The 72,089-nt window shown below is 41.2% G+C and overlaps 1 protein-coding gene across 1 annotated transcript; it reads right to left on the bottom strand.

Annotated features, from left to right (window-relative positions):
• Positions 1-39,500: 39,500 nt before the first annotated feature.
• On the bottom strand, positions 39,501-62,661 carry CYP721A1 (cytochrome P450, family 721, subfamily A, polypeptide 1). The gene is made up of 4 exons (XM_089135643.1): positions 62,063-62,661; positions 40,563-40,807; positions 40,123-40,480; positions 39,501-40,014 (listed from the first exon to the last, which is right to left on the bottom strand). The coding sequence occupies exons 1-4, from the start codon at positions 62,561-62,563 to the stop codon at positions 39,601-39,603; spliced, it is 1,518 nt and encodes a 505-aa protein (XP_088991769.1). The 5' UTR covers positions 62,564-62,661; the 3' UTR covers positions 39,501-39,600.
• Positions 62,662-72,089: the final 9,428 nt, after the last annotated feature.

Genomic DNA, 72,089 nt, shown 5'->3' with positions numbered 1-72,089 from the left:
TCCATAATAACATAAATGCAATATGGTATGAGACAAACAATGAATGTATGAATCTAACTCTATGTATGCTGGTCTCTATTGGCAAACATGCTTTAAGTCATAGCACCATACTTCTTTGGGAAGGTCTCATCACACAACGCCTTTTGGTAGTGGGTCCGGCATCCCTCGGGACATTCCATGGCTGGGGTTTAAGTCACCGCTCTCTCACATCACCGTTTCGTCTAAGTATTGGCGCATGTCAGGGTTAAGCCTAGCCAAATGCAAGTCTTCTACTTAGTTACATCAAGTCAGATCCAGATACGTCCATTCCTCGCCCCTAGCGATCCTTTCCGGTATCCTTCACACTAGAGTCCTCATAGTCCTTGACTACGGACTCATCAACCCTATTGGTTATCCACATATGGTAAACGGGAAGCTCTCACGTCCCCTCACGGGTTGGTTACCGGTCTTGAGCCCAAGTCTATCCATATGCAACCCTCCAATAAATGGCCCCCACAATGTGATTCCTGTCCTCTCACGGGTTGGTTACCGGTCTTGAGCGCCCATGAATCCCCATTGCTACCACGGGTCGTTCGGTCTCAATACCCTTCCGAATCGGGTCTGATATAACGGGGTATTCCTAGCCAAACACTGCTAGACAGCCCTAGGTATGAAAACCAATAATTCAGGAAGGTGTCAATGGGCACCTTCGAAGAACATCCCATACTATTCCCTCCGATGTCCAAGGACAGAAGTGTCAAAAGGACACCTCTCCTTCCCGAACCATACTTAATCAATCACAATCACAAATCAATCATATCATACACATTAACAGTATATAGAAAATATACCATAATAAGATTCATCTCATATACAGTTAACAAATAAAGACATTCATAGACTAAAGAAAGCAAGTAAATAAAGCTACTGTAATTAAAGTAAGTGCAGCAGTAATATATTCATAAAAGAATGTAATTATGGTAACAAATCCAAAAGATTCTAATATAGAAACTAAAATCACACAATCTATGCTATTATAGAAGTAACCATCCTTACCTTATATAACTTGAAGAGAATCTCCAAGGATCAAGGAGAGTCTTCCCAAACATGGCAAGAAGGTCCTAAACAAGTATATATATCATATTAGGAAAGAAACCTAGAAGGAAAGATATCAAAACATCCAAAACAGACCAAATCTGGAGTTGCTGTACTCATTGGTCGATTGGATTGGTCTCTCGTCTCGGTCGACCAACGAAGCTGATGGCCTACAAAATCAGAGTTTTAAGAATAAAGAACCGAATTTGGTGGTTCAAAAGGGTACCAAACAAGGGGGAAACTACTATGACAGTATCCTAGTATATTGAGGACTTCAAAACACTAATCAAATCAAATCTTCAAGTTACAAATTAGGAAACAAAAGTTACCATAATTAGATTAATCATGGACAAGAACGATAGGATGATGGATCATTGATTGTGATAAAGAAATCATGAAAAGCATGCATAGATCTTCAAGAAAAATAGATCTAAGACTGAAGAACATGAATCTAAATAAGGAAACAAAACTTACCATAAATGTATTAGTCATGGTTCTTGGAAAAAGCATGGTATGATCAAGAAGAAAGAACTAGAGATTGATAGGTTACAACTCTTGTAAAGAAAACACAGCGATTGACTACTAATATGATCAATAAAACAGATCTAAGAAGATCAGAATTTGAATCAAAAGATGAACAAAGACAAGATCATGATTTAGATCATGATTCCTTCAAAAGCTTGCATTGATCATGATTAAGATCATTGCATTAGCCATTAATCCTTAGGAAAATCATGAGGGATGAGTAGAGAGATGTTTGCAACAGAGAATGCAGCATCTTCTCTACTGTCTCAGCCCAAAAAGAAAAGAAAAACAGAGATGGAGAAGAAGAAGAGAGTGTAGACATACCTTTGATGCAAGAGGAAGAAGATTACTTGAGTTCTTGCGAGGGATCAACCAAGGATGCAAGGAAATTGATTAGAATGGAGTTCTAACTCGTTCCAGAGGCTTAGGAGGCAGAGGAGACGAACTAATCCTGAGATTGGACTTAAATAGAGCAAGAAAGACCTAAATCTGGAAAACAGATCTCATTGGTCGATTGGATTGGTCTACTGCCCAGTCGACCAATCAGTCGACCAATGGAGACAGGAAGGTACAGATTGCACTGTTTTGGTCATAACTTCTTCGTTTGAAGTTCGATTGATCCGGAATTCGAAAGGGAACTTCACACAAACATAATAAGACTATCTAGCATGAATTGGGCATCATCCATGGTCCAAAAATCAGTACTTTATAATTTGAGAACATGAGTTTCTAAATTGGGAACAACATGGTTCTCATAGCAAACTAAACATGGATTCAAGGGAAGAATTAGAGAGAACAAGGCTTCACTCTAATAGAATATCAAGAACATATCAGAGGCAAGAATAACTAAATATAAAATCAAAAGAATACTAATCCTAGAATGAGAGGAATCAAAAATAGAAACTTACTACAATGCTTATATCAATGGTCAACATAGAAGGCTAAATGGCTAGAAAGAAAGGGGAATTGATTCAAAGAGATGAAATACATTAGAACAGCAGTAAGGCTAAGATCAAACATGTTAAACATTAATTAGAAAAGAAGCTACAGTAGAATGATCATGCTATCCAAAACTCAACCAAAATCAATGAAGAATTGAGGAGATTCACCATGTGGTTTCAAGGAATGCATAGAGTGATTGGGAGTTCACTCTAAGACATAAGGAGACTAGAGAATAGGTAGTTATAGTAGTGTAACACCTTCTCCACAATCAAAACATCAAGATAGAACAGTAAGAAGAAGAAAAGAGAGAAGAAGGAGACAGAACACTGAAATCAAGGTCCAACTTCAAGATGTAACATTAAACTAACCTTTCTTCACCCAAAATAGATAGGGTGTCCTGGCTAGGTTTGGGCTAGATTTCACATTCTCCCCCCTTAAAATAATTTCGTCCTCAAAATTGGGAGAGTTCCTGGATTCCCAAAGACAGGGGTACTTTCCTATTATCATGGCTTCCTTCTCTCAAAGTCCACGGAAAACAAATAACAATAAGTCTTATGTAAGAAAACAAGGAATATATCTGACATGCTTTGAAATCAAATCGAAAGTATGATCATGGCTTCATGAAGATTTCACAAGGATCATGGCGAAGATGAATATGAAGATCATAAAACCCTAAGAATTAAAGGAGATTGTAGAAGAGATGGTTGCAAGGATCAATATGTTGCAAGGATGCAGCATCCTCTTCATAATCTCAATCTCAAAGAATAATCATAGCAAGAGTAGATCAATACAGCACAAGAGATATTACAAATCTTTGATTGAAGAATAGGAGATGAAAAGCTTGAAGTCTTGAAACAATTAGAAGGAATAATAAATCATGAAGATCACACTTGATTTCTCTTCGAAATCATCATGTAGAGAATTTACAAGGTTATAGAGTGTATGGAGATCCACTCTAGAACAGAAGGGATAGAAGGATTAATCATGGGAATGATTTAAGATCATCCTCCTATCAAAGGGAATGTAAGGCACAAGAAGAAATTGGGGAGAGAATAGATCAGCTTTGGGGTAAACTTCTATCAAACGAAACTAGGCAATTCGTACAGCAGAGAATAAATCGAACAATGCATATGGTATGCATATGGTATGTATGCATTTGGTACAACAGCAAGGTTAGGGTTAGGTGGGATCTCACATTCTGTACCTATAGTATAATCTAACAAATTACACAAAAGGAATGAGTTCAAAAGAACTCAGCAAGGCAAGACATTTCATAATCCACAGTCCATCCAACACAAGTCACAATATGATGCAATATGATATGAGACAATGATGCAATATGATTCTAATCTTTAGTATGCTAGTCTCTAAGGTAGACATGCTTTAAGCCATAACACCATACTTCTTTGGGTCATCAGTCACTCCCCCTCAATCATAAGATATCTTGGGTCTGCCCGGGGAAGTTCTGTAAAGTCATCTCAAAAACCATGGTTGGGGATTTAGACACCACTCTCTCACATCACCTTTTGGTATAAGTACTGGTGCATGTGACAGTAAAGCCTAGCCCAATACAAGTCATCTACTCAGTCATATCATGTCAGATCTAGATACGTCCATTCCTCGCCCCCGGCGATCCTTTCCAGTATCCTTCGCACTAGAGTCAGCGTAATCCCGGATTACAGACTCATCAACCCTATTGGTCATCCACATATACTAAACAGGAATCTCTCACGTCCTCTCACAGGTTGGTTACCGGTCTTGAGCGCCCGTGAGCCCAAGTCTATCCATATGCAACCCTACCAATAAATGGCCCCTTTCGGGTATCCGCAATATAGTTCAAGTCCTCTCACGGAGTGGGTATCGATCTTGAGCGCCCTTCAACCATACTCTACCACGGGTCGTTCGGTCTCAATACCCTTCCGATTTGGGTCTGATACGACAAGGAAATATTCTAACCATACACCTAGACAATCCTATACATGTCATCCAATAACCCGGAAAGCGTCGATGGACACCTTCGGGGAATATCCCATACTACTCCCTCCGATGTCCAAGGACAGAAGTGTCGAAAGGACACCTCTCAATCCTAAGTCATACGTAGTCAATCACAATCTCAATCTCATCATATTATACTAAATCAATGATTCATCATATAAACAAATACATATCATAACATGATTGATCATACATGAATCATAAAGTAAAACTGAACATGATATTCTAAATGATAAATACATTCTATTACTGATAAGAAAACACATAACAATCATGTATAGTAAAGGATTACTCATATGAACATAACCATTAAGTTCCCATAATGTAAGCATGTTGGTATAATTAACATACTTGAGTTAATGATTGTCCTTACCTTAATCAAGTTGTAAATAGATTCAATGATTACCAAGTATGGTCCCAAAATCAGTGTTGATACCCTAGATAATAATACAATTAATGTCAGAGAAGAAAGCAATTGAATTGGGGTTCAAACGGATGAAATTGGCTGAGTACAGGGCCTTAACAACTCTTGGTTGACTGGCTTGGTCGACTGTCAGTCGACCAAGCAGTCGACCAAGACTTGTTAACTTCAGGAAAGCAATGGAAACTTATTCGAAACTGCCCTTCTGGTGCTCCGACCGTCATGAAATTTGGAGGGCATGTTTATAATAGTAAGAGGATACTACACACTAATTTTCATGATGATCCAAGGGTTCAATCAAAAATACCCAAATCGAATTTTAGGTTCTATATGATACTTAGCAAGAACTAAATTGGAATTTATAGAAATTGAAAAGGATGATAAGAATCAATCAAATGAGTATTAAGAATCAAGCTAGAATCATAATTTCATTATAGTCTAAGCTTATCATGCATCTACATATCAGATTTGAATCAAATAGGTTAGATTGAATAGAATCAAAGTGATGGAGTGCAATTAATCTCATTTGAATCATAGCATAGCAAGAGTGGGGAAGGATTAAGAAATTGAAAGGGGGAAACTCATGGTTAAGTGTTTGCAAGGTTGCAGCACTTCAGCCATGTTTTCAATGATCATTAATTGATAGAAAATGAATAGATTAGAAAAGGAATAGAAGAAATCATACGTTGAGTTGATGATTAGTGTATACAATAGTGATTGGAGTTAAAGATCTTCCCAAACATCAAGGAATAGCCCAAGAGAGTGTCCAACCTCGAGCTCTGGAGTGCCAATGATTAGTTTAGGTCCTCATTCATGAGTTCCAAAAAGGTAGGGGCAAAATGGGAAGAGATTTAGTGCAAAATCGAATTCCATTACTCTTGGTCGACTGTCAGTCGACCAAGCACTCGACCAAGCTATGACAGCAACTTCAGGAGTGGATTCGGGAGGCTATACAGGGTCAAATAGAGCGGGGTTTTCTCCTACAAGTCAATCAACAAGTCTAGTTTCAGAAAATACCTTTGGATTGATCATAGGGTTCCGGGAAGTGCTTCAACTAATTCAATCTTCATCGATGCACAGATTTTCACCCAATACTGACAATGTGCTCAAGTGAGGGGCATCCTTGTCAATGTCCATAGGCTCAGCATCAAGCATCGAATCATCCAATAAGAGGGCACACAGGTCTCTTCTACCACCACTTTGGGTCTTCGAACCTGCAACAGTATAAAATCCGGGTCGGGTCAGGGTTAGGATAAGGCCGGATTTTACATTCTCCCCCCTTAAAAGAAATTTCGTCCTCGAAATTGAAAGCGTACCTGTGCTTCCAAAAAGATTAGGAAACTTCTCTCTCATGTCTTCTTCTTTCTCCCATGAGGCTTCTTCAGAGGTATGGTTCTTCCACCGAATCTTCACCAAAGGGATGGTGCGATTCCGTAGCTGCTTGTCCTTCTTATCAAGAATTTCGGTTGGTCCTTCATCATAAGAAAGATCGGCACTGAGCCCTTCGGGGGCTTGCTGTAATATATGTTCTGTGTTCTCTATGTACTTTCGGAGCATAGAAACATGGAACACACTATGAACTCCACCAAGGGATGGGGGCAATGCCAAGTGATAGGCAACAGGTCCAACCTTCTCCAGGATCTCATAAGGTCCAATGAAGCGAGGGCTAAGCTTTCCCTTTACATTGAATCTCGTCACCTTTCATAGATGACACTTTAAGGAAAACTTTTTGTCCAATTGGAAACTCCAGATTGGTCCTTCTCTTGTCGGCATAAGATTTCTGTCTTGATTGGGCAGACTTAATTCTTTCTCTAATCATGTCGACCATTGCACTTGTAGCTTCAATCATTTTCGGACCTAAGACTTTTCTTTCACCTGTCTCAGTCCAATACAAAGGTGTCCTACAAGTGTTACCGTACAAAGCTTTGAATGGAGCCATGCCTATTGTTGCTTGATAACTGTTGTTATAGGCAAACTCAACTAAAGCTAAGTGTTCATCCCAATTTCCACCCATGTCCACCACACTAAGCATATCCTCTAAGATTTGAATTGTACGCTCAGATTGTCCATTAGACTGTAGATGATGGGCTGTACTCAGATTCAATTGGGTTCCCAAGGCTTTCTGCAAGCCATTTCAAAACCTTGAGGTGAACCTAGGATCACGATCAGAAACAATACTCACAGGCACTCCGTGTAGATGAACCACACTGTCCACATAAAGTCTAGCTAGCTTATCCAAAGTGTAAGTGATCTTCATAGGAATGAAATGGGCTGATTTGGTCAACCTATCGATGATCACCCACATAGTGTCATTTCCCTTACTTGTCCGCGGCAAGCTAATCACGAAGTCCATGGAGATATCTTCCCACTTCCAGCTAGGAATAGGAAGGGGCTGAAGCAATCCGGACGGAGGCTGACGAACGGCTTTCACACGTTGACAAGTCTCACACCTGGCAATGAAGTCTTCAACATCCACTTTCAAACCGTTCCACCAAAAATGTTCCCTTACGTCTTTATACATTTTGGTACTTCCAGGGTGTATTGTAAAGATCGACTGGTATGCTTCTTTCAATATTTCCTTCTTGACTTCATCAACATTAGGCACACATAGTCTACCTCTAAACAATAAAGTACCATCTAAAGATGTACGAAAAGCAGGGTCCATTTCTGAATTCGAAGCGATCTTCTCAATCTTTTCTTTCAACTCAAGATCAGAACTTTGCAAGGCAACAATGCGGTCTCTAAGGGTGGATCTTGCCGTCATGGCATAAAGGATACAATCCGAACCCTCAGGAACCACTTCCAAACCAAATCTTTCCATTGACAAAAGTAAGGGCCAATTCAAAGCACACAAGCTCAAATCCTTCCTTTGGTCTTTCCTACTAAGAGCATCCGCAACTACATTTGCTTTACCTGGGTGATACTGAATGTCACAATTGTAGTCAGAAACCAACTCCAACCATCTTCTTTGTCTCATATTCATCTCTTTCTGGGTGAAGAAGTATTTCAAACTCTTGTGATCTGTTAAAATAGCGATTTTCTCACCGTACAGGTAATGCCTCCAAATCTTTAAAGCAAAAACAACGGCGGCAAGCTCCAAGTCATGAGTGGGATAATTCCACTCATAATCTTTCAATTGCCAAGAGGCATAAGCCACAACCTTGCCGTGTTGCATCAACACGCAACCCAAATCGATCTTGGAAGCATCAGTGTAGACTGTCAATTCACCGGAACTATCAGGTATAGTTAAAACTGGGGCGCTTGTCAATCTAACTTTCAGCTCTTCAAAATTCTTCTCACAGGCCTCGGTCCAAACGAACTTCTCATCCTTCCTAGTTAGCTTAGTCATAGGGGCAGCCAACCTAGAAAAATTCTCAATAAATCTCCGATAGTATCCAGCCAATCCAAGGAAACTTCTTATCTCAGTCACGGTCTTCGGTCTTTCCGAATCGGTAACGGTCTGCACTTTTTCCGGGTCAACACGAAATACCTTCGGCTGAAACAACATGGCCAAGGAACACTACCCTTGAGAGCCAAAAGTCACACTTGCTAAATTTAGCATAGAGTTTCTTTTCTCTCAACCTTTGCAATGTGAAGTTCAAGTGCTTCACATGCTCTTCTTCGTTCTTCGAGTATATCAGGATGTCATCAATGAAAACGATTACAAACTTATCAAGCACATCGTGAAATACTCGGTTCATGAGGTCCATGAACACAGCAGGGGCATTGGTTAGACCAAAAGGCATGACTTTGAATTCATAATGTCCATACCTTGTCTTGAACGTAGTCTTAAAGATATCACTAGACTTCACCTTCAACTGGTGATACCCAGACCTTAAGTCAATCTTTGAGAACACAGCCGCGCCTTTCAACTGATCAAATAGATCATCAATCCGGGGCAGCGGGTATCTATTCTTGATCGTCAACTTGTTCAACTCTCGGTAGTCAATGCACAGACGCATACTACCATCTTTCTTCTTGACGAACAAGACCGGAGCTCCCCAGGGCGACACACTAGGCTGCACAAAACCTCTATCCAAGAGTTCATTCAACTGAGTTTGCAACTCCTCAAGCTCGGTAGGCGCCATCCTATATGGAGCCTTAGACACCGGAGACGCTCTAGGAATCAAGTCTTTGGAGAACTCAACCTCTCTATCAGGGGGTAGTCCTGATAGATTGTCTGGAAACACATCAGCATAATTACAAACAACACTGACATCTTCAAGTCTCTTCCTTTCCTTGACTTTGTTTCCAGATGAAGCATCTTCCACCAAAGCGTGGACTTGCATTAAAGCAGTCAAGGTCTTCTTGCTCACTCTTCCTTTCTTTCCTTGGAACTCGAAACTGGATCTTCTTAGAAGAGCACAAGATCACAGCGTTGTAGGATGTCAACCAGTCAATTCCCAAGATGACGTCAAAGTCCCTCATATCAAACAATACTAGATTTGCCTTCAAGTTCAACCCACAAACAAGAACAGGACATTCCTCTAACACTTTATCTAGTTTAACAGCAAACCCAACAGGGGACAAACAACTAGATAAACATCTGGGTGTTAGGTTAGTCTTTATAGCAAAAGTAGATGAAATGAATGAATGAGATGCACCCGTATCAAACAACACAAATGTTGGAAAAGAGGCGACTAACAATGTACTTGTTACAACTTCATGGCAAGGGTCCTGCTCAGTACCAAAGATGCTAAATACTCGGCCAGAAGGAGGGGTAGGGGCAGGAACAGAAGCGGGAGCACCTCTCACAGTACGAGCAGAAACACTAGGCAAGGCGGACTTTTTCGGACACAAGCGAGCAAAATGTCTGGGCTGCTTGCAAAAGAAGCACACAAGATCTCTCTGTCCAACAGGGGTGGCTGCCAAAGGGGGTCTCTGAAAAGCAGGCCGAGGGGAAACCACACCAGGCCGGGAAGGCTGCACAAATCCCGTAGGTCGAGCTCCACTATACTGGCCACGAGGGCCCATAGGAGTAGTACTGGAACTCTGACCCACACCCCTAGGCTGGAAGGCAAGAGTGGGATATGGTGAAGGCCTCACAAACTAAAGCTCGGTGCGATCCACAAGACCGGGATGCCTAGGCTGCTAAGGCCTCTAAACTCGTGCATTTTCTCTTTCTGCTTCTTCCAGCTTCTTTGCATTCTGAACCACCTGGGCGTAACTCTCAAGAGGGAGAAGGGTGAGGTACGTCTTTAAAGATGGCCGCCGTCCTTTCAAGAATTTCTTTGCCTTCGCATTATCAGGTTTCATCGAGATGCGAATATTCATCAAAACACACTTGACCATATAATTAAAGTGCTCAAATCATACATAGATTCATCAATATAATAAGCAAATAATCAACCATGGGTCAAAATCCAAAAATTTCCTCAAAATTCTCCTTTTTCTCACTTTCTATAGCCTTGGTCGACTGGTTGGTCGACTGACAGTCAACCAGCCAGTCGACCAAGCCATGACAGCAACGAAAAATCAGGCTTTTAACTTCATTTCTCCTTCATTTTTCATTTCTCCTTCATTTTTCATTTCTAACTCATTTTTCTTGTGGACGGGCTCTAGAGAACGCATTAGCAAACACTTCTAAGCAGATTCCAAGTGCTTAGAGGCTTCCACATCATCAAGACATCAAGCATTGCTCAACCAAGTAAGTAAATCACTATTCATCATCTTCTCAAATAGTTTCTTTACTTAGATTTTTCAAAATACCATGTTAAACTTGTTGTTCTAGGATGGAAACATGTTCATGCATGCTTAGAAACAAAATCTCATAGTTTACATGCAACAACGACGCTTAAACAAGAAGCAAACACGAATTTTCAACTTGATCTCGCTAACGTAACCAAAAGTTTCCAAAATTAGAAAAATTTTGATTTCTCCCAAACCGCTAGGAGTAATACCAGATTCGATGCCACACATTCCAAATGATATGCTACACATTACCATGCAATTCGTTTCAACCAATTTCATCAATATCAAAAATCCCCAAATTTGACCTAAACGTCGAAATTTCTCTTTTCTAGCTTGCTGAATTTTCAACTTTAGGACGCAATTTCGACCGGTTTTCTTCGAACAAACACCACAATCATGCAATTCTAAGTATTGTACATAAGGCAGTATACTCAAATTGAACTTCCCCCAAATTTGAAATTTTTCAAAAATTACGAAAATGCCCTTCATGTCCAATTTTGGTTTATCTCCTAACATTGACTTGTTGATCTTTTTATACAGATATTTATACTCTATGGAGAGACGAGGATGAGGTGGTCGCGCTCGAGGTAGGGTAGTAGGTGTTAGGAGAGGTAGAGGTCAGGTGCCTTTGCTGCCACGAGTGGAGGTGATTGATCGACACCGCTTTGTCACACCATTGGCCGAGTTTCTTTACGATGCATACTTTGGGCATTGTCACATAGAGTACGGGCGACCATTTCGAGCTGCAGAGTTGACTACTTTTCGGATCGGGGAGAGATTCGATGTTTTGGGGTGGACACACCTACTTACTGGGGATTTGCTGGTGTACCCAGAGTTAATTCGGCTGTTTTACAGCAATTTGATTTCATTTGTGGAGGGACGAGCTGATCAGATGGAGTTAGTGATAGCAAGTCAGATCAGGGAGACTCAGATCAGATTTACTACTCGCACACTAGCAGAGATTCTCGGGGTTCCTTATTGTCCACATGCATGTGTGTGGATATCAGTAGGCGAGGATTTCAGCAGACATATGCTTCCATACGAGTTGCATGAGATATGCATGACACTTTGGGATGATGATAGGTGTTATTATCCTAGAAACAGCAGTGAGATAATTGCATCGGCTAGAGTCATCGGTCTGATTGTAGGGAGGAATATCATACCGAGAGCGGGACATCATAATGTGGTTACGGTGATGGATGCCTTACTCATCTATCAGATCTATATAGGATTTGAGATCGATCTATCTTATATTATACAGAATATTATGATCGAGGTTGTCATGCATCCAGGTGTCAGAAATCTTTGCTTTGGGATTTTATTGACACCCATCTTCAGTTATTTCGGGATAGATTTGGATGGTGAGGATAGAGTTGTTGGATGCGGGGTATTCTATTGGTACGAGGACCATTGGACTGATGCAGTTAGATCAAGTTGGCAGATCTCCTAGTCTAGGAGACGAGTCGGATTCCGAGGATGATGGTGAGGATATTCCAGCAGAGGATCAGGCTGGGGATATAGGTATGCAGGAGGTCGGTCCTGATGATCAGGGGGTTCCCGCATCACAATTTGAGACTGGGGGTCCATCACAGGCTGCACCAGAGGCACCGGATCTGTATGCTCAAATGCAATCTAAGACTTCCATGATGGAGAGGATGGGGATTAGGCAGGAGCAGTTGTTCGAGAGTTTAGGAGCCAGGCAGACTCAGATATATGAGAGGATGGAGGCGAGCCAGTCACATATGTATGAGAGGCTTGAGGGGAGGCTTGCACAGATAGAGTCCAAGCAGGATCAGATGCAGTCTCAGCTCACTCAAATCACTGAGAATGTCAGGACATCTAGAGTCCGACGACAATCTCCTAGATAGATAGATTGTACTAGGATTTCAGTTATGCTTTTTGTAATATCCAGCCCTATTCTAACCCTGACCCTAAGCCGGATCCACTGTTGTATTCAGGTCCGAAGACCCGAAGCGGTGGTAGAAGAGACCTATGGACCATTCTGATTGATGATCATGATTCAGAGACCGAGCCTATGGACATTGATGATGATACCCCTTGCTTAAATGCATTACCAGTGTTTAAGGAAAGTCTGCGCATCGGAGAAGATTAATCTAGTTGATGTACCTAATGACCTCCTGTGTACAATCCGAAGTTATTCCCCAAGACTAGAATTATTGATTGAATTGTGGAAGAAAACCTCACTCAAATTGACCTTGTATAGCCTTTCAAATCCCTACTTGAAGTTGCTGAACTAAACCTGTTTTTCTGCTGAGAAACATTTTGGTCGATCCTTTTGGCCGATGCCATCGACCAAAGTTTCCCAGTCTGCCAGGTTAAAGATTCCATGGAATATTCCTATTCTATTTATTATGACCTTGAGCCTTGAGCCCTTGTGCAATCATTTTCTCACCTAAAATCGTGGGGAGAGCTTCCGAAGGCATCTCCTTGGCTAATGTGAAGGGCAGCTCATCAAAAATTCATTGTTTACTATTGATTCTTGCCTACATCTTCCACACCAAGGTATGAATCACCATTCCACTCTCTATCCTACCATTTTCTATTCTTTTCTATTCCTTTCTTGCTGGTTAGACATTGGAAATGGTGCTGCAACCTTGCAACCACCACTCCAAGTGTCTACACATGATTAACCTATTAGTTTCTTAGCCATCCATTGATGCTATGCCTCCACCTCATGCCTAGCATATGTATTCCTCTATTTTTCTATTAACATCATGTCATTTTGTACCAAACTGAGTTGTAGGGCATGCTATGTTCGTGTTTATCACTTCTATATGATTCCAATCGAAATTCTATTAGTTCCCCTAGCTATTACATGCCATTTCCATGACAATGCAATCAATCCCAACTCATGCCATGATGTTTGTCACTTGAACTTGTTAGCTCAATTTGGGGCTTTTTGTTTGAACCATTGGATTGGGTAAATTTCTTGACTTATAGTGTCCTACTACTGTTGTTAAGTGTTCCTCCAAGTTTCAGATTGATCCGAACACCGGAAAACCAATTTTGGATGAAAACCCCCAAAATCCATCATTCTGTCCCGAAGGAAATTTTGGTCGATCCTTTTGGTCGATACCATCGACCAAAGTTGTTGCTGACAGCAACCTTGGCCAGTTTTGATCCAATTAATATCCAATCTTCCTAATTTCTTCTCTAACTTATTATTGATGTTTGTTTAGGGCCTTAACAATTATTTTGGACTATTTCTTGGTACTCTCAATTCATCATCAATTCAACCCAAGGTAAGGATGGTTATCTCCATAAACATATAGATCACCAACTTATGATTTATGTTCTTGTTTATGAATAGGACCTTTTGATTACTTTTAAATCTCTATAAGACTGTTATATATTTGTTAGAATAGTAGTAATGACATCTTTATACTCTTGTCATGTTACCTTACTATTCTTGTTTACTTATGTCTATGATGATTCATTTCAATATCATGATTTAAATTTTATGATAAGATGCATTGGATGCATGAAAGATGATGAACTTGAATATGTGATTGCTTACGTATGACTTGGGATTGGGGAGTGTTCTATTGATACTTCTATCCTTAGGCATCGGAGGGAATAGTATGGGATGTTCTCCGATGCTGCCTAAAGACACTTTCCCAGGTTATTGGATGACATACATAGGACTGTCTAGTTGGCTGGCTAGGTTTATCCTTGTCGTGTCAGACCCGAATCGGAAGGGCATTGAGACCGAACAACCCATGGTAGTGTATGGTTGGAAGGGCGCTCTAGGCCGGTAACCAATCCGGTAGGGGACATAAACCATGCTACGGATACCCGAAAGGGGCCATTTATTGGTAGGGTTGCAAATGGCTAGACTTGGGCTCACGGGTGCTCAAGACCGGTAACCAATCTGTGAGAGGACATGAAAGCTTCCCGTTTACTATTTGTGGATGACCAATAGGGTTGATGAGTCCGAAATCCGGGATTTCGCTGACTCTAGTGTGAAGGATACCAGAAAGGATCGCCGGGGGCGAGGAATGGACGTATCTTGATCTGACTTGACCGACTGAGTAGATGACTTGCATTGGGCTAGGCTTTATTGTGACATGCGCCAGTACTTATACCAAATGGTGATGTGAGAGAGTGGTGACCTATTCCCTTACCATGGTTTTTTAGATGACTTTATCGAACTTCCCTGGCAGACCCAAGATATCTTGTATGATTGAGGGGGAGTGGCTGACCACCCAAAGAAGTATGGTGCTATGACTTAAAGCATGTCTACCCTAGAGACTAGAATTCATAGAGTTAGAATCATACTGCATCATATGTTCCATATCACATTGCATTATGTATGTTCTGTATGTGTATGATTTCTTAATATGGAATAACTACCTTGCTGAGTTCTTCAAACTCATTCCTTTTGTACAAATGTTTTTAGATTATCCTACAGTTCTTGAAGACTATGATGGCACCCCCTTCGAGACGGACTATGATTCTGCATACTACCCTTTGGGTAGTGGCATCTGTGAAGATCCGAGTGTTGGTGCCGAGGAGGATTACTATCCGCCCCAGGGTTAGCCCCACGGTTGTGAGGGAGCGACAAAGCTGGGTTTACTTCATCCGTACCATTGAGGAGACTGTTATTAGAGTAGAGGAAACCCTAGCTTAGTGCCCCATTCCCCTGGTGTATTTTTGGAGTACTTGGACTTGTAATTAATTAACTTTTTGGATTATCTTTAATACCTGGACATGTAATTAACATTATCACACTTCTTTTCCGCTGCTCTGAGAGAGTGGTTATCATACCTTCTCTCACCTTTATGATTATGTTCACACTTTATTGTTATCTGTCTTCCGCACTCTGATTTATTTAATCTTATCTTATTCATGATACTTAGTATTAACTGTTTTTACTCTGATTATCTTTGTTCACGATTATGTCATTGTGTATGTGGGAGGCATGGACCTACGAATCTTGATCCTTGGACTGTGGATCACATTCCCGGGTATTCCAAATGGGGTACCGGCTGGGTGGATGTGATACTTTTCATATGTAACCCGCTGTAAAACTTATTTAAGTTAATGAAAGTTATTTCAATTTCACCTGTTATTGTGTGTTATTCATTTTCTTTTTCGTTTCATTAAGTGAAGGATTGTTAAATTATAATTATTGTATGTTATTCAACAATTCACTTATGCTTCGTTAATCAGGTTTCCAGTCCAAGTTATCTATTATTCACTTCTAAGAGTAATTGAGTCACCTTGGATCTGTAACTCGGAATGTTCCGTTACCGTTTCTGTGGTTAGGGCCTTACTTGATCTTGGGCTCTGATACCACTCTGTCACATCCACCCAGCCGGTATCCTATCTGGCATACCCGGGATGTGATACACAACCCGAAGATCCAGATCGAGCGGCCATGCCTCCCACATACACGATAACATAATCATGAACAATATAATCAATGTATAAAGTAAACAATAAGTAGATCAAAAGAATGAGAAAAGGGTAATTAATCAGAGTGTGGAAACATTAAGTAACAACTTCTAAGTAACAAAATCTCAAAGAGAATGAGTGATCAGAAGTCACTCCTTCACAATCAGGAAACCAGTGGTAAATCAAGTTAAGTTACAACCAGTGTTATGAACAAATCCATAGGAACTAGAGAGAGAATACCCAAATGATTAGTCATCCAAGGAAATGGGGCCTACATATAAGTTTCCTCTATCCTAATGATATCCTCTTCATATGTGTGGATGAAGTAAACCCAACATGGCCGCTCCCTCACTAATGTGGGGCTAACCCTGGTACGCACTATAATCCTCCTCGGTATAGCAATCCTGACTCTCCGTCTAGCCATCACCCGAAGTGTAGTATGCGGGATCATAGCTCTGGTCATAGGACGTGCCATCAAGGTCTTCTGTACCTACAGTATAATCTAACAAATTGCACAAAAGGAATGAGTTAAAAAGAACTCATCAAGGCAAGTCGTTTCATAATCCACAGTCCATCCAACACAAGTCACAATATGATGCAATATGATATGAGACAATGATGTAATATGATTCTAATCTTAAGTATGCTAGTCTCTAAGGTAGACATGCTTTAAGCCATAGCACCATACTTCTTTGGGTCGTCAGTCACTCCCCCTCAATCATATGATATCTTGGGTCTGCTTGGGGAAGTTTGGTAAAGTCATCTCAAAAACCATGGTTGGGGATTTAATCACCACTCTCTCACATCACCGTTTGGTATAAGTACTGGAGCATGTCACAGTAAAGCCTAGCCCAATGCAAGTCATCTACTCAGTCATATCATGTCAGATCCAGATACGTCCATTCCTCGCCCCCGGCGATCCTTCGCACTAGAGTCAACGTAATCCCGGATTTCAAACTCATCAACCCTATTGGTCATCCACATATAGTAAACGGGAATCTCTCACGTCCTCTCACGGGTTGGTTACCGGTCTTGAGCGCCCGTGATCCCAAGTCTATCCATATGCAACCCTACCAATAAATGGCCCCTTTCGGGTATCCGCAATATAGTTCAAGTCCTCTCACGGAGTGGGTACCGGTCTTGAGCGCCCTTCAACCATACTCTACCACGGGTCGTTCGGTCTCAATACCCGTCCGATTCGGGTCTGATACGACAAGGAAATATCCTAACCATACACCTAGACAATCCTATACATGTCATCCAATAACCCGGGAAAGCGTCGATGGACACCTTCGGGGAATATCCCATACTACTCCCTCCGATGTCCAAGGACAGAAGTGTCGAAAGGACACCTCCCAATCCCAAGTCATACGTAGTCAATCACAATCTCAATCTCATCATATTATACAAAATCAATGATTCATCATATAAACAAATACATATCATAACATGATTGATCATACATGAATCATAAAGTAAAATTGAACATGATATTCTAAATGATACATACATTCTATAGCTGATAAGAAAACACATAACAATCATGTATAGTAAAGGACTACTCATATGAACATAACCATTAAGTTCCCATAATGTAAGCATGTTGGTATAATTAACATACTTGAGTTAACGACTGTCCTTACCTTAATCAAGTTGTAAATAGATTCAATGATTACCAAGTATGGTCCCAAAATCAGTGTTGATACCCTAGATAATAATACAATTAATGTCAAAGAAGAAATAAATTGAATTGGGGTTCAAATGGATCAAATTGGCAGAGTACAGGGCCTTAACAACTCTTGGTTGACTGGCAAGACTTGTTATCTTCAGGACAACAATGGAAACTTGATTTGAAACTGCCCTTCCAGTGCTCCGATTGTCATGAAATTTGGAGGGCATGTTTATAACAGTAAGAGGATACTAGACACTAATTTTCATGATAATCCAATGGTTTGATCAAAAATACCCAAATCGAATTTTAGGTTATATATGATACTTAGCAAGAATTAAATTGGAATTTATAGAAATTGAAAAGGATGATAAGAATCAATCAAATGAGTGTTAAGAATCAAGCTAGAATCCTAATTTCATTATAGTCTAAGCTTATCATGCATCTACATATCAGATTTGAATCAAATAGGTTAGATTGTATAGAATCAAAGTGATGGAGTGCAATTAATCTCATTTGAATCATAGCATAGCAAGAGTGGGGAAGGATTAAGAAATTGAAAGGGGGAAACTCATGGTTAAGTGTTTGCAAGGTTGCAGCACTTCAGCCATGGTTTCAGTGATCATTAATTGATAGAAAATGAATAGATTAGAAGAGGAATAGAAGAAATCATACATTGAGTTGATGATTAGTGTATACAATAGTGATTGGAGTTAAAGATCTTCCCAAACATCAAGGAATAGCCCAAGAGAGTGTCCAACCTCGAGCTCTGGAGTGTCAATGATTAGTTTAGGTCCTCATTCACGAGTTTCAAAAAGGTAGGGGCAAAATGGGAAGAGATTTAGTGCAAAATCGAATTCCATTACTATTGGTCGACCAAGCACTCGACCAAGCTATGACAGCAACTTCAGGAGTGGATTCTGGAGGCTATACAGGGTCAAATCGAGTGGGGTTTTCTCCTACAAGTCAATCAACAAGTCTAGTTTCAGAAAATACCTTCTGATTGATCACGGGTTTCCAGGAAGTGCTTCAACTAATTCAATCTTCATCGATGCGCAGATTTTCACCCAATATTGACAATGTGCTCAAGTGAGGGGCATCATTGTCAATGTCCATAGGCTCAGCATCAAGCATCGAATCATCCACTAAGAGGGCCCATAGGTCTCTTCTACCACCACTTCGGGTCTTCGAACCTGTAACAGTATAAAATTCGGGCCGTGTCAAGGTTAGGATAAGGCCGGATTTTACAATACATCTCTTAAAACCACCTAACCGATACGTTACTCGATACCGATACTTTAAACCTTGCCTGAAAGTGTCACCTACGAAAGGTGTGATGAGATTCAATGTTAAAGGAAAGCTTAGCTCTCAGTTCATCGGACCTTGTGAGATTCTTGAGAAGGTTGGAACTGTTGCGTACCGTTTGGCCTCACCTCCGCCTCTAGCTGGAGTTCATAATGTGTTCTATATATCGATGCTTCGGCAATACATATAGAATTTGGAACACATACTACAGCGAGAACCTGAAGGACTTGGTTTCGAAGTTTTCCGAACTCAAACAAAGAGTTTTTTACCAAAATTGGAGTTTGTCATCCATACAAAGCAGGCTTGTTCGCCTGCCTTGGTAACCCCAAGCAACCAAAGGGGTGCCTGACAAGCAACTTTGCTATGTTTTGTCTTCATTTCGCTCCGATCATTAGGGTTTCATCCTTATGTTCTATACTTGTTTGTTTAGGGTTATTTTGGTGATTTTGGACTTACCCTTAACCTCTTTTCTTCATAGATTTTGAATCGAATATTAGGTGAGTTCGTTCACTCACAATTAACACGATTACATGCTTTGATATGTTAGAACTCGTATGCAAGTGTTAGATACTGTAATAGCACTTTTCTACAATGTTATACTTCTGCAATTCCAGAATATGTTTCATTATGTAAATTGCATACCTGTATGAATGTGATCGATTCAAGTGTGAGTTGGACTTTATTTTGATATTTTTATGGAATCATGATGTGATGTGATTGCCTAAGTATGGTTGTGGGATGGAGAATGCCCTTTTGGCATTTCTGTCATTGGACACCAGTGGAGGTGGTATGAGATACATTCCAATGGTGCCCCTTGGCACTTTCCGCAACTACTAGATGTCATACCTAGGACTTGTCTAGATGAGTTTGGCCAGGAAACCCCATCATATCTAACCCCATCGGCAAGGGTATTGAAGTCGAGTGACCTGATGGCAGCAATGGGGATTGTGGGCGCTCAAGACCGGTAACCAACCCGTGAGAGAACACAAACACATTGTTGGGGCCATTCATTGGTAGGGTCGCACATATTAAGCATGCGCTCAAGGGTGCTCAAGACTGGTAACCAACCCGTCAGAGGACATGAGAGCTTCCCGTTTATTATAAGTGGATGACCAATAAGGTTAATGTAAAATCCAGCCCAAACCCTAACCTGGAAACCCATTTGTTTGTAGGTCCGAAGACCCGAAGCGAAGGTAGAAGGAAATTATGGGCCATCTCAGTGGAAGACATGGTATTTGACCCAAAACCCATGGAGATTGATGATGGAGTTCCCTACTTGGAAACCTTGCCTGATTTGGAGAAGAAACTGCATCTTGGTGTTGAAGAGCTTGGTTGATGGACTTGAGGCCTAGTTGGACATGTTTTGGAAGGTCCCTCAATGCTAGGTAAGTCACTTGTTGAGTTGGGAGAAGCCCCATTGAAAATTTTGAGGTTTGGAGCATTATTTCCCTGTTTTGGGCTTGCTGTCAACCTGGGTCGATTGCTTGAGTCGATCAGGCTGAGCGACCCACAGTGACCGGGGCTTAAGTGTAAAATTTCTATTTTTTAGGTTTTTGATGCTCTATTTATTAGAACTTTGTGGTAATCAGCCCCACTTTGTTCTAAAGCCTCTGGAGAACATGAGAAGCCTCTCTTAAGCCTTCACATCAGAGTTGTGGAAGATCCTCTTCAAATCATCAAGCTTTTCAGCGAATCTTCTTCATTAAGGTTGTGAAACCCAGCCCTAACCTTGACCCGGAAACCTTGTTATTTGTAGGTCCGATGACCCGAAGTAAAGTAAGAAGTCAGCTTTGGGCCATCCCAGTAGAGGACTTGGTGTCTGGCTTTGAATCCATGAAGGTTGATGATGAGGTGCTATTTATGGAAACAGAATCCTGATGAAGATCTAATTAGTTGATGGACTTGGAGTGATCTCTATCTTGGTTTGAAGGCATTTCTACCTACTAGGTAAGTCACTTGACTTGTGTGCAAAACCCCTTTAGGTTTGGATTTGATCTGGGCCTTCAATTCCCTGTTTTGGCCTTGTTGTCGCATTGGTCGACCGATTGGTCGATCGGGCAGCCGACCAATCCACTCGACCAATGGGTGCTGTCTTTGGCAATTAGGTTGATTCTTGCTCTATTTAAGCCTAACCTCGAGTCCACTTCGTATTTGCTGCCTCCAAACCCTCTCGAACGAACCAAAGACCTCTCGCAAGTCATCTCTCTTGCATCCTTGGAGTTTTCTTGGCGGATCTTCGTCGGAACTCTTCTTTTTGCATCAAAAGGTATGTCTACTCTCTCTTCTTCTCCTACATCTTTGTTTTTCTTTCCTTTTTGAGTTGAGACGAAGAGAAGAGATGCTGCATCCTCTCGTTGCAAACATCTCTCGAACATGTTCTCATGATCATCCTAAGGATTAAAGGCTAGAACAATGATCTTAACCATGATCATTGCAAGCTTTTGAAGGATTCATGATCAAACCATGATTTAATCTCTCGTTAATCTTCTAATCTGAATTCTGATCTCTTTGGATCTTCTTTCATTGATCATGTTAGTGGTTAATGGTTGTGTTTTCTTTCCATGATCCATAATCCATAGAATTCTAGTTGTTCTCTTCTACCTTACTATGTGTTCTTCATGATGCATGATAGTACATATATGGTAGGTTTTATTTCCTTATTTAGATTTATGCTTCTAAGCCTTATACCATGAAGACCTATGCATGTTTTCATGTTTTCATTACCGAAAGCAATGATCCATCTTCCTATTGTTCTTGTCCTTGTTTTCTATTTCAAACTTCATCAAGATCCATGTTTGATTTATTTATGGTAACTTTTTGTTTCCTAATTTGGGTCTTGATACCTTGATTTGATTAGTGTTTTGAGGTCCCCTATATGCTAGAATACTACCGATGTAGTCTACCCCTTGATTAGTATCCTCTTGAACCATCAAATTCGGATTTCATATCTCAAAACTCCGATTTTCTAAGTTATCGTCTCGCATTGGTCGACCGATTGGTCGACTCGACCACTCGACCAATCCACTCGACCAATGAGTACAAAGAACCTACATTGGTCTGCTTTGGATGCTTTGCTATATTTTCTGTTAGGGATCTTTCCTAATATGTGGTATATACTTGTTTAGGACCTTCTTCTCAAGTTTGCCAAGATCCTACTTGATTTCTTAGGATTCTTTACGAGTTATAAAAGGTAAGGATGGTTATTTCCTTAATTACATAGATAGCATGAATCTAGTTTCTATATTTGAATATCATTAATATGTTTCCTAAATTAGATTCTTACAATGATATACTACTGTTGCATAACTTTGATTACAGTAGCATTACTTATTCATATTGAATTGATTCATGTATGATTTACTTACCAATGTTATACAAATGTTTGTAAATATTGATTTCTTTCCATATATGGAGTTACCATATATGTGATGATATGAATTGATGCATGTGTATGCTTACGTATGGTTTGGGAAGGAGAGGTGTCCTTTTGACATTTCTGTCCTTGGACTACTACGGGAATATTATGGGATGTTTCCGGAGATGCCCTCTCGGACACCTTCCTAAACCGTTGGATGACATATCTAGGATTGTCTAGTAGTGTTTGGCTAGGATGTCCTGTTATGTCGACCCTAATCGGAGGGGTATTGAGACCGAACGACCCGTGGTAGCAATGGGGATTCATGGGCGCTCAAGACCGGTAACCAACCCGTGAGAGGACAGGAATCACATTGTGGGGGCCATTTATTGGTAGGGTTGCATATGGTTAGACTTGGGCTCACGGGCGCTTAAGACCGGTAACCAACCCGTGAAAGGACGTGAGAGCTTCCCGCTTACCATATGTGGATGATCAATAGGGTTGGTGAGTCCGTAGTCGTGGACTATGAGGACTCTAGTGTGAAGGATACCGGAAAGGATCGTCAGGGACGAGGAATGGAAGTATCTGGATCCGACTTGATGTAACCAAGTAGAAGACTTGCATTTGGCTAGGTATTACCCCGACATGCGCCAAAGATTTATACCAAATGGTTGTGAGAGAGTGTGTTGACTTAACCCCCTAGCCATGGAATGTCCCGAGGGATGCCGGACCCATTACCAACCGATGATGAGTGATTGAGACTTTCCTACGAAGTACGGTGCTATGACTTAAAGCATGTCCGCCAATAGAGACCAAAGCATACATAGAGTTAGATTCATTCATTCATTGCTTGTCTCATATCATATTGCATTCATGATTGTTCTGAATCCCGCCATTTATGTTATTATGGATTTTTAATCGCCTTACCGAGTTTCTTTGAAACTCATTCCTTTATTGTACAATGTTGTTAGACTATCCCGCAGTACCGAGTACTATGACGGTCCCTATGAAGAAGCGCAAGGCGAAGAGGCATATCTCCGGGAAGGTGATTGCGGTTACCACAATTACTCAAGATTCCGCGGGTGGTTATGCTCCGTACAATGCTTAGTCCGACCATTGAGTGGAAGCGTCCTTGTGCTATTTATGAGATCTACACCTACAAGGATGTCGTCTACAAAGTGGAGAATAATTTAGTTACCCAATGTACTTGCTACTGGGATTAGCTTTTATCTAGTTTATTCTTTCGAGCTACTTTTCCGCTGGATGTAAAGTGGGATTTTTGCTTCACTTTACTTATCTCGTTGACACTCTAATTATATATTTATTATTCCGTTTCGTTTACGATTCATTCTTTCTTTATTGAATCTATGATTTATCTTCCGCACTCTTGTTATGGTTGTTCATGATTATGTTATTGCTTATGTGGGAGGTTGATCACTCGATACCCGATCTTCGGGCCGTGGATCACACTCCGGGTATGCCGATAGGGTACCGGGCCGGGAGGGCGTGATAGATTGGTATCGTGAGCCCAAGGTTCGAGGAGATCCTAACCACAAAAGGCAACAACTGAACATTCCCGAGTCATTGATCCGAAGTGACTCTTCTACTCTTAGAAGTGAATAATAGAACACCGAATTAGAAACTTGAACTTTGAGGCATAACGTAACATTTCGAATAACATACCATAATTATACTTGAACAAATGACACTAATGCAAGGAAAAGAAAAGTGCATAACATACAATAAATAAAGAGAAACAAAATGAACTTCATTAATTTCAAAAGTTTTACAATGATTACATCTCGAAAAGCATAAATGGAAAATCCTAAGGTACAACCTATCTAGGTGATCTACTCCGATCTCTATATGCTCGAACTCCTCCCGCTAGCCGAGTCACCCGATGCTCTATCCTCGTCCCGTCGAGACTCCATCCTCTCGTACATCTGCTCCCCGTCCGACCTCCATCCTCTCTAGCATGGAAGTCATCGATCTCATCTCGTGCACCAAGATCCGAAGTCTCCGGAACCGCATGTGAAGGGCCACCGCCTCGAAATGTGATGAAGGAAACTCGTGATGCACAGTGCTCAGCCTCGCGCATATCTCAGGTATCATCTCCGGCCCGATCATCACTATCGGACCGATATCCTCTCCTCCATCCTCGGATCCCTCATCCTCATCCTCCGATTCATCATCATCCTCACCCTCCGGACCAGGAGATCTCTCTAACCGATGTAGTCTCATCCGTCGAATGGTCCGAGTCCCAATGGGGTATCCCCGTGATCTAGTGTCCATCGGAGTATCCTCGAAACTCACCCCGAAATGCCCGAAGATCAAAGTCGAAGCCTCCCATAGCAAAGGTTCCGCATGCTAGGCCGCAGAACCAAGTCCAAAGATGACCCGCTGAATGATGTAGGAAAGATCGATCTCGAAGCCCATGTAGATGCGGTAAATGACCAAGGCCTCCATCACCGTGACCCGATGGTGATGTCCGGCTTCATGCATGATGTTTCGGCCGACTATGCGACCGATAATACGTGCAGAACCCGTCATCCGTCCGCTAGTCCACGGTGTGAAGCATCGGCGGCTATCCCATAGCGTAGAGCATATCTCGCGAAGCTCGTACGGCATCGATGGCTGTCCAGTGTCCGCCCGGCAGGTATCCACACACACCGATGTGGGTAGTAAGGGACCCGCAGGATCTCAGCCGTTGTCCGGTGGAGAAGCGAACCCGAGTCCGGTGGACCCCCGCTCCCGAGGACAAGTCCGAGTGGATGTCCCCGGCCCCGAGCCTCCTCCGTGTAAGTAAGGTTGCCGAAGAACAACCTCACTAGCTCCGGCATACCGGCAAATCCTCGGTGAAGAGGTGAGTCCACCGTAAGGTGTCGAACCTCCGCCGGATCCCCGAAGGCTCCGAGCTGGCGTAAGTGAAGTAGACGCCCCATCTCGATGTTACAATAGCTGAAGTAGGCCTCGCACGCAAACTCGGCCCGAGGTGTGTCAAATAGGTCCGGCCTCCCAACCTCCTCTCTCGGGCTCGAAAGGAACCCGACCTCCGCCCCCGAGAGCACCTACGATGCGACCTCTACCTCTACCTCCTCCTCGTCCTCCCCTCTCGCATGATGTATCCGTGAAAGAGACAAGAGACAATTCCAATTAGTGCTATTCAAGATTTTAGCCAAAAGGGTATTTTCGTAATTTTTCGGAAAATTTCAAATTTGGGGGAAATTTGATTTGAACATACTAGCATGTGCACAATACTTGGAATTTCATGTCTATGATGTTGTTTTGATGAAAATCGATCGAAAACTTGGATTAAAGCGAAAAATTCAGCAAGAAGAAATTTGGGGATTTTGCAATTTAGGTCAAAATTGGATTTTTGAAAAGTTGAAATTGGTTAAATCAAATTGTATGGACCTATCTACAATGTCATCTTGAGCATGTAGCATTTGATCTCGTGCGAAAATTTCAAGCGGTTTGAGAGAAAACGAAATTTTTCTAAAGATATCGATTTCGGTATAAAACTTTGCGAGATGAGCACCAAATGTGTTAAAACTTGTTGTCTATGCATGTCATTGTGTTTAAAACCTAGGGAATATGTTTCTAAGCATTCCTAAGCATGATTTCTAGCATTGGATACAAGTAAAGCATGGTTTTATTGAAATGCAAGCATGAGAAGATGAAAATGGAAGAAAGAATGAGAGATTTACCTTGTTTATGAAGATGGTGTGTTGTGGTGTTGTTGTTGAAGCACTAAATCACCTCAAGAACACTTGTGGGAACACTTGGATATTTTCCCTAGAGCTCTCTCACCTTTGGAAGAAGTTAGAATGAGGTTGGAATGTGGAAATGAGGCTTATAATGCGAATTTTCAGATTCTCGTCTTCATTGGTCGACCGATTGGTCGATCGGGTCACTCGACCAACCACTCGACCAATGGTCACAATTGACCTCATTTGCTGTTGAATTTTTGGAAAATGTGATTTTTGCCTTATGGAATATTGTTTGATGACTATATGGATATATTTGAGCATGATTTAAGTTTTCAAATCATTTGGACTTGTGGTTTATGTTGAATCTTCAAATTCGGTATTTTGATGTTCTCGGTTTTTGCAGAATGGTTACTCCGAGAAGTGGGCGTGGTGAATCCAAAGGGTCATGGTGGTGGTGAAATACCTCGGGGAGGTGGTGAAGTACCTCATGGAGGTGGTGAGATACCAAATGCCGATCAGGGTACTCATGAGATCCCCGGTGCCCCGAATGTTGGAAGTTTCGTAGATATTGCCAATATCATGGGCAATATGATGCAAAGCAAGAAGCAGCTCAGTTCAACCAGATGTTGGTGGGGGTTTCATGACTCGCATAATGAGACCCGGCTGGTGCTAATGTGAATCCTCATGCCGTAGTCCCGAATGCGGGAGGTTTAGCTGGAACTCCTCATACTCGCCTCGATGGAGAGTTTTCTCAAGATGCAAGTACCCACTTTCACCGGAGTTACCAAGGACCCCTTGTTTCCTAACAAGTGGCTTCGTGAGTTGGAGAAGGCTTTCCGGCATCTCCAATGCTCTCAAGCTCGAAGATTTTGTTTGTCGAAAGGTTGCAACAAGAAGCCGATGCATGGTGGATCTCCACTCGTCCTGCTTTTGGAAGGTTTGCATGCAGGAGTTGTAACTTGGGAGTTATTCAAAGAGGCTTTTTGTATGAACTACTTTCCCGAGGCGGTGAAGGATGCAAAGGAAGCGGAGTTTATGATTCCGACTCAAGGAACTTTGTCCGTGTTGGAGTACCAACAGAGTTCGAGGAGCTTCATTTCTTTGCTCCAGATTCTTTGAAGGAAGACCTCGCCAAAGCAAAGAAGTTCTTCAAAGGATCGCGCCCGCCATTAAAGCTTACCTCACAATCCAGCCTATTGTGAGCTATGCTCAAGTGGTGCAGTAACTCGAAGAAGTTGGAAGAAACAGAGAAGGAAAGTGCTCGTGTGCAAAAGCCTTGGCAATCAAGGAATTCTGGTTTGGTGGATCGCAATGACCGTCGTTATGTGAGACCTACACCCTACCCCACTCCTACCTTTCAGGCTAAGAGTGTAGGTCGAACACGGGTTTTCAAGAGCCCGGCCAGTTTAAACAAGATGGCGGAAACCGATCACCAGCAAATGCAAGTGCAAGTGCAAGTGCGAGTGCAAGGCCTTTTGTTCGAAGTCCTCTCGTTGCAGCCACCCTCGTTGGATCCAAAGAATCCCGTTTGCTTCTACCGCAAGCAAGCTGGTCATTTTGCTCGTGCTCGTCCGGCGGCCCGCCCGCAGCCCCCTGCCCCGGGTGAAGAGTGCTCCTGCTCCTCCCTCTCGGTAGAGTTTTCAGTATTTCCAGACCGAGCGGGATCCAAGCCATGATGTGATTACGGTGTACATTGTTAGTCGCTTCTATTTCCGCATTTGTCTTATTTGATACGGGTGCATCTCATTCGCTCATGTCATCTCGCATTCATCAAGAAGACTAACCTAATCCCCGAGAAGTTGTCTAGTTGTTTATTGATTAGTACACCCATGGGTCCTCATTGTGAAACTAGATAAGGGGTTTTCTAGATGTCCCGTGTTGATTGGTGAAAAGAACTTGGAAGCCAATTTTGTGATTCTTGACATGAAGGACTTCGATGTTATTTTGGGAATTGGATCGGTTGACAGCCCACAAAGCCGTGTTCCTTTGTTCCTCAAAGAAGATTCAGTTCCATATTTGTGGAAGTCCGGTCTTTGAATTTCAAGGTGAAAAGAGAAGGGTTTGTAAGAAGGTGCTGTCTCGCACCGATGCAAGTCTATGCCCTAGTGGATGATGCTTCATCCGAAGGCAAGGGTATAGTGGAGAAAAGAGTCGATGAAGTCGAGTTGTCTGCGACTTTGTTGATGTCTTCCCCGATGATCTATCGGAGTGCCTCCGGACAGAGATGTCGAATTCTCTATTGATCTCGTCCCCGGGTGCCGCTCCCGTATCTAAAGCTCCGTATAGGATGGCTCCTACCGAGTTGAAAGAGTTGCAAAATCAGTTGAATGAGCTCATTGATAGAGGTTTCGTACAGCCTAGTGTGTCACCTTGGGGAGCTCCGGTCTTGTTCGTCAAGAAGAAAGACGGTAGTATGCGCTTGTGCATCGACTACCGTGAGTTGAATAAGTTGACTATCAAGAATAGATATCCGCTGCCCGAATCGATGATCTCTTCGATCGGTTGAAGGGTGCAGTTGTGTTCTCAAAGATTGACTTAAGGTCCGGATATCACCAATTGAAAGTGAAGTCTAGTGATATCTTCAAGACAGCTTTCCGAACGCGGTATGGTCACTACGAGTTTAGAGTCATGCCTTTCGGATTGACCAATGCTCCTGCGGTGTTCATGGACCTCATGAACCGAGTATTTCATGATGTGCTTGATAAGTTTGTGATTGTTTTCATTGATGACATCTTGATCTATTCGAAGAGCGAAGAAGAGCATGCGAGTCATCTAAGTTTCACTTTGCAAAGGTTGCGAGAAAAGAAGTTGTTTGCTAAGTTTAGCAAGTGTGATTTCCGGCTTAAGAGAGTAGTTTTCCTTGGTCATGTAGTTTCAGCCGAAGGTATTCGTGTCGATCCCGAAAAGGTCCAAGTCGTGGCTGATTGGGAGAGACCGAAGTCGGGAACGGAAATAAGAAGTTTTCTTGGATTGGCGGGTTACTACCGAAGGTTTATTGAGAACTTTTCTCGGTTGGCTGCTCCTATGACTAAGTTGACCAGGAAAGAAGAGAAGTTTGTTTGGTCCGACGCCTGTGAGAAGAATTTCCAAGAGTTGAAAGATAGATTGACAAGTGCCCCGGTTTTGACTATACCCGATAGTTCCGGTGGTATGACAAGTTTATACCGATGCGTCAAAGATTGGTTTGGGTTGTGTACTGATGCAACATGGCAAGGTCGTAGCCTATGCTTCTCGGCAATTGAAGGATTATGAGCGGAATTACCCCACTCACGATCTAGAACTTGCCGCCGTTGTCTTTGCTTTGAAGATTTGGAGACATTATCTTTACGGTGAGAAGATTGCCATTTTCACGGATCATAAGAGTTTGAAATACTTCTTTACCCAAAAGGAGTTGAACATGAGACAAAGGAGATGGTTGGAACTCGTCTCCGATTATGATTGTGATATTCAAGATCATCCTGGGAAAGCAAATGTTGTTGCTGATGCTCTTAGTAGGAAGAACCAGAAGAAGACTTTGGATTTGAATGCTTTGAGTTTACCATTGTGGTCTTCTATTGAGAGTTTTGATTTGGAAATCGTTCTGAGAATTCTGATTTTATTCTTTCGCCATGACGGCAAGATCTGGTCTTAGAGATAAGATTGTTGCTCTGCAGAGTTCTGATCAAGAGTTTTTGACCAAAGTTGAGAAGATTTCTTCGAATCCCGAGTCGGACCCCGACTTTGGTATATCCATGGATGGTGCTTTGTTGTTTAGAGGAAGACTGTGTGTGCTCGCAAACGATGAAGTTAAGAAAGAAATATTGAAGGAAGCACACCAGTCGGCTTTCTATCAGACACCCGGAAGCACCAAGATGTACAAGGACTTGAAGGAACATTTTTGGTGGATTGGTCTAAAGGCGGATGTTGACGATTTTGTTGCCAAGTGTGAGACTTGCCAACGTGTGAAAGCCGTTCGACAACCTCCATCCGGATTACTTCAACCCCTTCCTATTCCTAGTTGGAAGTGGGAAGATATTTCCATGGACTTTGTGACTAGCTTGCCTCGGACAAGTAAAGGCAATGACACCGTGTGGGTGATTGTTGATGGGTTGACCAAATCAGCCCATTTCATTCCTATGAAGATCACTCATACTCGGATAAGCTAGCCAGGGCTTTATGTGGATAATGTGGTTCGTCCGCATGGTGTGCCATTAAGTATTGTCTCGGATCGTGATCCTAGGTTCACCTCAAGGTTTTGGAATAGTTTGCGAGAAGGCCTTGGGAACCCAGTTGAACTTGAGTACAGCTCATCATCCACAGTCCGATGGACAACCGAGCGGACAATTCGGACATTGGAAGACATGCTCAGATCTTGTGTGGTGGATATGGGTGGTAATTGGGATGAACACCTAGCTTTGGTTGAGTTTGCCTATAACAACAGCTTATCAAGCAACAATAGGCATGGCTCCATTCAAGGCTTTGTATGGTAGTACTTGTAGGACACCTTTGTACTGGATCGAGACAGGTGAAAGAAAAGTCTTAGGTCCCGTGATGATTGAAGCTACAAGTGCTATGGTAGATATGATAAGAGAAAGGATTAAGTCCGCCTGATCGAGACAGAAATCTTATGCTGATAAGAGAAGGACCGATTTGGAATTTCAAGTTGGAGAGAAAGTCTTTCCGAAGGTCTCACCAATGAAGGGTGTGATGAGATTCAATGTTAAGGGAAAGCTTAGCCCTCGTTACATTGGACCTTTCGAGATTTTGGAAAAGGTTGGACCCGTTGCGTATCGATTAGCATTACCTCCGCCTCTTGCTGGTGTGCACAATGTGTTCCATATTTCGATGCTCCGAAAATACATAGAGAATCCGAACACATTTTGCAGCAAGCACCTGAAGGACTTAGTGCTGATTTGACCTATGATGAAGAACCGGCCGAAATCCTGGATAGGAAGGACAAGCAGCTGCGGAATCGCGCCATTCCTTTGGTGAAGATTCGGTGGAAGAACCATACCCTCAAGAAGCTTCTTGGGAGAAGGAAGAAGACATGAAGGAGAAGTTTCCTTACCTCTTTGGAAGCACAGTACGCTTTCAATTTCGGGGACGAAATTTCTTTAAGGGGGGAGAATGTGAAACCCAGCCCTAACCTTGACCCGGAAACCTTGTTATTTGTAGGTCCGATGACCCGAAGTAAAGTAAGAAGTCAGCTTTGGGCCATCCCAGTAGAGGACTTGGTGTCTGGCTTTGAATCCATGAAGGTTGATGATGAGGTGCTATTTATGGAAACAGAATCCTGATGAAGATCTAATTAGTTGATGGACTTGGAGTGATCTCTATCTTGGTTTGAAGGCATTTCTACCTACTAGGTAAGTCACTTGACTTGTGTGCAAAACCCCTTTAGGTTTGGATTTGATCCGGGCCTTCAATTCCCTGTTTTGGCCTTGCTTTGTCGCATTGGTCGACCGATTGGTCGATCGGGCCAGCGACCAATCCACTCGACCAATGGGTGCTGTCTTTGGCAATTAGGTTGATTCTTGCTCTATTTAAGCCTAACCTCGAGTCCACTTCGTATTTGCTGCCTCCAAACCCTCTCGAACGAACCAAAGACCTCTGCAAGTCATCTCTCTTGCATCCTTGGAGTTTTCTTGGCGGATCTTCGTCGGAACTCTTCTTTTTGCATCAAAAGGTATGTCTACTCTCTCTTCTTCTCCTACATCTTTGTTTTTCTTTCCTTTTTGAGTTGAGACAGTAGAAGAGATGCTGCATCCTCTGTTGCAAACATCTCTGAACATGTTCTCATGATCATCCTAAGGATTAAAGGCTAGAACAATGATCTTAACCATGATCATTGCAAGCTTTTGAAGGATTCATGATCAAACCATGATTTAATCTCTGTTAATCTTCTAATCTGAATTCTGATCTCTTTGGATCTTCTTTCATTGATCATGTTAGTGGTTAATGGTTGTGTTTTCTTTCCATGATCCATAATCCATAGAATTCTAGTTGTTCTCTTCTACCTTACTATGTGTTCTTCATGATGCATGATAGTACATATATGGTAGGTTTTATTTCCTTATTTAGATTTATGCTTCTAAGCCTTATACCATGAAGACCTATGCATGTTTTCATGTTTTCATTACCGAAAGCAATGATCCATCTTCCTATTGTTCTTGTCCTTGTTTTCTATTTCAAACTTCATCAAGATCCATGTTTGATTTATTTATGGTAACTTTTTGTTTCCTAATTTGGGTCTTGATACCTTGATTTGATTAGTGTTTTGAGGTCCCCTATATGCTAGAATACTACTGATGTAGTCTACCCCTTGATTAGTATCCTCTTGAACCATCAAATTCGGATTTCATATCTCAAAACTCTGATTTTCTAAGCTACTGTCTGCATTGGTCGACTGATTGGTCGACTGGACCACTCGACCAATCCACTCGACCAATGAGTACAGCAACTCCAGAATTGGTCTGTTTCGGATGCTTTGCTATATTTTCTGTTAGGGATCTTTCCTAATATGTGGTATATACTTGTTTAGGACCTTCTTCTCAAGTTTGCCAAGATCCTACTTGATTTCTTAGGATTCTTTGCGAGTTATAAAAGGTAAGGATGGTTATTTCCTTAATTACATAGATAGCATGAATCTAGTTTCTATATTTGAATATCATTAATATGTTTCCTAAATTAGATTCTTACAATGATATACTACTGTTGCATAACTTTGATTACAGTAGCATTACTTATTCATATTGAATTGATTCATGTATGATTTACTTACCAATGTTATACAAATGTTTGTAAATATTGATTTCTTTCCATATATGGAGTTACCATATATGTGATGATATGAATTGATGCATGTGTATGCTTACGTATGGTTTGGGAAGGAGAGGTGTCCTTTTGACATTTCTGTCCTTGGACTACTACGGGAATATTATGGGATGTTTCCGGAGATGCCCTCTGGACACCTTCCTAAACTGTTGGATGACATATCTAGGATTGTCTAGTAGTGTTTGGCTAGGATGTCCTGTTATGTCGGACCCTAATCGGAGGGGTATTGAGACCGAACGACCCGTGGTAGCAATGGGGATTCATGGGCGCTCAAGACCGGTAACCAACCCGTGAGAGGACAGGAATCACATTGTGGGGGCCATTTATTGGTAGGGTTGCATATGGTTAGACTTGGGCTCACGGGCGCTTAAGACCGGTAACCAACCCGTGAAAGGACGTGGAGAGCTTCCCGTTTACCATATGTGGATGATCAATAGGGTTGGTGAGTCCGTAGTCGGGGACTATGAGGACTCTAGTGTGAAGGATACCGGAAAGGATCGTCGGGGACGAGGAATGGAAGTATCCGGATCCGACTTGATGTAACCAAGTAGAAGACTTGCATTTGGCTAGGTATTACCCCGACATGCGCCAAGACTTATACCAAATGGTTGTGAGAGAGTGTGTTGACTTAACCCCCTAGCCATGGAATGTCCCGAGGGATGCCGGACCCATTACCAACTGATGATGAGTGATTGAGACTTTCCTACGAAGTACGGTGCTATGACTTAAAGCATGTCTGCCAATAGAGACCAGCATACATAGAGTTAGATTCATTCATTCATTGCTTGTCTCATATCATATTGCATTCATGATTGTTCTGGAATCCTGCCATTTATGTTATTATGGATTTTTAATCGCCTTTACCGAGTTTCTTTGAAACTCATTCCTTTATTGTACACTATTGTTAGACTATCCTGCAGTCTTGAGTACTATGACGGTCCCTATGAAGAAGCGCAAGGCGAAGAGGCATATCTCCAGGAAGGTGATTGCGGTTACCACAATTACTCTGAAGATTCCGCGGGTGGTTATGCTCCGTACAATGCTTAGTCCGACCATTGAGTGGAAGCGTCCTTGTGCTATTTATGAGATCTACACCTACAAGGATGTCGTCTACAAAGTGGAGAATAATTTAGTTACCCAATGTACTTGCTACTGGGATTAGCTTTTATCTAGTTTATTCTTTCAAGCTACTTTTCCGCTGGATGTAAAGTGGGATTTTTGCTTCACTTTACTTATCTGTTGACACTCTGATTATATATTTATTATTCCGTTTCGTTTACGATTCATTCTTTCTTTATTGAATCTATGATTTATCTTCCGCACTCTTGTTATGGTTGTTCATGATTATGTTATTGCTTATGTGGGAGGTTGATCACTCGATACCTGATCTTCGGGCTGTGGATCACACTCTCGGGTATGCCAGATAGGGTACCGGCTGGGAGGGCGTGACAAAGGTTGGTGATAACTCATACTCTTTCATTGATCTACTCTCTTATTGATTTCTTCTTATCTCTATGATTATGAAGAAGGTTTGGTATCATTAAAAAGACCTCTTCCTCAATCTCTGTAGTTGTGAGTGAATCTCCATTCACTTCAATGCTCCTATGATCTACACAACTTGATTTTAGGATGAGATCTTGTGAGATCTTCATGAATATGTGATCATACTAAGTTTTTTATTTCTAAAGCATGTTAGATTCATTACTATTCTTATTCTTCTAGAGTGAATTCTCATTCTCTCTAGCCTCTCCGTAGAATTCACGGATTGATTTCGGTAAAAACCTAGTTTTTGATTAATTTTGAATTCTACTCTTTTGATCATTGTTGATGTGTAATCTATGCTAGATAGTCTTAGACTACTAGTTTAAAGTTTCCCTCAAAATTTCGGAGTGTTTCGAATCCCAGAGGTTGAGTTTCGGAAACATTAAGGTTTATGTCCGTACAAGACACTGGGGTCGATCACCTGGGTCGATCAGCCTGAGCGACCCAGTTGAGCTGCCCACAATGTCAGTAGCTTCAAGTTTGGTCTGTTTTGATCCGTTTCACTTCCGATCTTCGAGGGTGTGTTCCTAATGCTTGAACTATGTTTGTTTAGGGTTTATTTGCTAACAGTGGACCTGTCCTCATTCTTTTCTTCGGAAATCTTCAAAGTTAATTAAGGTAAGGACGGTTGTTCCTAATAACCTAAAATGCATGTTTTGATTCGCATTGCATGATCATACTGTTGTTCTTATATTTTTCTTATAATTATATTGTTGTTGTATATATTGTAACTACAGTAAGACTTGCTCATGTAATTCAATTATTATTTTGATCATGTATGAATGGTTATTTCCCCATGTATTGATTCATCAGTTGTGTTGATGAATGATTGATTTGAAATGTGATTGCTTAAGTATAATTGGGGAATGAGGAATGGGGAATGTCCTTTTGACATTTCTATTTTTGGACATCAGTGGAAGTGGTATGGGACATTTCCTATGGTGCCTCTTGACTCTTTCCCTAATTATTGGTTGACATAACTAGGGCTTGTCTAGCAATGTTTGGCTAGGATTACCCTATTATATCAGACCCGATTCAGAAGGGAATTGGGACCAAGTAACCCATGGCAACAATGGGGATTTGTGGGTACTCAAGACCGGTAACCAACCCGTGAGAGGACTTGAATCACATTGTGGGGGCCATTCATTGGTAGGGTTGCAGTAGTAGACTTGGGCTCATGGGCGCTCAAGACTGATAACCAACCCGTGAGAGGACATGAGAGCTTCTCGTTTACTATTTTGGATGACCCCAATAGGGTTGATGAGTCTGTAGTCCGAGTTGGTTGTATCCATAGGATACACTAACTCTAGTGAGAAGGATACCGGAAAGGATCGCGAGAGGCGAGTAATGGAAGTATCTAACTCTTACTTGATATAACTAAGTAGAAGACTTGCATTGGGCTAAGTTTAATCATGACATACGCCAATACTCAGACCAATGCTGATGTGAGAGAGCAGTGACCTAAACCCTAACTATGGAATGTCTGGAGGGATGCAAGACTCAATTACCACTGGAGAACCCAAGATACCGAGATGGTTGAGGGAGAGTGATTTGAGACCTATCCAGAGGAGTATGGTGCTATGACTTAAAGCATGTCTGCCACTAGAGACCAGCATACATAGAGTTAGAATCATAGTTGCATGTCTGCTTCATATCATGTTGCATCTTTTATGTTTTTCTATCTTGCTATATTGTGTTATTGTGGAATAAACTGTCTTGCTGAGTTCTTTTGAACTCACTCCTTTTTGCAACAACTTTGTTAGATCTATCTACAGGTGTTGAAGACTACGACGGACAAGCATATGAGATTGCCCTTGATGACTCATACTACACCCAAGGTGCTAGCTACTGTGACTACGACTGTGAAGACTACCAAGGTGACGGAGGAGTGTATCAGGATTATCGTACTCATGTGCTAGTACAACGATACTTGGATATAGAGACCTTAACTTTTAGAAGTATTCTTTTTATGTTTTAAGAGACATTAGTTTAGATTTAGTTTACTTCTTTTCTTTCCATTTTTGGAATCAGTTATAATCTTCTTTTTAGTTTTGATCTACTTTTCCGCTGCTACTGTAGAGTGATAGTCAGCTACACTCTACATTGATTTATTCTATTGGTATCATTTTCTGCACTTTGATTATATTGTAAACTCTCTTGAATCTTATCTTGATTATTCTTTTATAATAGTTAGACATTGATTTTGTCTTGTTCTTGATTATATTATTGTAAATGTGAGAGGTTGATTTCCTCGAACTGATCTTTGGGGTTGTGGATTGCACACTCAAGTATGCCAGATAGGGTACCGGCTGGGTGGATGTGACAGTTAAGAGTTCGTAGTTCGAGTTGGTTGGAACTAAAGGATACGATGACTTTAGGGAGGTTGGTGCCAGAATGGACTGCCTAGGCACAGAAGGGAGGCTATCATACCGAAACGGACTGTCTAGTGCATGGAAGGGAGGTATCCAACTCTGAGTTTATGTGACTCAATAGAAGACTATGCATTGGACTAGGTATAACCCTAACATGCGCCAATACTCATACCAATGTTGGAGTGAGAGAGTGGTGACCTAAACCCTAACCATGGAATGTCTGAGATGGATGCGCTGACTCAATTACCGCAAAGAAACCAAGATACTGAGATGGTTGAGGGAAGAGTGACTGAGACTACCCAAAGGAGTATGGTGTTCTATCCTAATGCATGTCTACCACTAGAGACCAGCATATATAAAGTAGAAGCATTGCATCATCTGCATCGTACTTGTTTTGAACTCTTTGTAGTTGTTTATTATAATTGAACTACTTGTTGAGTTCTATTGAGCTCACCCTTCAGGGGATAAGTTTTTTTAGATTCTGTTGTAGGTATAGTTATTGCGAGAGCCAGGACTACGAGGCCACGGCGAGTGACTCATATTTCATGCAAGATCTTGGCTATTACGAACATAACGGTGAAGATTTCTAGTGTGATGATGGTGCGTACCAAGATTTGTCTTATTTTGGAACATGAGCGCTCGTATTTGGATACAGAAGTTTTCGAGTTTAGACATACTTTATTGAGTTTACGGAGTTGTATAATTAGACTTAGTCTTCCCTTTTTATCCAGTTGTAATACTTTAGAGATTTGATCTACCTTCTGCATTGGTCTATAGAGTTATTTTCCGCTATACTCTATAGTTACTTTCTTTGATTGGTATTGTTTTATTCCGCACTCTGACTAATTTGAGATTTACTTTGAGATTTTTCTTTGACTTATTTCTTAATATAATTACACAATGATTTTTCTTTGCTCTTGATTATATTATTGTGCAATGTGTGTATATAATCGCCCTAAACTTGACCATGGGACTGTGGGTCACATATTTGGGTATTGCAGTTAGGGTACTAGCTGGGTGGATGTGACATGGTCGGATTGATATACCTGCTAGAATAGCTTCAAAACCTTCTAGTACAATCTCAAGCCAAATTCAATGATGAAAAATAACAAGGGAAAACTTAGAGAAGCTAGGTCCACACTCTGTTGATTACATTTTCTACTCAAAGCATCTGCAACCACATTGGTTTTCCCTGGATGATATTGAATATCACAGTCATAATCCTTCACCAATTCCAACCATCTAAGCTGTCTCAAATTCAGTTCCTTCTAGATGAAGAAATACTTGAGACTCTTATGATCGATGTATATAGCTATCTTTTCACCATACAGATAGTGATGCCAGATCTTCAAAGCAAAAACCACAGCTGCTAGTTCCAACTCATGAGTCGGTAGTTATGCTCATAGTTCTTCACAGACTTCACTCCAAACAAACTTAACTCCCTTTCTATTAAGCTTCGTCATAGGAGCCAATAGTCTAGAAAAATTCTAAGTGAAGTGCCTATAGTATCCAGCCATACCCAAAAACTTCTGATTTCAATGGTTGTGTTAAGTCTGTCCCAATCTGCCATAGCCTTCACCTTAGCAATATCAACTTTAATTCTTTCAGCTGATACAATATGACCTAGGAAAACAAACTTGGGTAACCAAGACGTCCATAATTCACAATTTGAAAATAAGTAATAATAGCCCATTCTGTCCTTCATCACTCGTTAATAGTGATGTTAAATAACTAAAACAACTAAAAACCCAAAGTAATTATAATGGGTTATAAACATGGTACACTGTGTCGGCGATATATCGCCATGTTGCTGGGGGGCGACACGACACCCCCCCAAGCACCGACTTTACAATATATCGGTGATATATCGCCATGTGTCGGCGATATATCGCCGATTTTTCGGCGATATATCGCTACATTCGCATATATAATAGTATTTCATTCATTTTTCGCCGATTTTTCGTTCGATTTTTGCCAAAGTGACATAGGACCCCCACATCCCCCCGGGCGGCCTCCCTGGACCCCCGCCCGCTCACTGGGGAGCGGGACCCTGTGTCCGTCGACAACAATATGTGAAGCATGAGCCATACTCAACATAATTGTATAATGAATTGTAAACTTTAGTACATCTATTTACTAGTTGTGTATTTGTGTTCTATTTACATTTACATTAGTTAATATGAATTTTCCAAACTTCCAGTTTTGCCCGCATATAGCCGGACATGTACTAATTAGAAACTTTAGATCAGGTGATGGTTTATGTCAAAATAACACTCCCAATGTGTTTATTGGCCTCAAATTAGGCTACACGTCAAATTTCAGGTCAAAATGACCTGAAATACCCTTCGAAACCAACTAAAAGTCGCCCGACTTTTGGCGACATGTCGCCCGAGTCGCCAGGGTCCGACACGGCGACATGGGCCGACATGTCGAACCTTGGTTATAAACTGCTGGGTATTTTTCGATCTAGGTAGTTGTCGATCAGTTCTCATGGCTTGGATCACATCAGTCCAACTCCGAGCGGTTTCAACCCTGGCTTATACACCATCCAATCAACCTCGGTTTGGTACATTTCGGACCCTTTTTTTTTTTTTTTGTAAGATGCTATGGCCTAGTCAAATTCAACCAAAAAAAAGAAATATAATTCTCAATAAGTCCTGAACCAAAACAAATTTCTAGTATGTTGTTGGTACAAGTAGACTGAAATAAAATTCTCAATAAGTCCTGAACCAAAACAAATTTCTAGTAAGTTGGTACAAGTAGACTAATCAGATCTTTGTAAACAGAATCTGAGCACCATATTGAGGTTGCATGGTCATAACTTGCACAGGAGCATGAACATATGATGGAGAAACAGTAAATGAAAACCTACTAATTATAATTGCTAAAACAACTTTGGTCTCAACCATAGCTAAATTCCGACCCACACAGATCCTGGGTCCCAATCCAAAGGGAAAGAATGAAGCTATATGCTTTCTTTGATCTTTGAACCTTAGTGGATTGAAGTTGTAGGCATCGTCACCCCATATCTTAAGATCGTGATGCACAGCAGTCATGGGTAGATAAAGCTGTGTGGAGGCAGGAATACTCAGAGATCCTATCTTGGCATCTTTGTTTGTTTGCCGTGTCATCATAACGGCTGGAGGGTAGAGACGGAGGGCTTCGTTCAGTATCATGCTTACCTGTTAATGCAAATGGTTCAACATATTAGTTGCACATCAATTGACTGCTGAATTGGCTCTTAGAAGAAACAAAAAATGAGAATCACGAAAAAATATGTGAAGACATACAATCTTGAGGTCACTTAAGTTTTCTGCAGTTGGAATACCAGTGGCACCACAGACACGATTGATTTCTTCTCGTGCTTTGATCTGCCATTCCTGGTGCAATGCTAGAAGCAGAAGAGCCCATGTCAAATGGTTAGCACTAGTTTCCTTCCCTGCAAAATAAAATGTCTTGCACTCTTCTATGATTTCCTCCTCCGTTAGTCCTCCTCCTCCCTGGTTCTTGCTTGCCGATATCATGAGCCCAAGTAAATTCTTCGAGTTTTCGTTTGTTTTGCTGTTGATTTGAATTAGCTTCCGCAGTGATTCTTGGATTTCCTTTTGCAATGCCCATCTCATTCTGTTTTTCTTTGTGGGCAGAAACCTATGAGGAGTCAAGACACTTAGACGCTTGCATGAATGAGTAATACATGCGAGTTCAGAGAATATGAAGTGAGAGTGATCACCTGAACCCGGGAAGATAAACACTTCGAAAAGCCTGTGAGACAAGGTGTACTTGCCGATCTTGCAATTGGAAGATGTGCCTCCCTTGAATGTAGCTGCTCCCAAAAGCTGTACGTGAGATGATATCAGCAGTGAGATTATGAAGCTCTTTGTTCACATCAATCTCGAATTCATCTCTTCCTTTCCTCTGTTCTTCCCATTGCTTCAACATGTTCAATGTGCTAGCTATGATTTCTGGCACCCAACCCTGCAAATAGTATAAAAAACTATAAACCCTAAACCCTAAATCAATCTATGTAAAAACCCTACTTCTAAGGGCGGAACTAAGGTGTTATCATTGAGAAGGGCTAGGGGTGCAAGTTTGGCCCTAGCGGCCCTGATCTACCCTAAGCCTGAATAGGGCTTGGGTTAAAGATTTTGGCCCTAAGGGCGGGTTAGGGCCAAAACATTCTAGCCTTGAAGCAGGGCCAAGGGCGGGCCTAGAATTACTTTCTGACCCGCCCAGCCCGTCCCAACTCATCCCTGATTTGTTGCCCTGACCCAGGACTTGATTTTGGTCCTGATTCTGGTCTTGATTCTGGCCCTGATCTTGGCCCTGATCTTGGCCTTAATTTTAGCCTTGATTTTGGCCTTGATTTGAGTCTTGAGACTCTGGAGTCTGGACCCTCCACCCACATGGAGAGGAATTAATTCTAATACATATGGGTGGATACTTGACACGTGTCAAATTTTAGAAACATGATCATGTTTTGTAGAAAATTAATAAAAATAAATTATAACCTCATTACCAATGCAATAAGCATCTATTTGATTTTGGCATTGATCTGACTCTAATGTTGGCTCTAATCTTAATATTAATTTGACCCTGATCATGTACTAAATTTTTACCTTAATCTTCATATATAAGTAACAGATTTTGACATTTAGTCATTTTGATCATATTAGATTATAAGTTCATTTTTTATATTATTTTAAGGTAATTTTTATTTTCCGATATAAGTTCACTTTTTATTTTTTGACTAAGGCAACATAATATATTATAAATAATAAAAACTAGTGTACAGATAATTAATATCTAACAAATCTACACCCCAACTTCTCATCATGAATATTGATATATTTCTTTTGCCTCTACTGTGATATTTCAAAAAAACTTATTAAAGACATATAGCTATGTTTGTAACTAAAACATCATTTTCTTTAACTATGAAAAAATACCTTTTTTTTGTTGAATACTAAATTATCGTCGATTTACTTGTTAACAAGTGTTGTGGAGAATATATAACCTGAGAAGACCCTTTCGGGAATAAAACACACACCCCACTCAGGTGATTGTGCATTACTCCCTTGGGAAGATGTTAAGAGCCCTCGAGAGTAAACACACTCCCACTCGGGTTAAGTGTATTACTCCCTTGGGAAGAATTGCGGAACCCCCTCGCGAGACGGTGAAGAGCCCCTCGGGAGGGACACACACACCCACTCGGGTAAGTGTACTCCCCTCCCTCGGGAGACTCGAAGAGCCCCTCGGGAGGGACACACACATCCACTCGGGTAAGTGTTCTCCCCTCCCTCGGGAGACTCGAAGAGCCCCTCGGGAGGGACACACACATCCACTCGGGTAAGTGTTCTCCCCTCCCTTAGGAGACTCAAAGAGTCCCTCGGGAGGGACACACACCCCCTCGGGCAGGTCGTATCACTCCCTCAGGAGGACTTGAATAGACACTCAGGAAGAAGCGCTCACCCTCTTGGATAGCTGGATAAGACCTTCTCTAAGGGATTTATCCAAACTTGAGATGAATTCCTAAAGTAAGAAGACATTCAATGCCAAGTCCAAGAGTAACGTTAAAGACAACCAAGTCAAGAAGGTTAGTTAGAGATACCCATCGTATCCACTCCAAGACTTGGGGAGCCACATAAGGGAATAACGGCTCTATTAGGCCCGCCAAAGAAGGGAACGTGCTTCCTAAGGTCACTTGCCCACACTTCAATTGAATAGGCGAAATTCAAGGAGACGCCGCCTCCAGGTATCCTCTATATAAACCTCCATCCTAAAAGGAGAAAGGTACGAGATTCATCTGACTTTTAGTCTCTATGCCTTGAGAACCCTCTCAAGGTCTTCAATTGTTGCTTAGACTAATTTGGGCGTCGGAGGCGGTTCCCCAGCCAAGACTAGGCCGGCCTGTTCTTGTTTTCTTTGAGAGTGCAGGCATCTTAGTTACTTGTATTCGATTGGAGAAGTCTCCAAGAGGTTATCTAGCTATCTGGCTCTCGTAGAAGGTCTAGACGCAACAAGGTTTTGAATATGATTTTTTTTTTTTTTTGTATCGAATAAGGATATCAATTTATCGAATAGTTGTGAATGAAAACATACTTAGCTACAGCACAAGTGCTTGACTTTGAAAATAAACTTTTCATTTAATCAGATCCCTTTTGAATTCAGAATCTTTGATGTTTCTAAGTTTACAAAAAGAGTTTATGTGTGACCTTCTCTATAATTGATTTGACTTTCAAATATGCCTAAATTTAATTACAATTATTCTCTCTACCTATTTTATTTCATTAATAATTTTAACTCTTTGCTGCTAGAGAAAAACCAAAGAAAAAAAAACAAAACAAAAAAGAGAGAGAAACTTGGGGGAAAGACAAATTGGAATGAAGTTTGACCACTGTCTTAGAAGTTAGAAATTGAGAATTGAGATAAGTCTTTTTCTTTTTTCCTTCGAGCTTACATATAATAACCTTATAACCCTAATTTTCATCGAATAGCAAATTAGAAAAACTTAGAAATTTGGATTTCACTATTTCTTTAAAATCTAAATGGGTATAAATAGTTAATTATAGATTGAATACAAGTTTTGGACTATTTGTTGACATCTTTACCATTTTATTTTCCTGAATTGTGTTTGGGATTTAAGAATTTAATTACTTTAATATTTATTTCAACAAAAAATCCAAAAAAAATCACTTATCTCAAGTAAAAAATTTATAAAACAAATAAAAAAATTCAAATAAGTAATTTAATTAAATAATAATCAGTCTGAAGAGTATTACCATATCCACATCTTATTAGTAATCAAATGGATTCGGATACCCTTAAACAGATGCCGATGTTGATCCGAAAGCGTATTTCAGTTATTTGTTTAGTCATTTACACACTGAGCAACATTCTATATTTTTATTAATAAAATTTATGTAAATAAATATGAGTTATTTGTAATCAAATAATTCAATTAAATTAATTTTTTTAGAATCAAACTTGTAAATAAATGGGGATACATTTTAAAGGCTACAAGTCTTTTGTCTTTTGAGAAATATTATGTTAGTAGGGCCTAAAAGGGGTAATCCCGATACAGGTTGTGATTGTCATTGAAACCATTTTGGATCAAACCTATATTGGTAAAGCCTTTTTAATAATTAATGGTAATAACTAATAGTAATTGTGAGAAAAAAAGGTCCACTTTGGAGAGAATTTCAAATCGACTGATCTCCCATAACCTTTTTACTCAGGGTATGAGAGTGGATCCGTTGAAAACATTTGAAATTTAGTTTCAATAGATAGAATCAATTAATCTTATCAGATATAATAAAAAAATGGTACTTTTGATTCAGGGACTGTTGTTGTATCTTGCACCACCAAACTTGCCTTTCGATTAGGAGCACATAGGTTGTCAAGCATTACATCTACTGAAAAACCTCAAAGAGAATCCTTTTGGCAGCAAAAAATATAATTAACCTTCAGATCACTAGTTAGTAGTCACAATTTTTTTTTTCCTCCTATTTTTAATATTTTTGTTATTAGATTTGAATTTTAAATGAATCATGCACTATATTAAATTATTAGAAGATTTCTAAGGGAAAAAAAATACATATTAACTACGAAAAAAAGTGAGAAAACCCCCCTATTTTAACATATGATCTTATCAAAGTATGATTTAGCCTCCCCTAGAATTTAATACAGTCTATGTTTTTGGCTGTAAGAGCCTAATATACCTAAAAAAGTGAATTCTATATGAACAAATAACCTAGATGGTTAACCATTTGTTCCCCACCTTAATTTATTAAAGGAATGGGTAAGTTTTATGTTATCCATTTTAGAAATCATTACAATAATGTACTTTAGAAAATTGTCAATTGTATCTTAAGGCTAATTGTATTAAATCAAAGTATGATTGAAAAAACATGATTTTTTATTTATATAGTTCTTATCATAACCATCTTAAGTCATTATAGTCATTATTTGAACTGGATGTTTTTTTTTTTTAAAATATTCAAATTTTAAAAGGACTCAAACTTTCTCCTACTTGCATTTAAGGAGAGAAAGGCAAAAAAAATATTTAAAATATAGTCACCTATCAAAGTCAAATCACATTGAAAGAAACAAGAACATAGGAAATTGGAATAAACACTTAAGAAGTGTGTTTTAACAAGTAAGGTGAGAACTCAGAAGACGTTCTTACCAAACAAAATTTTAAAAAACCAAAAAAAAAAAAAAAGGCTCAAAAGACACCGTTTTCTTCACCCGTATATAGTGGTACTATTCTTCTCTTCTCCTTCTCAAAATCTCAAAGTCTCAAGTCTAAAATCGTCATTAGTTCTTCAAAGGTTTCAAGCTTTCTTTAATTCAAGGCCTGCAGTTCAAGGTGTGTTTCCATTCTTTGAATTTTTTTGGGATAATTATTATTGTCCCCTTATACTTTGATTTTATTACTAATCAAACCCCTTTCTTTGTGAAATTACTATTGCCCCCCTCACTTCTAACGGTGTTAAGGCTGTTAACATCAAATTTAAAATGCCTATTTTGCCCTTAAAATTAAGAAGTAAAAAATATGGCATTACCCTCATTTATAGAAACTATATTGAATGTCAATTATATCCTTAAAATCTTATATTTTAAAATCAGTTTTGGATTTGGTGGGACCACATACTTATGGTCGTTGAAATTTTCGCATTCCACTTAAATTTGTCATAATCACCATGATGGAAGTTTTATAAACAAATTAGCATATAAGATACTAATTGATAGAAATTTGGTAACATACATAATGGTCAGCATATATTATGTGATTTTCAATTTTCAACTTTGAATTAAATTTGATATTTCCTAATATTTTAGTTTCTATTTTAAGTTTTTTTTTTTTTTAATTACATCTTTCCTTTATTTGGTGATTTCTTTTTAGAGAAAAAAAATCACATCTTTCATTTATTCAGTGGTTTCTTTTTAAAAAAGAAAAGTTAATTTAAAGTTAAAATTTTCCCCATAGTTAATTAAGGATAGTATTATAACTTGACAAAAGAATAATAAGTAAAATGATAATTGCAGGGTTATTTTTAGGATTTTGAAAAAAATATATAGATGCACATCATCAATAAACTAACGGAGCTTAACGGTAAGCGGCATTAGTAATTGTAGACAAAGTTAAATGTTTGATTAGCAATTTTAAAAATGTACAGGGGATAAAGTAGTAATAAAATCAAAGTATAAGAGGGCAACAATAATTATCCCAATTTTTTTTCATTTTGTATGTTGTGTTTTTCATTTTTTTTTTGAAGGTAGGTTCAGCTATAAGTTCTATTTCAAATTCTCTGTTGCTTCTAAAAATACCTTGGTACTATTGTCTCAACCGTTCTTGTTTTTTCTTACCCTTTTACAATCATCCTTTCACTCTCGTACAAGTTTTCAAAGATGGTTTGCTCGGGTTCTAAAAATCAAATATGGGGAAGGTCCAGCAAAATACCTTGGTCTACCGGTCTACCTTCCGACTTTGGAGTCAAGAAGTCTAACATCTTCAACGACATAGGGGAAAAAGTCTTCAAGAGAACTCAAGGGTGGAAAGCAAAGCTATTTTCCCAGGATGGGCGAGAAGTACTTTATCAAATCTGTGGCTACCGCTATTCCATAATATGCGGGGTCTCATTTCATCTTACCGGCATCATTGCATAATGAGTTGAGGAATCCGTGTCAAAGTTCTATTGGGGACAAAAAGAGGAGGAACACAAGGTACATTGGATGTCTCGGTCAAGATTGTATCGATCCAAAGATAGGGGGGCTAGGCTTTCGTGATCCTATTCTCCACAATCGGGCCCTACTTTTGAAAGTAGCTTGGCGGTTATGGGCTCAGCCAGATTCAAATTGGGTGAAATTCATCAAAGCTGTGTACTTTCCACATTGTGACTTTATGGAGGCTCGGAAAGGATTGTGTTCATCGTGGGCATGGCAAAGCATTATGAAAGGAAGAGAAACACTACGGTTGGGTCTCATAAATTTGATTGGAAATGATGAAAAAACTCAAATATGGGACTCAAACTGGATCCCAGGTCTATCTAATTTCGAGCCTTTTCTTGTGAAGCCCAGAGGGTGTTCTTTTCATTGGGTTTCCGATCTTATAGAACCCAACTCAAGATCTTGGAACACAAGTGTTTTACAACATTTATTTACAGATCAGGAAGTGCAGGCAATTCAAAAGATTCAGCTCAGTCATTTACCATCGGAAGACTATACAGTTTGGGGAGGTGCTTCGAATGGTGTCTTCTCTGTTAAGTCCTCCTATCATGTGCAATGCAACCATAGAGATGCCCAAGCTTTGTTAGCCCCATCTTCTTCTCGCCGCCACAAATGGGAAGAAGTTTCAACTGAGTCGTGGAAGAGAATCTGGAAAGCGAAATGCTATCCCAAAGTTCAATCTTTTGTATGGAAGGCTGTGAACAAAGCTCTGGCCACAGGGGAAAATCTTCAAATTAGATAGATCAGAGGAGATTTTACCTGTAGAAGATGCGGCAGCGATTTGGAGTCTATTGATCACCTTCTGTTTGATTGCGATTATTCCAAAGCAATATGGTTTGGAATGGGATTATCTGGTTTGATCGAGCCACAACATCAAAAATCGATGATTCACATCATCAATAATTGGGGTAATGGGAAGTTCCTTGATGCAGTTACTAGCAGAGAGGCCCTCAGCATCTTCTTTTTCACCTGCTGGTTCGTATGGCTTGCAAGAAATGACTTGATTTTTAATGGGAAATCATGGACTCCAGAACAAGTTGTGAAAAAAATCTTGGAAAGCTTTTTATGAATTTTGGAGCTTGCAACAGCCTACTCGTGATGATGCTCAAGATGTTGCTAGATTTTGGATCCCTCCAGTCGCTGCTACTAAGATCAATTCGGATTTCTTTCTCTCTTCTTCTGAAAATCTGGCTGGTTTGGGTTTCATCGCAAGAGATGATTGTGGCTCTTGCATCTTTGCAGCTTCAATCCCATGCTCGGTCTCCTCTATCATCTCAGGCGAAGCTCAGGCTCTCAGGGAAGCCCTCCTCTGGGCTGCGCAGGAAGGCCTAAAGAACATCTTTTTTGAAAGCAATTCCTTGACTTTGTGTAAAGGTCTGGTTGATCCTTTTTTTCCCTTTTGAGCTAGATGCTCTTCCTGTGGTGGAGGATATTAGGATGTTGCTATCTTCTGAACCATCTTGGTCGGTTTAGTTTGTCTCTAGGTGGGCTAAGTCTATAGCCGATTCCCTAGCTAGGAAGGCCCGGTCCATGGCAAGTAGGACCATTTGGTCTGTCTTCGTTCCTTGGCTTCTTGAAGCTTGTAATCAGGATGTCTTGGGTTTTTCTTGCCCTCCTTCTAATTAAAAATCTGTTTACCAAAAAAAAAAACAAGTTTTAGATTCTCCAATCCTAATTGGCTGATGGAGAAGTATTATCTCTGAGGCCTCATTAATCTCTAGCGTTCATTAGTGACCTTCCAATGATTATGGTTCTTCTTGATGGCGCCAACATTGAGTGGAACCCCTGTAGTCTTCAACCAACCGAGATCAAGAAATTGGTATCCATTATGATGGAGATTTTCTAAAGATGCTAGGGCTGTTGTTGTTGCAGGAGTTGGCCCTATAAGCACCGTTTTCGAGTTGGTTTAGAGGTCACTATTTACAATTAGGTTCCATTGGTTTGCAGTTCTTGAGCTCCATTAATGGAAAGCAAACAATGTTGAGCATGCACACCATAAGTTTGGCAAGTTATATGGTATTGCATTTCCATTCAGTAAAGCCGAACTTACTGATCTTGGCATCTTTAATCGTCTCCATGTATGAATTATAGTTTCCAATCAAGTAATATAAATATATAATAACTGATCAAATCTAACAATCTATCTTGGTCTGGCAAAGAATTAAGAACATAGCAGATTGGTAATCAACCAAAAAAGAATAAAAATAAGGATCACTAAACACAAGATAGGGTCAATTAGGGCCAATCAGGGCTAGGGCCAAGGCCAATCAGGGCTAATCAGGGTCAGTGCCAATCAAGGCCAATTAGGGCTAACCCGGCCCAATTAGGGCCAATCGAGGTGGGAATGGACTTGGCTTGGCCCTGTAGGGCTTAGGGCCAAGGACAATAATTCTTGGCCCTAAACTAGGGTCAGGGCGGGAATTGGCTGATATTAGAACATATAGGGATGGGCTTGGGATTGCAAAAGCCCGGCCCAGTTGCAACCCTAAGAAGGGCTATGTATTGATATTTTTCATAACACAATTAATTTTTTTACCCGTTATCTTTACTGCTAAAAATGTTCTCCAATCGGTGCCCAAGAAATAATATTTTTGACATGGAAAGGCAGTTAGACGATAAATTTCAAAAATTCTAGGAAGGGAATGGGAAATTTCAGAAAAATTTAGGAGGGTGGGAAAAAATGTTGTCACAAATGAAAAGAAGACTAGGAAATTTTCAAAATATTGGAAATGAAAAAAGGATATTTCCAAAAATATTGGTTGGGGGGTGGGGATGGCTCCCCTGGCCCTAGTGTAGCTCCATCACTACCTAGTTCAAGGAAAAATATCAAAATGCCCATGTTTCCAAAAATGTCAAAAACAACAAAATAGGACCTCCAAATAGTTTAGGCCCACAACCATTTATTTGAAGACCTTGAAATTTTGAACTTGAGCCTTTGCTCACTAGGTGGCTAACATCGAAAAAATTACTACCCTAGACAAGCTTAGGTTCCAAAATGGACCTCGAAACGTCTTACATAGTGAAAATTTGTGTTCACCAACAGGGTTCAATGTAGTAGTGTACTCTAAACTTCACCCCTAAATGGGCCCAGTCATCCCTATTAGATACATGATTCCGTTACCTATTATATCATTATTAATTTGTGGAAAAATTTTAGAGACACCCCAAAATATATAGCAAAAATCATAGACACCTCAAAAAGATTTCAAGTTGTGATAAGTTATAAGGAAGTCGTTTGAGATGGCACGACCATGTTCAACGAAGGCCTATAAATGCTCTTTAATGGAGAAGTAATATAATCCAATTGAAGAAACTAGGAGAGTTAGGGACAGACCTAAGATAACCTTAAGAGAAGTGGAGAGAAAAGATATGCATAGCTTAGGCCTTGTATCTAGCATGACCTCAAATAGAATTGATTTGAGGGCAATAATCCATATAGTTGACCCCATATAGTTGGGAAAATACTTATTGTTGTTGTGATAGAGACACTCCAAAATGTCTCTTAAAATGGCATTGGTATACTCTGTTAGGAGATTTCGTTAACTAATAGTTAGATAATCCATAATGTTTTGAGACTTTCTAGCATTACCCTTGACCACCTGTCTATAATTTTTTTTTTTTTACAATATTGCTCCTTATTGGAATTTTAATCCTGATTCTATAAACCTCAACTAATAGCATCTTGAAAAGAAGAAGAAGAGAGAGGAAAGAATATCATCTATGAAAAATAGGAGGGAACGAAACTTGAGTTCCGTTGATAAAATGGGAGGAAAGGAAACTACTTCCAACTTGTTAGCAGCTAGGTTTCACATACAATTTAATTTAGAAAACTTTACAATCAACTACTCTAAAATATCCGAAACATCCGAATTGAGGTTGATCACTGTTGTGGGTGACCCGAAGAGAACCGCTGGACCAGGACGGTTTTGCTAGACTAAGCCAGCAATTCCAGGGCCCAGACAAATAGTCTTTGCCAGTTGGAACGACGGACTTCTCGGATAACGGCAGGCGGTGCAGGCATAACTCGATGACAAGCCTAGTTGCCTAGCTGCCCAATGACTTTTCAATAAAGCCAGCGGCCTTTAGGGGATTTGGAATATTTCCTCTCGGGCATCTCCTCCTCCCAACATTAATTTCAGCAATAAATGCCTCGAGGCTTGTGTAATGTCAAGAGACAACTTGGATGCTCCACATTCGCTCTAAGACTGCCATAGGTACTGCAACACCACTTTTTGTCTCCTTAACCAAGGAGCGATGTCACATCCGGTCGATACTTGAGTTGACTCTTTGATTGCAAGAGGTACTCACAGTTGCCCTAAGAACTATGGTTGCCAGAAGGCAACGTCACCATGGCACAGAGGCCATCTCCACCGTCGAGCCCCACCATGAAGGATCAGTTGGCCATCGCAGGCAAGGAAGGGTCACAGGTTCGTCATAAATAGAGGCGCACTCCCAGGTAGAGGCAGAGCTTCTTTAGCCATTACTCCTCATAACTACATGAAAAACATTCCCTCCATGAATCCTTAGCATTTATTCTTCAAACATTGATTCTCAGCTTCTTCTTTAAGGACTAACTTAATCATTGGAGGTGGTTTCCCGTCCCAAGAGGCGGCCCACTCTCACCTTTGTTATGGTTCCAGGAGGCTATGGAGAACCAGTCCGAGGAGAACCTGAACTGTTCGAGGAAGTTGATCTTCCCCCAACATTTGGCGCCGTTTGTGGGAAACGTTGACAAAAGGCTCGATAGCTTTCCCTGCAACTGAGTAACATAAATGGCTGGTGAAGAGTCACCGGAACGGGTGTCCCAATCTTAGGACATTCAATGACCAAAGAAGAAAGGTCTTAATCAAAAGACCAAACCGGGGATTTCGAAAGAAGGGCAACTCGTCACGGGACGTGAGCAGCAGGAGATTGCTCCTGATCCTCCTACTGATCTTCCCCCACTAGGGTTCACCCCCGCTCCAACTTCATACCCAGAGACGCACCCTAACATGCAGCAGATGATGTTCGAGATGCTCAGTTCCCTGCACTCCATGGCAGCTCAAGGAGGACATTTTAGACCCTCTTCGGTTCCTGCCATCGGTCCTCATGAAACTGGTAACCCTACCCATGTTGGTGTTGTCGATAGAGCTCTGAGGGACGACGGCAATACACACCGTCCCGAGCCGACCAAGCGCAAAGTCAAGAAGAAGGCGAAGGCCACCAGGAAGGGAGGTAACGGCTCTGTCTTTGACAAACTGGGAGCTCTCAATGGTACATTCTCCTGGCCCGAGATTATTATTAAGCGTACCCAGGCTGCTGGCCACCGGACGACCTCGAAGGAGTAGGTGGCGGAGTCTAAAGGTCCTCGCCCGAGTGGTGGACCCTCTGAGGCCTCTGGATCCATTCGCGATGCGAGCTTATACCATCAGGTTCAAGACATGAATGAGTGTCTCTTCCAACTGGATAAGAAGGTCCCGGACAAAGTACAACTAGTGCTAAGTCAGGATCCTTTCATTCCAGAGACAATGGCGGCTACTCTACCAGTAGGATTCCGTACTCCCACTTTTACTTCGTATAATGGAACTACGGACCCTATGGCCCACATAAGTCACTTCATGTCAATCGTGACTATGTGTGGAGGAGGGGACCCCATAAAGTGCAGATGCTTTCAGGCATCTTTGACCGGACCGGCCATGACTTGGTTCTCAAGGCTTCCCAAACACTCCATACATAGCTTCACGGAGTCGGGATATGCCTTTGTAGCAAGGTTCAAAAGTGGCATCAAGAAGGACAAAACCTAGGACAACTTGTTGGCCCTCAAGCAAGGCCGGCAGGAATCCATCAGAGAATTCATTTCTCACTTCAACGGTATATCCATCATGATCAAGGATCTTGATGATAAGGTAGCGCTCACGGTGTTTAAGAGGGCTGTGACCAGCGAAAAGCTGATTACCTCCATTGTGGAAAAGAAGCCAAAAACCCTTGTTGAACTCCTAGACTTGGGGTACAAGATGGCGACTGTAGATGAAGTCCTGGAGACCAATCGAAGCCATTACAGGGACCAGGAGGGTCTCCCTATCCGAAAAGTGGCTGAACCTAGTTTCAGATCCCGCTTCGCAAAGAGGGATCCCAAGCCCCGACAGGAATGGGGTGGCAAGAAAGTGATAGATGAAGACGAGGAAGCCTTCACTCCTCTCAATTAGTCTCGGTCTGCAGTGCTAATGTAGATTCGTGATTCAGGAAACTCCAAGCTGCTAAGGACGCATGGGAAGATGCAAGCAAGCCCACAAATAGGGTCGATATGGGAAAATACTGTCAGTATCACAAGGACAGGGGGCATCACACTAATGATTGTCGAATGTTGAAGATTGAGATTGAAAAGCTGATAGCCAGGGGACAACTGGATCAACATGTAAAGGGTTCTCACCGCCGAGAGCCCTCCCCTTCTTCCAAAAGGCGTAGCTGCACCCCTCCTCCTGAGGAAGCAGAATCTCGGGGGAAGGCTCCAATGGCCCCTAGGGACGAGGATCTCCCTCAAATAATACAATATTCGGGAGGCCCAATCTTGGGTCGGTTAGCGAGTTGAGGCAGAGAACGCGTTTTATCAATACCGTGGAACTGACTACTATAACCCGCTTTGTTCAAAGCGAGCCTATAATCTTTGCTGAGAAGGAACTTGTTGATGCCTGTACCCCGCACGTCGACGCTATCGTTATCAGAGTATGGCTGGCAAACCATATGATTGATAGGGTCTTGGTGGACACTGGGTCCTCAGCGGACATGTTGTCCCTTGACTCATTCCGGATGCTCAAGATAGATCAAGAAGCCCTCCATCCGACAACAGCTCTACTTTATGGCTTTGTGAGAAGTTCCACCACCATGGAAGGCAACATCCAGTTGGAGCTGACCATAGGGACTTTTCCCCAACAGGTAACCGTACCCACCATGTTCATGGTTGTACGAAATCTCTCAGCCTACAACATAATCCTGGGATGTCCTACGCTAACGGTGTTACGAGCGGACATTTGTCCCAGACACATGATGGTGAAATTTCCCACTTGCTAAGGGAATAGGGACTGTAAAATGGACTAGAGGCAACTAGGATGTGTTACCTGAACTTCATCCACGTACAACCAACAACTCCTATTGCGGGAGCAACTTTTGCTGTGGAAGTACGTGATGATAAGGACGAAAGCCAGCTACAGCGTGGTGAACCGGTAGAAAAACTACAGAAGGTCCCCCTGAGCTCGTAGCACCCTAAGTCGGAGACAAGCATCGGTTTAGAACAACTAGAGGCTTTCAAGAAAGAGCTGACTTCCTTCCTGTCCCAGAATGCTGATGTTTTTGCCTGGTCAGCTGAGGATATGCTTGGGATCGACAGGAACGTAGCAAAACATCACTTGTAGATCAACAAGGGGGCTACGCCTGTCATCCAAAGAAGGAGAAACTTCTCTACCAAGAAGCAGATTGCTATTCAAACAGAAACAGAAAAGCTTGCCAAGTTAGGCTTCATTTCGTCGATAGAGTGTTCGAAATGGCTAGCTAATGTGGTGATGGTAAAGAAAGCCAGCGAGAAGTGGAGAATGTGCATAGATTACACTGACCTCAACAAAGCTTGCCCAAAGGACTATTATCCTTTGCCGATGATTGATTTGCTAATCGATGCAACAGCAGGACATGGGGCGTTAAGTTTCATGGATGCCTATTCCGGTTACAATCAAATCTTGATGGCACCAGAGGACGGGGTCCACATTGCATTCATGACCATCCGAGAGAGATATTATTACAGGGTGATGCCCTTCGGTCTAAAGAACACTGGTGCGACTTATCAATGGGGCCGTCAACAAGATCTTCAACGAACAAATCGGAAGAAATATGGAGGTCTACGTGGATGACATACTTATTAAAAGCATCGATCCCAATGACCACATCCATGACTTGGCGGAAGTCTTTGACGTCCTCTGGAAGTACAAGATGAGCTTAAATCCTGAAAAGTGCGCCTTTGGAGTGTCGTTTGGGAAATTCCTTGGATCAAAGCCGGAGAAGATCAAAGCAATCTTAGACATGCAACCGCCGCAAACCATAAGGGAAGTTCAGTGTCTGACGGGAAGAGTTGCAACCTTGAGCCGCTTTCTGGCTAAATCTGGTGAACGCTGTCAACCTTTCTTTGCAGCCTTGAGAACTCTCAACACTACGGCGAAAATGATCTGGATAGAAGAATGTTAGAGCGCCTTTGACGAACTAAAGGACAAGCTGAGCTTGTCTCCCATCTTGGTGTGTCCTACCCCCAAGAAAAATCTGTTAATGTATCTCACCTCATCTCCCAAATTTGTAAGCTCTGTTTTGGTTCAAGAAGATGAAGGCATCCAAAAGCCTGTTTATTGTGTTTCTTATGTTCTCTTAAACGCGAAACTCAGTACCCCGAAATTGAGAAGCTGGCCCTAGCTATGATAATATCTATCAGGAAGCTAATGCCTTACTTCAAGGCTCATCCGGTAACAATTCTCACAAATGCCCCCTTGAAGAAGATCCTTCATCGACCGGACTTGGCAGGTAGAATGGTCGCCTTGGCCATAGAACTGAGCGAACACCAAGTAGAGTTTCGACCGAGAACGGCGATAAAGGGCCAGCATTGGCAGACTTCATTGTGGAGTCCGCGGCCGGATGGGATGATGGTGAAAGCAAAGAAGGACCATCGGAAATGTGGACTTTGTTCGTGAACGGAGCAAGTAACGCCGCGGGAAGCGGAGCTGACCTAGTACTGGAAAGTCTCGGCGGATTTATCATTAACTATGCGTTGCACTATACCTTTCTAGAAACCAACAACATCGCCGAGTACGAGGCATTGCTGGCAGAACTTTGCCTAGCAGCTTCTCTGCGTGTTCAAAACTTGAGGATACACAACGATTCTCAATTGATAGTGAACTAGGTAAAAGGTGACTATGAAGCCAGAGGAGAAAATATGGCAAATTATCTGAATGTGGCAAATAGCTTGAAGGCTCAATTAGATCGATGCAAGTTTTTCCAGATCCCTAGAGAAGAAAATTCGAGAGCCGACTTCTTGGCTAAATTGGCTTCTACTGGAATTTCAGATATAGAAGCTTCAGTTTACCAGGAAGTTCTCTACGAACCTAGCATCAACACCTTAGAAATGATGGAGATTGAAGAAATGGAACCATCTTGGATGGACGAGCTGGTGACGTACTTAAAACAGGATCGGTTACCTGAAGACTCAACTCGGGTTAACATTGTAAAGGAGCCTTATACAAACGATCAATCGAGGGACTGCTTCTGAAATGTATTGGCCCTATAGGTGCCCAGTATGCAATGGCGGAGGTACAAGAGGGTATATCCGGAGCTCACATGGGGGCTAGAGCATTGGCTTTCAAAATTTTAAAGCAGGGACTCTACTGGCCAACTATGGTTAAGGATGCGCAAGACTACGTTCGTCACTGCAAACCCTACCAAGTGCATTCCTTAGTCCAAAAAGCACCTGCAGTTCCTCTAGTATCAATACTCAGCCCAGTTCCTTTCGCGAGGTGGGGGATGGACCTCTTGGGACCATTTCCACCGGCATCCGGGGGAAGAAAATTCATGATAGTGGCGATTGACTATTTCACCAAGTGGGTGGAAGCGGAGGCGGTGGCCACCATCACGGAAAGACAAATGGAGAAGTTCGTCATCAACAAAATCATATACCAATTTGGCTTACCAAAGATATTGTTGACCGACAACGGAACTCAGTTTAACAACCCTGCCTTTGAAGCTTTCTGCAAAACTTACTACATCGACTTTAGAAAGGCCTAGGTGGCGTACCCCCAATGTAATGGTCAGGTGGAAGTCACTAATCGAACACTGCTAAATGGCATTAAAAGACGATTGGAGGAAAGTCACAAGCAATGGGTTGACGAGCTCCCCCATGTTCTCTGGGCCTATCGGACTTCATCAAGAACTCCAACAGGGGAAACTTCCTTCAAATTGTCCTACGGGATAGAGGCTTTGATCCCAATAGTGGCAGGATCTTTAAGATCAAAATGTTTCGAAGAAAGTCAGAATGAGGAAGGACTCAGAGCAAACTTGGATTTCATCGATGAAATCCGAGAAGTGGCTTTTTACAGAAACATTGCTTATCAGAAGAAGTAGCGAAATACTACAACTCTAAGGTAAGAAGCAAGACTTTTCAACAAGGAGATTTGGTTCTCCGTCAAGCTAACATCCCAGCCCCAAGGCAAAGGAACAAACTATCTCCGAGATGGGAAGGACCTTACTTGGTGGTCCAACAGCTACAGCCGGGAACCTATAAGCTCAGGGATATGGAAACTAATAGAGGACTCGCTCACACGTGGAATGCCATGCACCTAAGGAAATTTTACCAGTAAGGAGGGCGGATCATGCGAAATTACAACTCCAACGAAATTTCTTGTATTAAAACTTTCTTGAAGACTAAGTTTACAAGAACAACATTTCTGCTACTGTTCCACATCTAAAAAATCAGAAATTACTTTACAACTATCTTTCAATTGGTGAATCGTTCAGAGGAGCAGGAGGAGAAGTGGTCTGCCCAAGGTCACCTTTGGAGGTTAAGGCAGAACACCAGAGGAAGAAACGTTGGCTTCTGGAAAAGGCGTCCTAGGAGTCTGTTCCTGCAGCCAGTTGAAAACCGGAATTTGTAGCCTCTCACAAGTGCGAGCATCAAATGGTGAATCTTGACAAACCAATTGTAAGGTTTCCTCCGGCAGCTTTTTCACCACCATAAGGTCAAAGGCTATATCCAAGCCAAATTCAAAACCAGGAATGGCCTTGCTGGCAAGCTCAACCTAAAAATTCTATGAAGCTTTGTACTCATTGATGATCTCCTCAGCATTATGGGAGCTACACATTATCAACTCTTGAATAGTCTTATCAGAAATCACTAGGTCGGCAACCAATTGATCCTTCTCGGCAGACGATTTGAAATGAGAAGCGGAGATAGATTCGACCTCTTAGTTATCGTATCATCGGCAGCCTCCTTGTCGTTGCGAAGCTGGGACAACTCAGAACTCATCTCCTCCATCAATGTGGCTTTAGCAATCAGGGCATCTTTCTCTCGTTGTCTTACCGCCTTGACTTCCATCCGAGCATTGTCTCTACCCCTTCAATAGTGCTCGCAGTTTGAGCAAACCTTGCCCAACTCTAGCGTTATCTTCTCCAGACTCTTCTTGGACTTGTCTGCCTATGCGGAGACATCATCAAATTCCGATTGTAGGGTCCTATTTCTTTCAATCTAATAATCCAAATCGCGGGTAAGACTAGAGCATTCTTGGATCAATGCCTACCTCCTCACATATGATTCCATCAGACTCAGAGAGGCGTATAGATGCTTGCAAAGAAGGAATAAGTTAGGAAAGCTCACGGAACAAGAAAAAGCAAAGTACCAGGTGCAACCTGAAGCTCGAAACTTACTGAGCAAACTGCGAGTGAATTTTCGAAGATAGCAAGTCATCGCAGGCTTCTCGGTCGGCAGGAGTTGTGGCATGCTTTGCCCAGATACTCGACTTTACAGGGTCTCCCAAGATCCTATCCCCCTCGTAGAGCTCCCATTGCGAAACCCACCGAGGGGGGAGGGAAGGCAGAGTACCCTCAGTAGGCATCACCATCTCACTTGCGGCTGCCATGCTGGGAGACCCGACTTTGGGCACAGATGCTGCCTCAGTGGCAGGCGCTCTTGTGTCAGCCATCGAAGGAGTCTTCTCAGGGATGCTTGGAAGAACAACCGCCTTGAGGATCAAAATCTTCTCCAACCTCTTCAGACGGAACTCCACAAATAGGTACCGCTCCTATAACCACTCCTACAAGAAACGACCTCGAAGTCGAATAAGAGTCGGGTGCAGGGGGCTTCTCAAAGCAAACCACCTTCATCTTGCCTTTATCCGAAAGAGATGAACCCGGACATTTGAGGCGCACAAGAGGCTCTTCCTCCTCATCGGGAGTCTCCTCAGTCTCCCAGTATTTGCCACGTCCTCTTATGCTGCTTCCCAGTTAATGTCAAGTGTTGTCTTCAGCTACGAGTCAGGAGGAGTCCTAGCCACAAGGCTTGGAAGTCCAGATGCTAACGATGAGGATCTAGCTCCTGTCCCCTTGGCTATCTCATGTTCCCTCCTGGCTACAGACATCTCAGGATCCAGAGTTCATGTAGCGCTGAGAAAGGAAGTCCTTATTGACGAACATCTCAGGATCTGCAAAAACAGACATATATCAGGACAACACCGGCGATTAAGAGCAGCAAAGGAAAAGAGGACTTAAGGACTTACCAGCTATGACTTCCCAGAGAACCAGAGGGGCCTCAAACTCCATCTCTCTGCCATGGATGGGAGTCCCCTTCCCTGCTGCGAAGAGGGAATACAGGTCCAACTCTTCCTTGCTTAGCGAGGGTTTGATGTTCATTTGTCGAACAAAATTCTGGCTCGGAGACGGCCAACCTAAAATGACACTATCGGAAGGGACGCGACAGCCAATAAACCTGACTTTCCATTTTTTGTGGCTGGTAGGGAGAGTTCCCTCTTCAAAGATGCGAAACTTCAGGGAGGTAGCGCCCCGCTTGCAGAAGCTAAACCAGCCTTCCTGCTCTAGGGCTTTGAGGGAGTAGATAGACCTAAAAATTTTCAAGTTACAGTCGATGCCCATACTCTTGTAGTACCCCATAAAGCCGACAAGGCTCCTCCAACCGTTGGGAGCCAGCATCCCCGGATTCAGCACAAAGTAAAAGAGGACTTGCATAACAAAAGTGCAAAGGGGAAGCCTCAGACAGCCCAATATGGAGTCAAAATATAGAGGGATTTCCCCCTCTTTAAGCAAGGATGCCCTCTCGCGGGGCCCGGGAAGTCTGATTAGGTATTCGTCAGGGATCCTGATGCGGTCTTCATCAACTGGACATGGTGAGGACGAAGAAGGCTAGGAAAGAATAGGGGCCCAAAAGTGGGCTCGCCTTCTACATCGACGCAAACCAGAGGACTCGAGGGAACGACTCCTAGGGTCGCTCCCCCAGACTTATGGGATTCCGAAACTGCGCCCCTGCGAACAGGCTTCAGGGGTTTCACCGAGAGGCTTGCGGCCATAGCAGGAGCGGAAGAAACAAAGAGGGACTTGTCAGCAAAGGGATCACCGGAGATCCCATGTTCAGCCCATGGAGCTGAAGGAGGAGGGGCATAGGCCACGGTGACAAAACTATGTTTCTTTACCAATTTCCTACCCATTGCTCCAAACAGGGAAGAAATACTTACTTAGGAAGAAAGGCACCCAATGTGTGAAGGAAACTCTGAGAGACAATGCTTGGAAAATCGCAGGTGATTTGAGAGCATCAACCAAAGAAAGCCCAACCTGAAGTTGTTCAAAATAGCGCAAACCTTAGGGCTAAATCGAATGGATACTTCGTTTGCAAGAACTGCGGGTCAGGGCTAGGAGCACCACTTGAGTATGTCTCTTCGCCCAAATCGTCAGTTCAGGATGTATGAAAAGTGACCCCAGGTGACAACCGTAAGGACAGTTGGCATCCACTAATGCTGACACCTCGAGAGTCGCCTCCTTTGCTCCGCATGATAGCCGAGAAGTGAATGGGACTTCTCAGTTGGTTACAGAGAGAATCGTTCCTGCTGGCTCAAAAGTACTCTTCGTAACTGAAAAGTGTCACAAAGATTAGGGGGCTAATGTTGTGGGTGACTCGAAGATAACCGCTTGACCAGGACGGTTCTGCTAGACTAAGCCAGCAATTCTAGGGCCCAAACAAATAGTGCTCGACAACTGGAACGATGGATTTCTCAGATAATGGCAGGCGATGCAGGCATAACTCGATGACAAGCTCATTTGCCCAGCTGCCCAGTGACTTTTCAATAAAGCCAGTGGCCTTTAGGGAATTTGGAATATCTCCTCTCGGGCGTCTCCTCCTCCCAGCATTAATTTCAACAATAAATGCCTCGAGGCTTGTGTAATGACAAGAGACAGCTTGGATGCTCCACATTCGCTCTAAGACTGCCATAGGTACCGCAACACCACTTTTTGTCTCCTTAACCAAGGAGTGATGTCACATCAGGTCGATACTTGAGTTGACTCTTTGATTACAAGAGGTACTCACAGCTGCCCTGAGAACTGCAGTTGCCAGAAGGAAACGTCACCATGGCACAGAGGCCATCTCCACCATCGAACCCCACTATGAAGGATCAGTTGGCCATCACAGACGAGGAAGGGTCACAGGTTCATTATAAATAGAGGCGGCACTCCTAGGTAGAGGCAGAGCTTCTCCAACCATTACTCCTCCTCATAACTACATGAAAAATATTCCCTCCATGAATCCTTAGCATTTATTCTTCAAACATTGATTCTCAGCTTCTTCTTTAAGGACTAACTTAATCATTGGAGGTGGTTTCCCATCCCAAGAGGCGGCCCACTCTTACCTTTGTTTTGATTCCAGGAGGCTAAGGAGAGGCAGGTCCGAGGAGAACCTGAACTGTTCGAGGAAGTTGATCTTCCCCCAACAATCACAATCAATTATATTCAAAATCAATCCATTCTTCCCCTCCATCTTCTTTTCTTCTTTTCTTGTTAATTGGTTATGAGAATCAATATTCATGTCTGAAAGAACATGACATGGCTCTGAGGTCTCTTTGTAAGTAATAATAAAATTGACCCATTCAATGCTAGAACCCTTGTCTTGAGAGACCCAATGCCATAAAGGACCTGAGGGCAGAGCTTTGAATGGAAAAAAATAGAAAGATTTAATAATCTGTAACCAAAAAAAGAAGAAGAAAGATTTATTAATGTTCCACTTGAGTATAGAAACTCTTCTTTTCCTCATGTGGTAGTTGACCTTAGTATTTTTCTCCTTTTCCCTTGCTCCCCGTCACGGTGGAAAATGAAGATGAACAAAGAAGAAAAATATAGAACAGTTGAAATTGGAAGGAGAAAAGAGGAGGATCAATTATGAAATACTTTTTAGTAAGAAATAATGTAATACATTTGATAGATAAAGAAATAATAGATTCTTTTCTACTAATAAAGAAATTGTAGATTTTGATGGAGAAAAATAAAAAATAAATGGTATATTGGTATTTTTAAGTTATAGTGTATATAATAAGTTATAATCCTAATATTAAATTTTAGTACAAAAACAGTATTAAGGATATAAGTGTCTATTATTTTCATTTAATTCACCATTCTAATGGAAAAAAGGGCAGATGCCATTTTAAGAGACATTTTGGGGTGTTTCGATCAATTTGAAATACTTTTGAAGTGTTGTGATTTTTTTTTCTATATATCTTGGACGGTCCCTAAAATTTTCCTTTAATTTACTTTGATCTGTACAATCCCACAGCGAAGTTTTCTTTGAACTGTTGATATCTCAAAATCAGTCCCCTAAAGGTGGGAAATCATATCCGCACTTCAAAGACAAGATAATCTTCTACCTAAAAAAAAAAAAGGAGGCGGCAAGACAACAAGATCTAGAGGATCCAATGTCTGAGATTCATAGCCAGAGAGAGAATGACTGACCTTTACACTTTCCAAGGTGAAGGCCTGGGTTGTGATCTTTCTGTGTCTAACCCAATTCTCACCCTCCAAGAAAACAAGCCCATCTCCCATAAGCTGCTTCGAATGAGGATTGACCGGAACCTTCCCAAAAGAACCACTGGTATTGAGCACCAAAACCTCCTTAATAATATCTGGATCTGAAATAGCAAGACGAGGTCTCCAGCCATACCAGTACAGAAATGTCTTGCCATACATGGTGGACCATTTGTGGTAATGAGGAATCACTCTTTGTTCAATCTCATGATTGAATGGCATGGCCTTGCCTTGAGCTTCCGCCATCAATTCACCGTACTCCCGGAAGTTTCCGCTTATTAATCGGTAGTCTGGGCCTCTTATTCCTTGTTTCTGGAAGTGAAGTTGGATTCTCCATGGAATCCAGATGACATAATACACTGATCTTCCAATAACCCATACAAGAAGCAGGAATAAGAAGCTGATGATCAAAGCAAATCGGAGATCCATGATGAGGAGTAACGACCAAGAAAATAAACAGAACTAATAAGAGCGGTAGACAGTAAAGCGTTGAAAATTGGGAGTTAACGAATTTAAAAGTTGATCCAGTCCAGTGATCAAGACAATCAACAGCCAGATCGATTAGTGGTAGCTGGGAATTTTATAGGGTTTTTTAAGAAACCATGGGTGTTTTTTTCGGTTAGTTTTCCGATTTTCTTATGCCTAGCCTACGTCATTGCATCTGGTAGGGGTGTCAATTTTCAACCCAAACCGTTAAAACCGGACCGAACCGGCCCGAACCGATCCTTAATGGGCCATAATTGGGCTGAGGGTCCTCAGCCCGAACGGTTTCGGGCTGGCCCGGCCCAGCCCGTTAGTCCGTTAGTTTTTTACATAAATAAAATTAAAATATTAAATGTAATTAAATTTTTTTTGGTATTGTTTAAATGTAATTAATGATCGGTGTTTGAGACGTTGAGACTCGAGTTTGAGTAGTTGAGTGTTAACACATTTAACGATTTAAGTTTTAAGTTTTAACTTTTTAATTTTCAAATTTCATTTAGTTTTATTACTTTAAAATTTAAAAGTCTTAATTGATAACTCTTAAGTCTTAAGTCTTAATCTTAATTGTTAACTATTTAATTTTCAAATTTTATTTAGTTTTATTATTTTAAAATTTAAAAGTTTTAATTGATAACTCTTAACTCTTAAGTCTTAATATTAATCGTTAACTTTTTAATTTTCAAATTTCATTTAGTTTTATTATTTTAAAATTTAAAAGTCTTAATTGATAACTATTAAGTCTTAATCTTAATCGTTAATGCGCTGTTTCAGTTTCAGACTTTCAGTCTTTCACATTTTCACTTTTGTGAAATCAGGCATCATGGTTTCCAATGCCATCACTTATCGTTGGATCTACTTGGATTCTTCATCTTCTATCTTTTGTAGTTTTGTGGGTGAGAAACTAGGATTTGAAGTTGAGGAAAAAATAAAAATAAATTTCAATATTGATTTTTAATTTAGTTCAAATCATTAGCCAAATCGAATCCAAATCATTAGGCCAAACCGTTAGTCAACCCGAACCCAAACCGCACCAAACCAAAACCGCACCGAAACCGTTATCTTTTAAATGGGCTGGTTTGGGCTGGGGGTTTTTCACCTGAAAACAGTTAGGCCCGCCCCGAAACCGCTCCAAACCGTACCGTTGACACCCCTAGCATCTGGTAACGTTGTAGGGTCATAAGTTGATCAGTTTTTGTTCGTAATACTCCAAGTAATTTTCAATTCTATAATTGATAGGGGAAAGATCCTTACCTGGTTTCACTTTCTTAAATTATAGAGTATCTGCAGCGGAAGTAATCTGGATCCACGTACTCGTCCTCAACCAAAGCTCCACCGGGGTAATTCCACAATCACTAGGAAAATGAACAAGTTCCACAACCCAAATGTTGTGTAGAAAGGATGGTCAAAAGATCTAAAGCAATGAACTCCTTTCCTTCCTTTCCTGCGTTTCTAGGAGAGAGGGAGAGAGGGAGAGAGGGAGAGAGAGATGGAAGCCGCCTCTTTTCTGGAAAACTCACGCTCGAAAGAGTCACTTACTATCTCATACTATCAAATGATACGTGGTTACAAATATATAACCTATATTTTGTAACCGCCCTAATAGTGAGTTTCCAATATTGCCCTTGGGCATATAATTAAATTAATAATTATAAAATCCCAACATCTCCTACTTGCACAAGGGCAACTGTTAATCTCTTTGTCAAGTGTGTCCCAGACACATATATATATCCCAGATATACACATTCAATATCTCTGCTATGCATCCCAGATATATAGACCTTTTGTGTCCCAGACACGCATGTATATCCTGGATATACATATATTGATCTCTTTGCAATGTATCCCGGATACATAGACTTCTTGTGTCCAAGACACAAACATCCACAAGTCATACTAGCAAAATGGGTTGTGCGACCGGTGATATACCTACACGCGTGAGCCCCAAACTAGAAACTTTCCCAAGAAGGCCGATTGGCATATCACTCAAAGAAACCCATCAAATAAGCATTAATATACCACATTGTCCTAGATTTATTCAAACTCACCAGACTAAAGGTATCTCGATCCCCTTGAGAGATCACCTTCTTGTCCTTAAAATGTTCATTACTGTAATACATACAGTTGGTGCTAGCAAACACTTTTAGGGTGCAATTGAATCAAACATTTCCTTTCGCCTCAGACCATCACTACACTTAGGATTGACTCCTTTCCCGTTAATGCCCCTTTAGGTCGATTCAATCATGACCATAGGTAACACCCAAAGTAGCCACATCAACCCTTTGTTTCATGATGTCGTCGAAAGTCAATAAGAACACTAACTGACCATAAAGTCCAAGACTCACACAATGAGAAGAGCAGGGATCCATCCCCTCATTTCCAATGATCGCTAAGCACACATAGTATGATATACGTGCTATGGTGGAGCATTCTATACTCAATAGAATGTATGTCCCTCTCAACACCATACAAATCTTAAGCTAGTCGCAACCTCTTGCGCCTAACCCGAGTTTCTTTATTGTCGCCATCCTAGCGCCACATAAAGTACTCGCACCTGGCTCCTATAGGCAACATGAATAGTGGGAACATTCATGTTGATTTTTTTCACAATAGATAAACTCATCTTGATTACAAATCAAGACGACATCATGATTATGAATTGACCTACACAAAGTCATTCACAATCCATCTCATCTTTGCTCGCCTCCAAGACGCCAGAGGCGAATGCTTGTTTGAGTGAGCTATTTTCTTGCCTATTGACATATCTTGTTTTATGCTAGAGCCTAGAAGAACACAATCACACAGAAAGTGAATAAAATAAATGCTGGAATGAACTCATACTCAATAATAAGAAAGTTTCAATACAAAAGTAAGTCACAATCTATGCAAGCCCAAGGATTTTACATGAGAAATAAAAACATTCTTGGCTATAGGTTTGGTAAGAGGGTCAGCTACCATCTGACTAGTAGATATGTGCTTAAGTACAACTTTCTTCCTTGATATAATGTCTTTAATAAAGTGATATCTCAACTATATATGTTTGGTCTTCCCATGATACTTGGGGTCTTTGACATAGCTAATAGCTGTCATACTAATATAGTAGACAAGGGCAGCCACTTTGGATGTCATCACAATTCCAGTATGTCGAAGGAATCTCCTCAACCAAACAGCCACTTGAACCACAACTGAGCATGCCACATACTCTCTCTTCCATGGTCGAGAGGGATATACAAGTTTACTTCTTGCTACACCACGAAATGGCCCCGCCATTCAGCAAGAAAGCATATCCAAAGGTTGATTTGCGCTCATCAATGTCTCCAGCCCAGTCGGCATCGCTATAGCCAGCTAACCGCAAATCTGATCCTTGATAACACAACATGTAGTTACTTGTTCCTCTGAGATATCTAAATATCCTTTTGACTGCTTTCCAGTGTTTTATGCCTGGGTTTTATTGGTACCGACTAACCAAACCCACTGCAATCCAAATATTCGGCCTAGTGTACATCATAGCGTACATAAGGCTACCCACTACACTAGAATATAGAACTCTTTCCATCTTAGTTTTCTCCTCTAAAGTCTTACGACCCATATCAAGGCTCAAATGCAAACCCTTCTCCACTGGAGTATCAATTGGTTTGCAGTTGTGCATCTAGTATCTTGTCAAGACATTGTCAATATAGGACTCTTGAGATAAGCCCAGTAATCACTTTTGCCATTTCTGACAATCTTAACACCAAGCACATAACTTACTTTACTCATGTCCTTCATATCAAATACGGAGGACAACCATTTCTTAATGGTTTCCAATAGCTCCTTGCTATTGCTAGCCATAAGTATGTCATCTACGTACAGTGTCAGAATGACATAATTACCATCAGATCTCTTGGTGTAAACACAATGGTCTTCCTCAAGCATGGAAAAACCTTTTTCCATCATAGCTTGGTGGAAGCGCACATTCCACTGTCTAGATACTTGCTTAAGAAGCTTTAAGCCATATATGGACTTCTTAAGCTTGCACACTTTGCACTCAAGATCATTAGCTTCAAAGCCTTGAAGTTGATCCGTATAGATCTTTTCCTCAAGTTCTCCATTGAGAAAAGCAGATTTTAGATTCATCTGATAAAGCTCCAAGTCCAACTGAGCAACAATGGCAAGTATGAGGCGATTGAGGCAAACCTAACCACAGGGGAAAAAGTTTCCTCATAATCAACGCCCTCTCATTGGGTGTAGCCCTTAGCCACTAAATGAGCATTGAATCTCTTAATAGATCCATCCGCCTTTCTCTTGATCTTGAGAACCCACTTGTTCCTAATAGCCTTTCGGCTTGGCGGCAAGTCAACCAAGTCCCAGACATAATTAACTTTCATCGACTCCAACTCTTCCTTTATTGCTTTCAACCATTCCTTTGAGCTTGACCCCGCAAGAGCTTCCTGCATGCTCTTCGGTTCATGCTCATTGACTGAAGTCATCTCATAGTCGATCTCTTCAGGAGTTACCATGTAGGCTTCATCCTCTATGTCGAAACGTCGACGGGGAATTAGCCCTCGCCCACTACGGCGCAAGTGCATGTCAAATTGCTCACCTTCTGAGGTAGCTATCACATCTGCACTCCCACTCCCACTAGGATCTTCTAGATGAACCCCAGGTTCATTATCCAGAATCTAAATCCCTGGAGTGACAAGATCATTATCTTGTATCTCAAAGAATTTCGATGATTCTTTGTTAACTCCTGAAAGAGATGGAAAATCATTCTCCAAGAATGTTGCATCCCTAGACTCAAATTCCGTTCTCCTCTCACTCTCATCTAGTCCAATGAAGACATGGCCATTTGAGGGTTCATAATATCTCACAAAGATACACTTTCTTCCTCGGGGTCCAAGCTTTCCATATTGGTGAGAAGTAGAGTGAACATATGCTGCACATCCCCATTTGTGCAAGTAACTCAAATCTGGTTTCCTTCCAGTCCACAACTCATATGGTGTGGAAGGAACTGATTTGGTTGGAACTCTGTTGAGGATATAGGCCACAGTTAGCATAGCATCTCCCCAATAAGAGATGGGTAGATTTGCCTGCGCCATCATGGATCTCACCATGTCTAGCAAGTTTCTATTCCTCCTCTCAGAAACCCCATTTTGTTGTGGAGTCTCTGGAATAGTAAGTTGTCTAGATATCCCCTTTTCATCACACAACCCTTTGAACATATTGGAGAGATACTTTCACCTCTATCCATTAAAAGAGTTTTAATCTTTTTATCTAACTGATTCTCAACTAAATTCATGAATTTGTTAAAACATTCTAGAGCTTCTGACTTATGAGAAATTAGATAAATGTAACCATACCATGTATAGTCATCTATGAATGTGATGAAATAAACCTGCCCTTTTCTAGTATGCACATTCATGGCCACACATTTGAATAGATAAATTCTAAAGGAAGAGAGGCTCTCAAAGCCTTTTTAAATGGTTTTCTAGTTGCTTTTTCTGCTAAACATGACTCACAAGTTGGTAAATCAGATAGTGAACCTTGGCCTAAGAAACCTTCTTTTGCCAACATGTTCATCCTATCTAAGCCAATATGTCCTAGTTTAACATGCCACAAATTAGAATTAATACACTCAGTATTTTGGCAAACAAAAGCATTACTAGAATTAGATAAATTATCAATTGTATCAAATACAATAAAACCATTATAAAGAAAACCATAACCATAAACTATATCACCTAGATACAAAACCTTTTTAAATGGTTTTCTAGTTGCTTTTTCTGCTAAACATGACTCACAAGTTGGTAAATCAGATAGTGAACCTTGGCCTAAGAACTTTCTTTTGCCAACATGTTCATCCTATCTAAGCCAATATGTCCTAGTTTAGCATGCCACAAATTAGAATTAATACACATAGTATTTTGGCAAACAAAAGCATTACTAAGATTAGATAAATTATCAATTGTATCAAATACAATAAAACCATTATAAAGAAAACCATAACCATAAATTGTATCACCTAGATACAAAACCATGAGGTCAACAACAATGCTCTTGGTAGCAGCCATTTATTCTAGAGACATTATATACTAGGATAAGTTCAACTATTCTAATATAAAACACAACACAACACAAGCAACAACAAATCACACTAGCATAGTCAACCTATGGGATAAACAATTAAACCAAAAGAGATGCCAAAAAAACATTCAATCAAATTCTCATGCAAACCCACATAGACTTATATACTAGTTTCATTATGTGGTAGAAACATGATTATAGACCCATAATCAAAACAGTTTTAATAAAATAAAACATCCAATCATGTTTATGCTATTATGTGGTTCACACAAAACGCTTCTACCTCACTAGCTCCCACTAGGCCCCATTAGGCCCTCAATGCCCAAACATCACACAGATTGTCGGGCCATTGGTGTCTAGTAAGTTAGAAACACATTCTGAACTGGACAGACCAATATCCAAAAAAACTATCTCCCAAATGGTCATCTATCTGCCTTCTGTGACTAGACAGATGACTGTCTGCCCAGACGGAAATTCCGTCTAGGCCACTTTGATCAAACAGACCAATAGATGGATGTTCATCTAGTCCACAATGGCAAAAAACGGCGTCATTTTCATTTTTTTTTCTTGAACGAATTTTTTTCCAAAAGACAGAAGAACACGTTTTTTTCATTTTTTCCAAAAAAATTCATCCAAAAAAATATGCATGAAAAAATCCAGCAATCATTAAACAAAAATAATTCTCATGGATTATCAATCATGCAATTTTTTTCATAAGGGAAATCTAAGGATCCCCCCATTTGGATACAAACAAAAAATAAGGGTTTCTGAAAACCCTATCAATTCTCCCATGGGTTTCTTATTAAACCCTGGATTCTCCGCGGGTTACTATAAACCTCTTGATCCTCCCATTGGATCCATACAATGAAAATAAACAATGGAGAGGAACCAAGAATCGTGAGAACCACGGCTCTGATACCAATGTAGGTAATATTCCATATAATTTTCAATTTCATAATTGATTGGGGAAATATCCTTACCTGGATTCGCTTTCCTAAATTATAGAGTATCTGCAGCGGAAGTTATAAAACCCAGCCCTAACCTAACCCTGACCTTGACCCGGTTGTTTGTAGGTCCGAAGACCCGGAGTAAAGAAAGAAGCCAACTATGGGCCATCTCAGTAGAATACATGGTGTTTGACTCTGAACCCATGGATGTTGATGATGGAGTTCCATACTTGGAAGTCTGTGCAGATTTGGAAAGGAAGCTGCACCTGTCTGAAGATGAGATTAGTTGAAGGACTTGGAGTATTATCTGACTTGGTTTGAAGGTATTTCTACACACTAGATATGTCACTTGATGTGTGTGCAAAAGCCTTTAAGGTTTAAAGCCCATTTGATCCTCCAATTCCCTATTTGAACCTTACTGTCTGCCTTGGTCGACTAGACCACTCGACCAAAGGATTGTTAAATCCGAGAAAATGTAATTTTAGGGTTTCTCACTTATATTTAAACCCTACTTCGTGTTTCTTTGTTACGGCTGCCTCCTAAACACTTTTTGAACGTGAGAAGACCTCTCCGAAACTCTCTCTGGTGATTCGAAAGACTCCTCTGCAGATCTGAAGCCTCTCATCTCTGATCTGACAATTCAAGGTTAGTAATCACTTCGACATTACGAATTTCTTTTCTTCGATTTTGTTCTTGATTGAGATTAGGAAGAAGATGCTGCATTCTTGCAACCATCTATTCTTTGAGATCTATGATTATCGTCATGATCTTAACCCTAGCCTGATTAATTTCTTGAAACCCTGACCTTGTATGATCTTTCTGGAAACCTTTGGTAACCTCCCATGCGAGGGAAACCTCATGGGCAATATTTATGTTAATCTACACTTGATTATTCTATGATTTCTTGTTATTTTCTTGATAGCAATCATTCCCTTTCATCCTGTGATCATAACCTTTTCATGAGAGCCAAAAAGGTTGAAACCCTAGTTTCTTGGGTCAAATCAAGAACCCATATTTTTACCATGACTTGATGATTTTATCTTCCCATATGATTCTAATACATTCTAGGAAGTTCCCCTTCGAATTTCAGATCAATCCGACTTCAAACGAAGAAGTTATGACCAAATCAGTTTTTACTTTTCCGTACTGACTCGATTGGTCGACTGATTGGTCAACTGGACCACTCGACCAAAGGAGGCAGTAGCTTCATTTTTCGCCCGATTTGATTCGTTTGCTCTCTGATCTTTTAGGTATCTTTCCTAATGTTGTATCTATGCTTGTTAGGAGTCTATTTGTCAAGTTTGGAGTTACTCTCTTTGATCTTTGGATTATCTTCAGCGATAATCAAGGTAAGGATAGTTATTTCATAATAATATAGATCGCATACCCTCTAGTTTTTACTTTATGAAACTATGAGTTTGTTTATTGTTCTTGTACTTTATACTTCTGATATACTACTGTAAGTACAATAGCACTTGTTTATGTATTCTTTTTCATTATTCAAACTTATATGAAATGTTTATTACTGCTTGATCGGATTATGCTTTTACATTCTCTTTTATATGATGAATTGTTGGTTGTGTATGTCACGATTGATCTGAGAATGTGTTTGACTAGGTATGGTTTGGGATTGGGAAGTGTCCTTTTGACACTTCTGTCCTTGGACATCGGAGGGAATAGTATGAGATGTTCTCCAAAGATGCCCATCGACGCTTTCCCGAATCATTGGTTGTCATAACTAGGGCTGTCTAGCAGTGTTTGGCTAGGATGTCCCCGTTATATCAGACCCTAATTGGAAGGGTATTGAGACCGAACGACCCGTGGTAGCAATGTGATTCACGGGCGCTCAAGACCGGTGAGTTATATCCGTGAGAGGACGGGAATCATATTGTGGGGGCCATTTATTGGAGGGTTGCATATGATTAGACTTGGGCTCATGGGCGCTCGAGACCGGTGAGTTATATCCGTGAGAGGACATGAGAGCTTCCCGTTTACCATATGTGGATAACCAATGGGTTGATGAGTCCGGTGAGTAATATCCGTGACTCTAGTGTGAAGGTTATCGGAAAGGATCCCAAGAGGGGAGGAATGGACGTATCTGGAGCTAAGTTGATGTAACTGAGTAGATGACTTGCATTGGGCTGGGCTTTACCCTGACATGTGCCATTACTTAGACCAATGGTGATGTGAGAGAGCTGTGACTTAACCCCCAGCCATGGATTGTCCGAGAGGGATGAAGGACCCACTACCAACCGGCGTTGTGTGATTGACCTACCCAAAGAAGTACGGTGTTATGACTTAAAGCATGTCTGCCAAAGACCAGCATACATAGAGTTTAGATGCATACATACATTGTTTGTTTCATACTGCATTGCATCTTGTTATGTTCTGATATATGTATTAATGTTGTTATGAGTTAACTTGCCTTACTGAGTTTCTTTCGAACTCATTCCTTTTTGTACAAT

The sequence above is a fragment of the Hakea prostrata genome, chromosome 9 (assembly GCF_041222555.1).
Source record: "Hakea prostrata isolate BN-2017 chromosome 9, UWA_Hpros_2, whole genome shotgun sequence".
NCBI lineage: Eukaryota > Viridiplantae > Streptophyta > Magnoliopsida > Proteales > Proteaceae > Hakea > Hakea prostrata.
The sequence above is the reverse complement of the archived record's forward strand: the minus strand, read 5'-3'. Positions and strand labels throughout refer to the sequence as shown.

Coding starts and splice junctions, on each gene's coding strand:
- CYP721A1 (XM_089135643.1), bottom strand. CDS start 62,563: ATGGATCTCCGATTTGCTTTGATCATCAGCTTCTTATTCCTGCTTCTT. Junction 40,808..62,062: donor TCACCTTGGAAAGTGTAAAG/GTCAGTCATTCT, acceptor TACTATTTGCAG/GGTTGGGTGCCAGAAATCAT. Junction 40,481..40,562: donor GTTTATCTTCCCGGGTTCAG/GTGATCACTCTC, acceptor GACTCCTCATAG/GTTTCTGCCCACAAAGAAAA.